Raw genomic sequence first — 71,483 nt, forward strand, 5'->3', positions numbered from 1 at the left:
GTGTTAGCTAGGTTCATGCATGGATCTGATCATGATAATATCGCGATGAAATAAAGAAGAGGATCATGGTTGTCAAGTTGTCATTTTCTACTGAGGTCACTCCTCAATACCAACTAAAGCATACTAGGCCAACCCTTATTTATATTTCTCTAAATATATAAACAACACGTACCCCTCATAAGCTCACGTATTTGTCACATTCCTATTCCAAATTCCCACTTCAATAATACTATTAATCTCAAACGAACAAGTTTAATTTGCAATAATAATCTTAATAGTAATGTTTATTATTATTTTTCTAGCTAGCAAATTATATAAGCTATGTATGTAATAATAAGAAAAGCAGCAACAACGAACAGAAAAATGATAACTCACTAGTAGTATAGTAGTATAGTCGTAAAGTGTAAAATTTCTAGATAATAAGTAAATGATCATAGAAAGGAGCTAGTACAGAAAAGAAAAAAATAGAGAGAAAAGGGAGACAATGACGTAATTAAAGTGCATTAATTAGTGGGTTGGATCGTGGTTAGAAAGTTGTTCAACGTGTACACACACTATTTCAATCCCCACTACCAGAGCTACTTCTCTTTTTGAGTAAATCAAATAAATCCATCCACACTTCACCCTTAATTTGCTTACAAGCAAATAAATGCACTTCCCCGAATAGCTATATAATTCAATCAGAAAGTAACTAACTTAATTAAATTTTTTTGATAATATAACTTAAATAATAAATAATTTTATTAAAAATAATTTATAAATAAATTATTTTATATTTAAATTTTTAATTTAAAAATGTTTATTTTATAAAAAATATGATAAAAAAATAAAAATATTATAAAAGACATCTTTTTTTAATTTCTCTATAAATTCTTAAATAATTTTTTAAAAAATTACAATTTAATTTTAAAAATTACACTAAACAATAATACTACTACTTTTTATAAGTTAAAAGTAAAAAAAAAAATACTTCTAAATTTCCAAACGGACCCTAATTTGTCAACACGATTAATTAATTCACTAACCTATCGTATCATCATGCTTCCCTAGCTAGTAGCAGCAGTGCAGAATTTGTTCAAGCGAAAATATTTAGTATTCATCAATTATTAGAGGTTATCGTCGTTCAAAAATTATTATTATTATATATACACACACTAGAAAACTAGAAACAAGTTGAAAAAAGAAAAAACAAACAAATCAAGAAAGAAATTATGTATGATATTAAAACTACTACTACTATATATTGGTATACACTGTATATTTTAGAATGACGAGTCACATGGAGTAACTCTCTTATTCTCTGTGGCTTCAATATTTTCACATTCATTCATTATTCGCCGTGAATTTGTAATGATAACCAGAAAAAGAAAGAAATAATTGGTTGAAGAGAGAGAGATGCATGGCATGAGGATGGCGAATAGCGCAGAAAATCTCACATGACGGAGCAAGCTGACGTGTTATCTTCACAGAAATATTCATCGCAACGGCTCACGTAACACGGCCTGCCCCCACCGTAACTGTCATACACGGGCCTCTCGTAATACCCATCGTACCACGATGGCGGGCCCCCGTACCCCTGAAAGCACGGCCCACCGGGCCGACCTTCATAACATGGCCCACAACACATCCCAATTGGAACCACCGCCGGTGGTGGTGCCGGTGGACACACCGGAACGGGCTCACACGGAGGGGGAGGTGCTGGAGCCGGAGCCGGAGGTGGAGGAGGATCAGGAGCCGGAGGTGGAGGAGGATCAGGAGCCGGAGCTGGTGGAGGAGCAGGTGCAGGATCCGGCACGGGTACCGGCACCGGAACCGGAACCGGAACTGGAGCAGGAGCTGGTTCCGGAGCAGGCTCCGGAGGTGGTGGTGTTTCCTTGGGCTTCTCGGGTTCCTTGGGCTTGGGTGGTTCCTTGGGCTTCTCGGGGTCCTTAGGCTTCTCCGGTTGCTTAGGCTTCTCTGGATCCTTGGGCTTCTCCGGGGGCTTGGGTTTAGGCTTTTCGGGCTGAGGCTTGGGCTTAGGAGGTTCGACAATCTCAATGCTCTTGATGGTGCCACAGGCTTTGCAGCAGAGCTTATCCCTGAGCTTCTCGGGGTTGCAGCAAACTACAGTGATGGTGACGATGTTGTTCTTCTCGTCGTACACCTGGTCTCGAATTTCTCTTGTTCAAACGCCAAAGAAACAAATCAACTCAATTTGATATCTCAATAATGAATTAAATTTTCAAATTAAATTGCTCTTGAACGAGTAGGGAGAGGAGACTCACGAGGGAATTTGCAGAGAACCTTCTTGACCTTCTTGTAGCACTTGTTACACTCAAGATCAACCTTGAGTCTCATTATCGTCACCTGCATCATCAAATTCGATCAATTGAATTATATATATATATATACATGTCACAACTTAATTTTGAAGCAGTTTTTAATTTGCAGAATTGAAGTGAAAGTACCTTCTCTTCCATGGTTGGATTTGGTTTGAGGCACCGCAGAAATTGAAGTGAAAATACAGGGGGAGGGAGACCAAGAAAAACAGAAGGGAAAATCCGAAAATTAGAAGGATCGGATTGATCCGAGAATATACGAAAAAACAGAGGAAGAGAAAGATAGAAGAAAAGGGAAGGAGGGAGTAGAGGTGGGGACTATTTATATTGTAGTATAGTAAGAAGAGAAAAGGTAAAGTACAATATATATACAATGAGAGGGATACACGTAATGTTAGGAAGCACATTGAATTGAATGCTAAGTTAATTTTGGTTACATGGATTGGATGATGGTGGAAGGTGAAGACGACTAAAGAGGCAGCTGGAAGTAAGTGAAGTGGTGATACCGATAGTATATTGCTGACTCTCCAATTTACCACATCTCATGTGCTGTCTTCCTTCACACGCCTCCTTTCTTTATTTTGGACTACATGTCATGCACACCCCATTCTGTTCATTCTTTTCATCTCTGCGATGCCGCATCCCAATAAATACCCATTCAATTAATGTCCATGTAAATTAAATCAAGACTCAATTATAGAAAAATGCAATTGCCATCCAAAACATTTTTTTGAGAGTTTCTTGTAGTTAAGTCTCTAAAGTTGTGTAATTATTAACTTCACATATTATTTTAAGGTTCGAGTGTAATTTTAATTTGAGTTCTATCTAAATTTTAGAAAAGTTTTTATTGTAGTGACTGATGAGTCATGATCGATATATTATGATGTTATATGAATTTTTAATGATAAAATTAGAGTTTTATTAGGTAGACAATGATTTTTTTAAATAATATGAACAATAAATTCTAAAATTTATTTAATAAAATAAAAAATACTTTACTCTTAAATTATCTCCTAAACTCTACTATTAAAATAATCATTCACATATTTAATAAATTAAATATTTAACATATTTATTATTTATATTATTTAATATTTTTATTATTTACCTGTACTTTTCTAAAATTAACAGTGTTGGTTATTGAAACTGAGCTAATGAATCAATATATTTAAAGACTAAATCTCCTAATTATAACTTAATTTAAAGAAGTCATTTTTTTTAGACAAATATATGTTGAACCGTTTTCATATGTATGTGGGTTTTGTTTATAAGTTTAGGACTCTAGGGATACATATGCAATTACGATAATGTACGAAGGCATGCGTGCCGTACACGTGTCTCGGGATTAGTTTATCTTGATCAGATCACCACATACGTATTGCATTACAGAGGTGATCCCTCTCCACTGAGTGATGGATGTTGTTGGACCAAACCTCACCTAGCTATTTTATGCTTCAAGCTAGTAAGAGGGTGGATTATTGATTAATTCAATGACCAAGAAGATGATTCTGTTATTAAATTGTTGGGTGGGACTCGTCAAAATCCGTGGGCTCCATAGTCTGTCCTATTTCTTCCATCTCTATGCACATTACACACACCCTAAAAAGATTGCCTAACAAAATAAAATATACACTAAAAGGAATAAATATTTTTCCCTTCTCTTTTGGGAGATTAATGCGCTTCAATTGTTTAGGATATGATTTTGACGGCTGGTAATGCTAACAAATGAAGGCTTGTCAACTATATTACTTTAATTTTATGTACCAAATAGATTATGTGGGTAAATGGAGAGAGGCTAGGAGAAACCTGATTAATTTTCTTTCGGAATTTTCTAGATAATGTGAACTAGTTTATTAAAAATTTAAAATAGACCTCAATAATGTTGATTGAAAACTATTTTTGAGTTTGATTGGAATAATGGGTGATTTTATTGTGTTTTTGGTTGTGGTGTAATGGGTGTTTTATGGCAATATATAGTCCAATCATGGTCTCAGCTATGGGCCCTTAATTTTGTTGGGCTCAAAAAGGTAGCCCAACATGGGATAAGTTGGCCGCCCGCACAAAATATGATCTCATCTAAGTGGTCTCTAGTCGGCTTATTTTAAGGAAAAGTGGTCTACGTAGTCTATGACCAAAAACCAGTGGTAACAAGAATGATAACCCGTGACGCAAACCCCACCTTTAAAAAAAAAAAAAAAAGCGAGAGTGCTTCAATGCAAGAAGACGTTTTTAGCTTTTTTTAATTTAGTGTGTGATCTCATGATTTTATATATTTTTTTTGGTCAATAGATTGCACAACCTCAATTCCACCCATATATTTTTTATACATTTTATCACATTTTTTTGACATTTTTAAAAATTATGTCAATGAACCTTAACTCACATGGCATATTTCCTCTTCCCCACCTTAAAGGTCTAAAATTTTTGAAATGGGATCTCCTAATGTCCAAAAAAAAAATAAAAATAAAATGGGATCTCCTGCATAATTCCATCTAGGGGTATTTATAGTCCGGTTCGGTTCGAAGATTTGGTCCGGTCCCAAATTTTTTAAGAGCTAATTTAGTGTGGTTTTATTGGGTTTAGAATCAAGTAAAGGTCTAAAAAATAAATCCGGTCATTATTTCGGGTCGGGTCCGAACCATAGTTTGGGTCGCCCGAACTCGGTCCGGTGGTCCGGTCATTATACACAATTAATATTTTTTATTATTTGTGATGAATGATTGCTATTCTTATGTAAAATTTAAGTATTGTAACCTTAATATTTTGTGTTATTAGTCATTATAAGACTATAAGTTAATGTTTTATGTTTAAAATGCATAATATTGTTGTTACGGTGGGTAACCGGAGATAAATGAGATGGATGGCGTTGAGTGGCCCAAGTGTATGAAGGAGGAGGACTCCGGATGGGTCTGCAACTTCGGGAGGCTCCGTCCGACTTGCGCGCGTGAATGAATGGGGGATGGTACCTGCAAAGACACTCCGATGCCTAAGTTAGCAAGAGTGTGAGCAGGTCTAGAGAGTATTGGGCTTAGAGATACCTGAGGGGTGTCAGAGTATTTGTAGTGGTGAACCAATAACCACCGTTGGAGTAGTGCCGTATCTTTAGGGTGTTAACCGTCCCCATTATCTTGGGGAGGTTAAGATATGGCTTTATGAAGCGGTTAGAGAGATTTTAGGGGCGGTCACTCATAAGTGTTTATCTGCCAGCTAATCTCATGTCCGACTTCTTTAGCGCAGGTCGGGATGAACACCGACTTCGTATGTGAAGGTCGGCGTTTAATAAGGCTTAATCTATTGGATTAGGCCTTTTAGTTGGACCTGGGCCTTTACATTGGGCCAGGGTATGAACAGTGCCCCTACTTGAGCCCAAGATCTCTTTTAAGGCTTGGGTTCAAGTATTTAACTCGGGTTCGTAGCCGACTTTCACGGGTTTTGAAACCGACGTGATTTTCGCGACCTTTTGTTTCTGACAGTTATGTCAATTCAAGCGTCGTGTCCGTTGAGGAAGCGTTTGGGGATTGAGGGCTTTGGTAACGGTGCAATCACATTAATGACTGCCTCGTTTTTACCGTTATGCCCCTTAGTGTGTTTATAAATGTTTTCCTTCTCTTCCATTTTTCCGTTTCTGCAATCTTTCAAACTTCTTCTTTCCTTGCTCGTGCTGTATTCTTGTGTTCGAAGATTTCCGCTCTCTCCAACCTTCATTTCTTGGATAAAGGTTAGTTTTATTTCTTCCATGTCATGCCTTTTGCATGTTTTGTTTTGTGAGTGGATAGGTTGGCCTGTAGATTCTAGCTTCGTATCTCTCCTCTTTAGGGGCCGTGTTTTTTGATTTTTCTTTTTCTTTTTCTTTTTTCCTTTTGTAGGTTTCTGCCACTTTTCTTTTAAAAAATGGCTTCCGTAGACGTTCTTTCTCAGTGGGTTGATGTTACGGTCCTTGGGGAGGAACCGTTGGTCGATGCTGAGTTTATCACTCATCTTCGTACTCATCACAGGCTCTGTACTTCAGAGGAGGACGAGCCAAAATATGAACTGATAATCCCGGGTCCTGAAGACCGGGTCTGTTTTGGGAGAGTTAATGAGGCGACCCCTCATTTTTTCTTCATGTATGAATGTATGATCACCCGTTTGGGTGTTTTTCTTCCTTTCTCGGATTTCGAGATATCTGTTTTGCACCACTGTAGAGTTGCCCCTACTCAACTTCACCCCAATTCTTGGGGTTTTTTGAAGATCTATCAGTTTATTAGCCACGCTCTGGACTTTCCGACCTCTTTGAGGATTTTCTTCTTTCTCTTTCATGTGACTAAGCCCTTTAGTGGGCTAAACAACAAACAGCAGTGGGTATCCTTCCGAGCCATACAAGGTCGGAGGATTTTCACCCTTTTTGACGAATCTTTTCATGACTTCAAAAACTATTTTTTCAAAGTACAAGCTGTAGAGGGTCACCACCCCTTTTTCCTGGATGAGCATTCCTCCCTCGCTTTCCCCTTTATTGGTTGCCGTCCTCCCCTTGTGAAAAGTATGGTCCAGATGACCTGGATGAGGTGGAGGCGGCCATTGTGGGGTTTTTCCGAGAAGCGTGGGGGAGGGCCCCATACTTGGATACCAGAAAAATCCTCCAGGGAACGCCGACTTTTGTTCAATCTCAATTAGGTAGTGCATGCATTCCTGATTTCCGAGTTGTTTCTACCGACTTGAATGTTACCGACTTATAACTGTTGGTTGTTTTTCTTGTAGATATGGCAAGGAAGAATGCTCAGGAGGCTTACCAAAGGGTCCAGGAGGCTAAAGCGAAGTCCCGGGCTAGGTCCGGGGGTGCCAAAGCAGTCATCTCTCCTCCTCCTCCTCCTCCTCCTCCTAGGAATGTGGGCACTCCCTCTCAACCCATTGTCATTTCTTCCTCAAGTTTGTCTCGACCATCCCCTTCTGCCCAAATTCTCTCCGAGCCAGAGAAGAAGAAGCGCAAGACTTCGGAGTCTGGCTCTTCTTTGGATGGTGGGGTTAAGGCGGATGCTCTTGCATTCGTTTGAAAGAACATCTATCCTTATATAAGCATGGATGATGTTTCTGTCCGGAACCACCTCACCGCTCTGGCCGAGGAGAGTTTTAGGGCGGCGGGTGTTTGTGGCAAACTTTTGGACATTTTTGAGAAGACTCCCCTCAGCTCTTTGGGGGCATCCTCGAGGGTTGAGGAGTTGGAGGGGAGGCTTCTTATTTATGAAAAACATGAGAAGGAGTTGAAGGAGGAGAGAGATAAGTTGAAGAAGGAGAGGGATCACCTTAAGGAGGAGGAGGGTAAGCTGCGGGCTCAATGTACTTTGGAGGCAAATTTGAGGAAAACAGCACAAGACAGCTACCACAGTTTATTTCAAGATATTGTGGCTGTGAGGAAGGACTTGCTGAATTCTCGGAACGCATACGCCGAGTTGGAGGACTCTATCGCTGAGGGCGCTGAGGAGTCTTGGAGAATTTTCCTGGAGCAAGTCAGAGTTATCGCTCCCAACTTGGATCTTTCTCCTCTACATCCTGACAAGGTGGTTATTGATGGCGCCATCGTTGATCCTCCTGTCCCCGAGGTTGTTTCCGAGTCAGATTTGAAGACTCGGGGCAGAGGATTATTGAGTCTCCTCCTCATTCCCGAGATGCTCCGAGTTCTTCAGCCGTTCATCCGACTTCCTCTTCAGCTCCCTCTCCTGGTCCTGGTGGCGCTCCTCCCGAGTCTGGCGGTGGTGATTCCTCTACTCCTTTGAAGAAATGACTCCTATTTTTTATGGCTATATGGGGGCCCGGCCTGTGGGTCCCCCCTTTTTTAAACTTATTTATATTTGTGTTGGTGGTTGTGAGAACAATTTCTTTTGGCCTTTTAAGGCCGTTAACAAAATACTTTGGCGAGTGCCCTTTTTGAATAAGGGTTTAACAAAGTACCCCCTTTTTTGGATAAGGGTTTTAAGTTACCTTGTGCGTGTATGCTTTTCTAATTTTCCTGAATTCCCCTTAGCTTTTTCTTGAAAACCTTTCTTTTTGGATTGCTTGTTTTTCGTTAAGGACTTTCGGGTCATCCTTTAAACTTCTTCTTAGGTTTTCCTATCTCTTTTTGTTATTCCTCATACTCAACTTTTGTTTTAGCGAGTTCTCATGACTTAGGTTATTTTTGCGATGCGTTTTTCTTCTACTCGGTTTTATACTCCGATCTACGGATCGAAGTGTTTCCAAGTTTTCCTACTCGGGGTCTCGTTCCGACTTATGAGTCGGGTTGGTTCCCGAGTTTTTACGATCGACTCATATAACCTCTTTACACCGACTTGTACCTCGTCGTTTTATCCTGACGACCATCTAGGTCGATTCATGGGATTTTCACGTTTTGTCGAGCTTAAGTCGGCGCGTTTCGTAGAAAGACTTAGAAAAATAAAGGAGGATATTATAAGAGATATCATGAATGAAAAAGATCTTTATTGATTGGGGAGGTACCTTCTTTGCTACTAAGGGTTTTGATAGCCTATTCCCTTAGTCTCTACTATGATGCCTCGTTAAAAACCCTTCTCCAGAAAAACCCTTTTGGGGAAAAAATCATGAAGTTGGGAAAAGAGTACATCAGGGAGTAGAGTTCGCTTTTAACTATAGTACCTTTTTAAGTTACAAGCATGCCACGACCTCGGGAGCTCGGTGCCGTTCAGGTCGATTATTTTATAATAACCTTTTCCTAAAACTTCATTGACTTTGTAAGGTCCCTTCCAATTTGCGGCAAGCTTTCCTTCTCCTGATTTGTTGACTCCAATGTCGTTTCTGATTAGAACCAAGTCATCCGGGGCAAATGTTCTTCGAATGACTTTCTTGTTGTACCTTGTAGTCATTCTTTGCTTCAGCGCAGCTTCTCTTATCTGGGCACCTTCTCGGACTTCGGGGAGCAAGTCGAGCTCCTCTTTGTGACCTCGTATATTTCCGACCTCGTCGTGGAGAATTACCCTTGGGCTTTGCTCATTGATTTCTATTGGAATCATGGCTTCCACGCCATAGACTAGTCGGAAGGGTGTTTCTCCTGTGGCGGATTGAGGAGTTGTCCTATAAGCCCATAACACTTGAGGGAGTTCTTCAGCCCAAGCTCCCTTTGCTTCCTGTAATCTTTTCTTTAATCCTGCCAGTATGACCTTGTTAGCTGCCTCGGCTTGCCCATTGGCTTGTGGGTGTTCCACCGAGGTGAACTGGTGCTTGATTTTCAGACTGGCTACTAGATTTCTGAAGGTGGCATCGGTGAATTGGGTTCCATTGTCTGTAGTGATGGAATAAGGTATTCCATACCTTGTGATGATGTTTTTGTAGAGGAACCTGCGACTTCTTTGAGCGGTGATAGTGGCTAATGGTTCTGCTTCTATCCACTTCGTGAAATAATCTATTCCCACGATCAAGTATTTGACTTGTCCTGGTGCTTGGGGAAAAGGACCTAACAAATCCATTCCCCATTTTGCAAAGGGCCAGGGAGAAGTGATACTGATGAGCTCTTCTGGTGGAGCTACGTGGAAATTTGCATGCATCTGACATGGTTGGCACTTTTCACAAAGTCTGTGGCATCTTTCTGCAAGGTCGGCCAGTAGAATCCTGCTCGGATTACTTTCCTGGCGAGTGACTGATGAGCGGATAATTTGTATGCTTTTTGGCATTGTTTTTAGTATATTTTTAGTATGATCTAGTTAGTTTTTAGTATATTTTTATTAGTTTTTAGTTAAAATTCACTTTTCTGGACTTTACTATGAGTTTGTGTGTTTTTCTGTGATTTCAGGTATTTTCTGGCTGAAATTGAGGGACCTGAGCAAAAATCTGATCCAGAGACTCAAAAGGACTGCAGATGCTGTTGGATTCTGACCTCCCTGCACTCGAAGTGGATTTTCTGGAGCTACAGAAGCCCAATTGGCGCGCTCTCAACGGCGTTGGAAAGTAGACATCCTGGGCTTTCCAGCAATATATAATAGTCCATACTTTGCCCAAGATTTGATGGCCCAAACCGGCGTTCAAAGTCACCTCAAGAAATTCCAGCGTTAAACGCCGGAACTGGCACCTAATTGGGAGTTAAACGCCCAAACTGGCACTAAAGCTGGCGTTTAACTCCAAGGGGAGTCTCTACACGAAATTGCTTCATTGCTCAGCCCAAGCACACACCAAGTGGGCCCGGAAGTGGATTTTTATGTCATTTACTCATCTATGTACTAGTTTTCTATAAGTAGGACCTTTTACTATTGTATTAAGAGCTTTTGAAAAAAGAGACTTTTGGTAGCTATCCTTGTTTTATGCTATCTTAGAGAGGCTGGCCATTCGGCCATGCCTAGACCTTATGCTTATGTATTTTCAACGGTGGAGTTTCTACACACCATAGATTAAGGTGTGGAGCTCTGCTGTACCTCGAGTATTAATGCAATTACTATTGTTCTTCCATTCAATTCCGCTTGTTCTTTGTCCAAGATATCACTTGTTCTTCAACTTGATGAAGGTGATGATTGACGCCCATCACCATTCTCACTCATGAACAAGGTGACTGACAACCATTCTTGTTCTACAAGCATCTGAGGCTTAGTGAATATCTCTTGGATTCCTGATTGCACGATGCATGGTTGATCGCCTGACAACCGAGTGCTCGCCTGACAAACGAGCCAACCATTCCGTGAGATCAGAGTCTTCGTGGTAAAGGCAGGACTTGATGGCAGCATTCAAGAGAATCCGGAAGGTCTAACCTTGTCTGTGGTATCCTGAGTAGGATTCAATGATTGAATGACTGTGACGTGCTTCAAACCTGTAACCTACTGGGCGTTAGTGACAGACGCAAAAGAGTGATTCTATTCCGGTAGGGGAGGGAACCAAACCGGTGATTGGCAGTACTGTGACAGAGTGCGTGCATTAGCTTTCACTGCGAGGATGGGAGGTAGCTGCTGACAACAGTGAAACCCTACACGAGCTTGCCATGGAAAGGAGTAAGAAGGATTGGATGAAGGCAGTAGGAAAGCAGAGAGACGGAAGGGAAGGCATCTTCATACGCTTGTCTGAAGCTCTTACACCAATGATATACATAAGTATCACTATCTTTATCTTTATATTATTTTCGTTCATCATCATATACATTTGAGTTTGCCTGACTAAGATTTACAAGATGACCATAGCTTGCTTCAATGCTAACAATCTCCGTGGGATCGACCCTTACTCACGTAAGGTATTACTTGGACGACCCAGTGCACTTGCTGGTTAGTTGTGCGAAGTTGTGTAATGCCATGGAATTGAACCACCAAGTTCTTGGAGTTCATGACCTGGGATTATGAGAGTTGTGAAAAAGTATTGTTCACAATTTCGCGCACCAAGTTTTTGGCGCCGTTGCCGGGGATTGTTCAAGTTTTGAGCAAGCTTTTGGTAACAATGCCTGGGATTGTTCTAGTTTGGACAACTGACGGTTCATCTTGTTGCTTAGATTAGGTATTTATTTTTTTCGAAATTCTTGAAGATGAATTCTAGAGTTTCATGATGATTTGTTGAAATCTGGCTGGCTGAGAAGCCATGTCTAATCTGATTGGACCGAGGTTTCAACTTATCACCACAAGAGCTTTTTGATTTTCATCAATTTTGCTTTTGGAGCAGTGATCTGCTAAGGCTTGGCTGACCTTTGGTCATGTCTAGTGTTTTGGACCGAAGCTTTCCTTGAAAGCTTGGCTGGCTGTGAAGCCATGTCTAATTCCTGGACCGGAGTCTTAGACTAGCATTGCACTGATTCCTGGAATTCTCATTAAGAATTTTGATACCTTTTCCCACTTAATTTTCGAAAAAAAACACAAAAAAATTGCAAATTCATAAAAACCAAAAAAAAATTATTTGATGTTTCTTGCTTGAGTCTAGTGTCTCATCTTAAGTTTGGTGTCAAATGCATGTTTTTGTTACATTTTTCGAATCCATGCATATATTTCTTTGTTTTGATCTTTAAATTCTATTGACTTGAGTGTTCATGTGTCTCATATAGTGTCAGTAACACACAAACTGCTAAGTTTGGTGTCTTGCATGCATTGTTAATTGATTCCTGTTGCATTTTGATTATTAAAAATCCAAAAATATTTTTAATTTGTGTCTTTTCAAGTCAATGATACAAAGAATTGAAGATTCAGAACATACTGCAGAGGAATTATACAGAAAAAGCTGAGCATTCAAAAATGCCCAATAAAGAAGACAGACTGGCGTTTAAACGCCAGCCAGGGTACCTGGTTGGGCGTTTAACGCCCAAAGAGGTAGCATTTTGGGCGTTAAACGCCAGAATGTATACCATTCTGGGCGTTTAACGCCAGGATGGTGCTAGGAGGAAGATTTTGTTTTCAAATCAAATTTTTTTCAAGTTTTCAAAATTTTTCAAAATCAAATCTTTTTCAAATCATATCTTTTCAATCAAATGTTTTCAAAATCAATTTCTTTCCTTTTTCAAAGATACTTACTAACAATTAATGATTTGATTGAACATTTTTTGCCTCTTCTATTAAGAAAGGTTTTATGTTTGAATCATATCTTTTCTTGTTAGGCAAGTCATCAATTTTTTTATCATATCTTTTCAAATTGTTTTCAAATCATATCTTTTAAAATTGTTTTCAAATCATATCTTCTCAATCACATCTTTTTAAAAACCATAACTTTTCAATCAAATCTTTTTAACCTCATCTTTTTCAAAATAGTTTTCAATCAAATCCTTTTAATTTCTAATTTCAAAATCTTTTTCAAAAATCACTTGATTTCTTTTCCACTTTCAATTTTCGAAAATTATCAACATCTTTTTAATTAAATTTTCGAAAATCCTCTTCCCTCCTTCCCACATCCTTCTATTTATGGAGTACTACTCCTTCTTAATGCACAATTCGAACTCTAACTAATCAAGTTCGAATTCTTCTACCTTCTTTTCTTCTATTTTTCTTTTCCTCTGACACTTCAAGGAATCTCTGTACTGTGACATAGAGGATTCCACATTTCTCTTGTTCTCTTCTCTTTCATATGAGCAGGAGCAGAGATAAAGGCATTCTTGTTGAAGCTGACCCTGAACCCGAGAGAACCTTGAAGAGAAAGCTAAGAGAAGCCAGAGCACAACTCTCTGTTGAGGACTTGACCGAATTCTTCAAGGAAGAAGAACCCATGGCAGCCGAAAACAACAACAATGCCAACAATGCAAGGAAGGTGCTGGGTGACTTCACTGCACCTACTCCTGATTTCTATGGGAGAAGCATCTCTATCCCTGCCATTGGAGCAAACAACTTTGAGCTTAAGCCTCAATTAGTTTCTCTAATGCAACAGAATTTCAAGTTCCATGGACTTCCAATGGAAGATCCTCATCAGTTCTTAGCTGAATTCTTGCAAATCTGTGACACAGTCAAGACTAATGGGGTTAACCCTGAGGTCTATAGACTGATGCTATTCCCTTTTGCTGTAAGAGACAGAGCTAGAATATGGTTGGATTCTCAACCTAAAGAAAGCCTGGACTCTTGGGAAAAGCTAGTCAATGCCTTCTTGGCAAAGTTCTTTCCACCACAAAGATGGAGTAAGCTTAGAGTGGAAGTCCAAACCTTCAGACAGAAGGATGGAGAATCCCTCTATGAAGCTTGGGAAAGATACAAACAACTAATCAGAAAATGTCCTTCTGACATGCTTTCTGAATGGAGCATCATAGGTATTTTCTATGATGGTCTCTCTGAACTATCCAAGATTTCTTTGGATAGCTCTGCTGGAGGATCTCTTCATCTGAAAAAGACGCCTGCAGAAGCTCAAGAATTGATTGAAATGGTTGCAAATAACCAATTCATGTACACTTCTGAAAGGAATCCTGTGAACAATGGGACTAGTCAGAAGAAAGGAGTTCTTGAGATTGACACTCTGAATGCCATATTGGCTCAGAACAAGATATTGACTCAACAAGTCAATTTGATTTCTCAAAGTCTGTCTGGAATGCAAAATGCACCAAACAGTACTAAGGAAGCTTCATCTGAGGAAGAAGCCTATGATCCTGAGAACCCTTCAATGGAAGAGGTGAATTACCTAGGAGAATCCTATGGAAACACCTATAATTCTTCATGGAGAAATCACCCAAATCTCTCATGGAAGAATCAAGAGAGACCTCAACAAGGTTTTAACAACAATAATGGTGGAAGAAATAGGTTTAGCAATGGCAAGCCTTTTCCATCATCTTCTCAGCAACAGACAGAGAGTTCTAAGCAGAATACTTCTGACTTAGCAACAATGGTCTCTGATCTAATAAAGACCACTCAAGGTTTCATGACTGAAGCAAGGTCCTCCATTAGAAATTTGGAAGGACAAGTGGGACAGCTGAGCAAGAAAATTACTGAACTCCCTCCTAGTACTCTCCCAAGTAATACAGAAGAAAATCCAAAAGGAGAGTGCAAAGCCATAAACATGGCCGAATATGGAGAGGAAAGAGAGGAGGAAGACGCCACTGAGGAAGACCTCAGTGGGCGTGTACCAATCTCCTCTGAGTTCCTCAATGAGGAACAATGGGAATCTGAGGCTCAAATTGAGACCATAGAGATTCCATTGGACTTACTTCTGCCATTCATGAGCTCTGATGAGTATTCTTCCTCTGTAGAGGATGAGTATGTTACTGAAGAGCAAGTTGCTAAATACCTTGGAGCAATCATGAAACTAAATGACAAGTTATTTGGAAATGAGACTTGGGAGGATGAACCTCCCTTGCTCACCAAAGAACTGGATGACTTGTCTAGGCAGAAACTGCCTCAAAAGAGGCAGGATCCTGGGAAGTTTTCTATACCTTGTACCATAGGCACCATGACCTTCAAGAAGGCCTTGTGTGACTTAGGGTCAAGTGTAAACCTCATGCCCCTCTCTGTAATGGAGAAATTAGGGATCTTTGAGGTGCAAGCTGCAAGAATCTCATTAGAGATGGCAGACAATTCAAGAAAACAAGCTCATGGACTTGTAGAGAATGTTTTGGTGAAGATTGAAGACCATTACATCCCTACTGACTTCATAGTCCTAGAGACTGGGAAGTGCATGGATGAATCCATCATCCTTGGCAGACCCTTCCTAGCCACAGCAAAGGCTGTGATTGATGTTGATAGAGGAGAGTTGATCATTCAAGTGAATGGAGAATCCTTGGTGTTTAAGGCCCAAGGACATCCCTCTATCATCATGGAGAGGAAGCATGAAGAGCTTCTCTCAAAACAGAGCCAAGCAGAGCCCCCACAGTCAAACTCTAAGTTTGGTGTTGGGAGGCCACAACCAAACTCTAAGTTTGGTGTTGAACCCCCACATTCAAACTCTAAGTTTGGTGTTGGGAGGTTCCAACACGGTTCTGAGAATCTCTGAGGCTCCATGAGAGTCCTCTGTCAAGCTAATGACATTAAAGAAGCGCTTGTTGGGAGGCAACCCAATGTTTTATAGTTAACTATTTTCTTTTGTTATTTTATCTTTTTTGTAGGTTGATGATCATAAGAAGTCACAAAAACAATGAAAAAAGCAAAAACAGAATGAAAAACAGGAAGAAAAACAGCACACCCTGGAGGAGAAGAAGCTGGCGTTCAAACGCCAGTAATGCTAGCTGTTGGGCGTTTAACGCCCAGTCTGGCACCATTCTGGGCGTTTAACGCCAGAAAGGGGCACCAGACTGGCGTTAAACGCCAGTAAAGGGCAACAACCTGGCGTTAAACGCCAGGAATGGGCACCAGCCCGGCGTTTAACGCCAGAAATGGCTCAAAACGTGAATTCTGATGCCATTTGGTGCAGGGATGACTTTTCCTTGACACCACAGGATCTGTGGACCCCACAGGACCCCACCACCACTCTCTCTCTTCTTCCCCCATTCACCAATCACCTCAATACCTCTTCCCCAAAAACCCTTCACCTATCAAATCCCATCTTTCTCTTCACCACTCACATCCATCCTTCATAAATCCCCACCAACCTCACCCTTCAAATTCAAACCACTTTCCCTCCCAAACCCACCCTCAATGGCCGAACCATTACCCCGCTCTCTCCTATATATACCCTTCTTCAACCCTTCATTTTCACACAACCTAAATACCCTTCTTTCCCTTCTTGGCCGAACACACCATCTTCTCCCTCTTCCTCATTTCTTCTTCTTCTACTCTCTTCTTTCTTCTTTTGCTCGAGGACGAGCAAACATTTTAAGTTTGGTGTGGTAAAAGCGTTGCTTTTTCGTTTTTCCATAACCATTTATGGCATCCAAGGCCGGAGAAACCTCTAAAAAGAGGAAAGGGAAGGCAAAAGCTTCCACCTCCGAGTCATGGGAGATGGATAGATTCCTCTCAAGGGTGCATCAAGTCCACTTCTATGAAGTTGTGGCCTTGAAGAAAGTGATCCCCGAGGTCCCCTTTTCACTCAAAAAGGGTGAATATCCGGAGATCCGCCATGAGATCCGAAGAAGAGGTTGGGAAGTACTCACCAACCCCATTCAACAAGTCGGAATCTTGATGGTTCAAGAGTTCTATGCCAATGCATGGATCACCAAGAACCATGACCAAAGTGTGAACCCGAACCATCTCACTATGGTTCGGGGGAAATACTTGGATTTCAGTCCGAAGAGTGTGAGGGTGGCGTTCAACTTGCCTATGATGCAAGGAGATGAGCATCCTTACACTAGAAGGGTCAACTTTGATCAAAGGTTGGACCAAGTCCTCACAACCATATGTGAAGAGGGCGCACAATGGAAGCAAGATTCAAGAGGAAAGCCGGTTCAATTGAGAAGGCATGACCTCAAGCCCGTGGCTAGAGGATGGTTAGAGTTCATACAACGCTCAATCATTCCCACTAGCAACCGGTCCGAAGTTACCATAGACCGGGCTATCATGATCCATAGCATCATGATTGGAGAAGAAATAGAAGTTCATGAGGTCATAGCCCAAGAACTCTACAAGGTGGTGGACAAGACCTCCACTTTGGCAAGGTTAGCCTTTCCTCATCTCATCTGTCACCTCTGTTATTCAGTTGGAGTTGACATAGAGGGAGATACCCCCATTGATGAGGACAAGCCCATCACCAAGAAAAGGATGGAGTACACAAGAGACCCCTCTCACCATGAGATCTCTGAGATTCCTCAAGGGATGCACTTTCCTCCACAAAATTATTGGGAGCAATTAAACACCTCCTAGGAGAATTGAGTTCCAACATGGGACAACTAAGGGTGGAGCATCAAGAACACTCCATTCTCCTCCATGAAATTAGAGAAGACCAAAGAATCATGAGGGAGGAGCAACAAAGACAAGGAAGAGACATTGAGGAGCTCAAGCACTCCATAGGATCTTCAAGAGCAAGAAAGAGCCGCCATCACTAAGGTGGACCCGTTCCTTGATTTCCTTGTTCTTTATTCTTCTGTTTTTCGATTTTTATGCTTTATGTTTGTCCATGTTTGTGTCTTGTGATCATTAGTGTCTTAGTGTCTATGCCTTAAAGTTATGAATGTCCTATGAATCCATCACCTTTCTTGAATAAAAACGTGCTTAATTGAAAAGGAAATAATTGCATGAATTCTGAATTTTATAATAGTTTAATTATTTTGATGTGGTGGCAACACTTTTGTTCTCTGAATGTATGCTTGAACAGTGCATATGTCTTTTGAATTTGTGGTTCATGAATGTTGGCTCTTGAAAGAATGATGAAAAAGGAGACATGTTACTGAGGATCTGAAAAATCATTAAAAATGATTCTTGAAGCAAGAAAAAGCAAAAAAAAAAAAAAAGAAAAAGCAAACGAAAAAAAAAAACCGAAAAAAAAGAAAGAAAAAGAAAGAAATAAAGTTGTGATCCAAGGCAAATAAGAGTGTGCTTAAGAACCCTGGACACCTCTAATTGGGGACTTTAGCAAAGCTGAGTCACAATCTGAAAAGGTTCACCCAATTATGTGTCTGTGGCATGTATGTATCCGGTGGTAATACTGGAAGACAGAGTGCTTTGGGTCACGGCCAAGACTCAAGAAATAGCTATGTTCAAGAATCATCATACTTTACTAGGAGAATCATTAACACTATCTGGATTCTGAGTTCCTAAAGAAGCCAATCATTCTGAATTACAAGGATAGAGTGAGATGCCAAAACTATTCAGAGGCAAAAAGATAAAAGCCCCGCTCATCTAATTAATACTGATCTTCATAGATGTTTTTGGAGTTCATTGCATATTCTCTTCTTTTTATCTTATTTGATCTTCAGTTGCTTGGGGACAAGCAACAATTTAAGTTTGGTGTTGTGATGAGCGGATAATTTGTATGCTTTTTGGCATTGTTTTTAGTATATTTTTAGTATGATCTAGTTAGTTTTTAGTATATTTTTATTAGTTTTTAGTTGAAATTCACTTTTCTGGACTTTACTATGAGTTTGTGTGTTTTTCTGTGATTTCAGGTATTTTCTGGCTGAAATTGAGGGACCTGAGCAAAAATCTGATCCAGAGACTCAAAAGGACTGCAGATGCTGTTGGATTCTGACCTCCCTGCACTCGAAGTGGATTTTCTGGAGCTACAGAAGCCCAATTGGCGCGCTCTCAACGGCGTTGGAAAGTAGACATCCTGGGCTTTCCAGCAATATATAATAGTCCATACTTTGCCCAAGATTTGATGGCCCAAACCGGCGTTCAAAGTCACCTCAAGAAATTCCAGCGTTAAACGCCGGAACTGGCACCTAATTGGGAGTTAAACGCCCAAACTGGCACTAAAGCTGGCGTTTAACTCCAAGGGGAGTCTCTACACGAAATTGCTTCATTGCTCAGCCCAAGCACACACCAAGTGGGCCCGGAAGTGGATTTTTATGTCATTTACTCATCTATGTACTAGTTTTCTATAAGTAGGACCTTTTACTATTGTATTAAGAGCTTTTGAAAAAAGAGACTTTTGGTAGCTATCCTTGTTTTATGCTATCTTAGAGAGGCTGGCCATTCGGCCATGCCTAGACCTTATGCTTATGTATTTTCAACGGTGGAGTTTCTACACACCATAGATTAAGGTGTGGAGCTCTGCTGTACCTCGAGTATTAATGCAATTACTATTGTTCTTCCATTCAATTCCGCTTGTTCTTTGTCCAAGATATCACTTGTTCTTCAACTTGATGAAGGTGATGATTGACGCCCATCACCATTCTCACTCATGAACAAGGTGACTGACAACCATTCTTGTTCTACAAGCATCTGAGGCTTAGTGAATATCTCTTGGATTCCTGATTGCACGATGCATGGTTGATCGCCTGACAACCGAGTGCTCGCCTGACAACGAGCCAACCATTCCGTGAGATCAGAGTCTTCGTGGTAAAGGCAGGACTTGATGGCAGCATTCAAGAGAATCCGGAAGGTCTAACCTTGTCTGTGGTATCCTGAGTAGGATTCAATGATTGAATGACTGTGACGTGCTTCAAACCTGTAACCTACTGGGCGTTAGTGACAGACGCAAAAGAGTGATTCTATTCCGGTAGGGGAGGGAACCAAACCGGTGATTGGCAGTACTGTGACAGAGTGCGTGCATTAGCTTTCACTGCGAGGATGGGAGGTAGCTGCTGACAACAGTGAAACCCTACACGAGCTTGCCATGGAAAGGAGTAAGAAGGATTGGATGAAGGCAGTAGGAAAGCAGAGAGACGGAAGGGAAGGCATCTTCATACGCTTGTCTGAAGCTCTTACACCAATGATATACATAAGTATCACTATCTTTATCTTTATATTATTTTCGTTCATCATCATATACATTTGAGTTTGCCTGACTAAGATTTACAAGATGACCATAGCTTGCTTCAATGCTAACAATCTCCGTGGGATCGACCCTTACTCACGTAAGGTATTACTTGGACGACCCAGTGCACTTGCTGGTTAGTTGTGCGAAGTTGTGTAATGCCATGGAATTGAACCACCAAGTTCTTGGAGTTCATGACCTGGGATTATGAGAGTTGTGAAAAAGTATTGTTCACAATTTCGCGCACCAGTGACCTTGCTCCTAGATGGTTTCCGCAGATCCCACTATGTACCTCCTCCAACACCTCGGTGGTTCTTGAGGTCGGTACGCACTTTAGTAATGGTGTTGATATCCCTCTTCTGTAAAGGACATTTCTCACCAAAGTATAATGTTGTGCTTCCCTTCGGATCTTTTTAGCTTCTTTTTCCTCTTTAGGGAGGATGTCGAATTTCAGGTATTCGACTAAGGGATTCATCCATCCGAGGTTTAAACCGACTACCTCAAGCGTCTCCTGCTTATCTTCTGTTTTTGCAACTGAGGGCTCTTGGAGGGTTTCTTGAATCAGGCTTCTATTGTTTCCTCCTGGTTTGGTACTTGCTAACTTGGATAGGGCATCCGCTCTGCTGTTGAGATCCCGAGTTATGTGTTTGACCTCGGTTTCTGCAAAGCGTCTAAGATGCTCCAGGGTTTTTTCCAAGTACCTCTTCATATTAGGGTCCTTTGCCTGATACTCTCCGCTTATTTGGGAGGTCACCACCTGTGAGTCGCTGTATATCATCACTTTTATAGCACCGACTTCTTCTGCTAATTTTAGCCCAGCAATCAAGGCTTCATATTCTGCCTAATTGTTTGAAGCCGGAAATTCAAATTTTAAGGAGACCTCTATCTGGGTTCCTTTTTCATCTACCAATATTATGCCTGCGCCGCTCCCTGTTTTGTTGGAGGATCCGTCTACATAGAGTTCCCATGTAGTCAGCTTTTCCTCTTGTTCTCCTGCATATTCTGCTACGAAGTCGGCGAGGCATTGGGCTTTAATTGCTGTCCGAGTTTCATATCTCAAATCAAACTCGGAGAGCTCTATTGCCCATTGAACCATTCTCCCTGCAACATCCGTCTTTTGGAGGATTTGCTTCATGGGTTGGTTTGTGCGGACTCTTATTGTATGAGCCTGAAAGTAAGGTCGTAACCTTCGTGAGGCTATCACTAAGGAGTAGGCAAACTTCTCTAGTTTGTGGTACCTTAGTTTAGGGCCTTGTAAGACCTTACTTATGAAGTAGACCGGGTGTTGTCCGACCTCGTCTTCTCTTATCAGGGCTGACGAGACAGCCCTGTTTGCTACGGATAGGTATAGGACGAGGTCTTTTCCCGGTATTGGTCGGGTTAAGATAGGAGGTTGGCTTAAGAACCTTTTGAACTCTTGGAACGCCTCCTCGCATTCCGGAGTCCATTCGAATTGGCATCCCTTCCTTAATAAAGAGAATAATGGAAGGGATTTTAGCGCCGATCCTGCCAAGAATCTGGAGAGGGCTGCAAGTCGGCCATTGAGCTGTTGAACCTCTCTCAAACAAGTCGGGCTTTTCATTTCTAGGATGGCTCTGCATTTATTGGGATTGGCCTCAATCCCCCTCTGTGTTAGCATGAACCCTAGAAATTTTCCTGCCTCGACCGCGAAGGCGCACTTTGCAGGATTTAGCCTCATCCCATGCAACCTTATAGTGTCGAAGACTTGTGAGAGGTCGGCTAAGAGGTCGACTTCTTCCTTGGTTTTTACTAGCATGTCATCGACGTATACTTCCATCAAGCTCCCTAGGTGGGGAGAAAACACTTTGTTCATCAATCTTTGGTATGTGGCTCCCGCATTCTTTAATCCGAATGGCATGACCACGTAGCAGTAGTTGGCTCTGGGTGTGATGAACGATGTTTTCTCCTGGTCGGGTTCGTGCATCGGGATTTGGTTATATCCCGAGTAGGCGTCCATGAATGATAAGTACTGGTACCCCGAGCTGGAATCTACCAGGGCATCAATACTTGGTAAGGGATAAGGGTCCTTAGGACATGCCTTATTCAAGTCGGTATAGTCGACGCACATTCTCCATTTACCATTCTGTTTTTTGACTAGCACTACATTGGCTAGCCATGTTGGGTATTTGACCTCTCTAATAAAGCCGGCTTCCAGGAGCGCCTGTACTTGCTCTTCCACTATTAGGGCTCGTTCCGGGCCGAGCTTGCGTCTTCTTTGTTGTACAGGTCGGGATCCTGGGTAAACCGAGAGCTTGTGGGACATGAGCTCGGGATCAATCCCGGGCATGTCGGAGGCCTTCCATGCGAAGAGGTCAGAATTAGCTCTCAGGAGTTCACCTAACCTTTGTTTTAGGGTTTCCCCTAGGTTGGCTCCTATGTAAGTGTTTTTTCCTTCCTCCTCTCCGACTTGTATCTCCTCGGTTTTTCCTCCCGGTTGGGGCCGCAGCTCTTCTCTGGCCCTTGTGCCGCCGAGCTCTATGGTGTGGACTTCTTTGCCCTTTCCTCTCAGGTTTAGGCTTTCATTGTAGCATTTTCTTGCCAATTTTTGGTCTCCCTTCACCGTTGCTATTCCTCCTGGGGTTGGGAATTTCATGCAAAGGTGGGGAGTAGATACCACTGCTCCAAGGCGATTAAGGGTAGTCCTGCCGATTAAGGCATTGTAGGCTGACCCTTCATCGATGACTATGAAGTCTATGCTCAGAGTCCTTGATTTTTCCCCTTTTCCAAAAGTGGTGTGAAGGGGTAAGAATCCCAGCGGTTTTATTGGCGTATCCCCTAATCCATATAGGGTGTCGGGGTAGGCTCTCAACTCTTTTTCATCTAACCCTAGCTTGTCGAAGGCGGGCTTGAAAAGGATGTCCGCCGAGCTTCCTTGGTCTACTAGGGTTCTGTGGAGATGAGCATTGGCTAGGATCATAGTTATCACCACGGGATCATCATGTCCGGGGATTATCCCTTGCCCATCTTCTTTTGTGAACGAGATAGTAGGGAGGTCGGGTGTCTCTTCCCCGACTTGATAGACTCTTTTGAGATGTCTTTTGCGAGAGGATTTAGTGAGCCCCCCTCCCGCAAATCCTCCTGAGATCATATGGATATGTCTCTCTGGAGTCTGCGGCGGTGGATCTCTTCTGTCCATGTCATCTCGCTTTCTTTTTCCATGGGTGTCCGACCTTTCCATGAGATATCTATCAAGCCGACCTTCTCTAGCCAGCTTTTCTATCACATTTTTGAGGTCGTAACAGTCGTTGGTGGAGTGACCATATTTTATGGTACTCGCAATAATCGCTGCGGCTTCCCCCTTTTTTATTTTTAATAGGTCTTGGGGGTGGCAGCCTTTCGGTGTGGCAAATCTCTCTGTATACATCCACTATAGAAGTTTTTAGAGGAGTATAGGAGTGATATTTCCTGGGCCTCTCGAGACCGAGTTCTTCCTTCTTCTTGACTTCCCTTTCCCTCTCCTTGGATGAGGGAGGGGGTCCAGGTCGCCAACTCAGGTCTCTTAATTTCGCATTCTCTTCCATGTTGATGTACTTTTCGGCCCTTTCTTGTACATCACTTAGAGAAACGGGGTGCCTTTTAGATATGGACTGTGAGAAGGGACCTTCTCTGAGCCCATTGACTAGCCCCATTATGACTGCCTCTGTGGGCAGGTCTTGGATCTCCAAACATGCCTTATTGAACCTTTCCATATAGGCTCTTAAAGACTCTCCGACCTCCTGTTTTATTCCCAGGAGGCTCGGTGCATGTTTTACTTTATCTTTTTGAATTGAGAATCTCATCAAAAACTTCCTTGAGAGGTCTTCAAAGCTAGTGATTGATCTCGGGGGGAGGCTATCGAACCACTTCATTGCTGCTTTCGATAAAGTGGTCGGGAAAGCTTTGCATCTCGTAGCGTCGGAGGCATCAGCTAGATACATCCGACTTTTGAAGTTGCTTAGATGATGCTTCGGGTCTGTGGTCCCATCGTAGAGGTCCATATCAGGGCTTTTAAAGTTTCTCGGAACTTTTGCCCTCATTATGTCCTCGCTGAAAGGATCTTCTCCACCCGAGAGTTGGTCTTCTTGTTCGTCGCGGGAGTTGTGACTCTTGAGGGAGGATTCCAGCTGTAAGAGTTTTCTTTCTAACTCTTTTCGCCGCTCCATCTCCTCTTTGAGATACCTTTCGGTTTCCTTCTGTTTCTCCCGCTCTTGCTCCAATTGTTCCAGGCGGCTATGGACTAATCCCATTAATTCAGCTACGTGAGATGGTCCGCCTTTTTCTGATTCACGCCCATCTGAGGAATTTACCTTCGGATTCTTCACTCCGGAGGTACCCTCTCTGTGTTGATTGTTATTGTTCATACCCATGTTCCGAGGGTTACCTGAAACGTGTAGCTCGGTCGTCTGGAGAGGCCCGAGGTGGGTGTTCAGGGACCCGAGCTTTGATATGCGGAGTGGTTGGTAGTTGTACCTGCAATGACACTCCGATGCTTAAGTTAGCATGGGTCCAAGCAGATATGTGTAGAATGTGGAATGAATGCCATACCTGGGTGCTCCAGTGTATTTATAGTAGTTGGCCGTGATCTTCCCTGGATAAGATATTCTTATCTTATCTTATCTTTCGGGAGTTTTATCCCTATCTTTGTGGAACCGCCTTTGCTAGGCCTTTTCGGGCTTTAGGTTTGGGCTGCGTTCCTTTTGATGGGCCTTCCCTTGCTTTATTCGTCCGAGGTCCGACCTTTAGGCGTGAGCCTTAGGATGAGGTCGGACCTTTTATGAACTGACCGAGTTTGGAGGAGCCCGGTCAGGGTATGAACAGTGCCCTTGCCCGAGTTCGTCCTTTTTTGGGAGGTCGAGCTCGGGCATAGTAGTTTTTCAAATTTCAAAAATGGCCGTTCCTGCATTTATTGCATTTTACCGTTTCTCCTCGATTTCCGTTCGTGCTCTGTGAAGGCATTATTTATTTGCTCCCTTCCTTTTCTTCGTTTATTCTGTTCCCTTCCTGTTTTTCTAAGTTTTGCCATCTCCTTTTTCGAGCACCGCTTCTTCTCTCTCTTTGTTCTTCTTCCCCGAATCTTTCCGTGTGTCTTTCCGGGGTTTTCTTCTGCGCCGCCGTTTCGTTCTCCTTGCTTCGGAGCTCTTCGCCTTCGTTTTCTTTCTTCCAGGTTTGTTCCCATGTTTCTCTTTTCTTGTGATCATATGCTTCTGTTTTTTGTGTGGCTCTTTGTTTGTTTCTTTTTTTCTTTATGCCTGGGTTGCCCCAAAAAGAGGCGCCGCCGTTGTTGTTTGCATATGGGGGGGGCTCTTTTTCGTTCTCTGGCATTTTTGTTTCGGGTTTTGCTGAATGGGGTTTTTTTGCTGTCTTCTTTATGTGATTTTTGCTTGCTGTTGTATTCTTCTTTGTAGGTAAGAATTTTATGTCTCGAAAGGTTCTTCAAGCGATGTCGACCAAGATTCCAAGTGGTCTTGGTTGGGTAGACCCTCTTCCTCTAAGAGTCCCTTCCGTGGTAGATTCTGAGTATTTAGCTAGGTTCCGTAGGCACTGTAGCATATGTGAAAATAGAGAGTCTGAGAGGGATTATGAACTAGTGGCCCCGGATTCCGAGGAGAGAGTGTGCTTTCCGCCCCTAGATAGTTCCGAGAAGCTCTTCTTTTATGCTTATGATTGTTTTTTCTCTAAGCTGAGTGTTCGACTTCCTTTTACCGACCTGGAGTCCGAGGTGTTATGGTCTTGTAACCTTGCCCCTACGCAGCTCCATCCGAATTCTTGGGCGTTTTTAAAGCTGTTTCAACTTTTGTGTCAGTTTTTGGGCGTCGCTCCCTCTATTTCTCTTTTTTCCTACTTGTTTGTGTTGACGAAGCCGGGGTCGGGTGGAGGGAAGGTATCTTGGGTCTCTTTTAGGGCTAACCAGGGAAGGAAGTTTTGTACCCTGTATGATGAGTCCTTTCATGACTTTAAGAACTTTTATTTCAAGGTCCGGGCTACTGGAGACGTCCGACCTTTCTTTCTAGATGAGAGTGGGGAGCCTTCTTTTCCTCTTTGTTGGCAGGAGAATGTAGTGTCTACTAAGTATACTTTTGAGAGTCTAGATGAGGTGGAGCAGGCTTTTGTGGGTGTGGTAAGCAGTTTATGGGGTCGGGCACCTCACTTGGACACGAAGAAAATGTTGGGAGATCCAAGCCTTCTCCGTTCCGAGTTAGGTAGTTCCCGACCTCTCTGAGATTCATCTTTTTTAGTATTTTTGGCTTTGCTTGTTTTGGTGGAATTTCTGTTGTGGTAATCCTTTTCTTTTATTTCTGCAGAGATGTCTTCTCAGGCGGATTCCATGAAGTACCTTCGTCGGACGAAGAAGTCTGTGGCCGCTCGGAATATCGAGGCTGGGGGGGCTTCTGCCCGATCTTCTCCGGAGAAGACTACTGTGGGTGTCACTACTCGGTCAAAGACTATTCCGACTCCCCAGTTCCGAGCTATAAATCAAGATCCTCCGACATCTGGACCTGCTACCTCTTCTCCTCCTTCGTCCTCGGGTCCTCCTCCCAAGAAACAGAAGACCTCTCAAGAGCCTGCGGGTTTTAATGACAAGGATTTCGATGCTCTTGGTTGGGTTGAGCAGCATATTCTCCCTCAGACTTTTATTTCTACTGATGATGTGTCTATGGAGCACCATTTTCAGTATATGGCGCGGAGCTGTGTCCGGATGGCTAGTCTTCATGCCGCTATTGCCCGGGAGTTCAAGAAATCCCCTATTGGTGCGACCAGTTCCCGACTTGAGAAAGCTCAGTCTGAGTTCGAGAGAATTAGTAAACTGAAGGCTGCTAGGATTGCTGAGCTGGAGGAGTCTTTGGAGAAGGAGAAAGCTAAAGCTACCGCGGCTGTGGCGGCGGCGAGTTCGTCCGAGGAGATGGCGAAGGCGGCGAAGGAGAATTATACTCGGGCACTTGCCGAGCTTGTGGAGACAAAGGAGAAGTTGCAATCTGCTCAGGATGATTTTTACGAGCTAGAAGGGCATGTGGCTAAGGGTATGGATGCTATGTATGAAAATTTGAAGGCTCAGGTCCGGGTTCTTGCTCCTGACCTGGATCTGAGTTTATTCAGTACGGATAACGTTGTTGTGGAGGGAAAGATTGTTCCTGCTCCCAACGAGGATGAGGTTCCGGTGTCCGACCCCAAAGTTCCGGTGTCCGACCCCAAAGTTCCGGTTGTGAACCCGACTTCACCTTTGGCCGGGGATGGATCTGGTGTGGAGGTTTTAAATCGAGATGACGGTGCCGTCGATGCTGTCCCGATTTCTATGTTTCTTCCGCAGCCTTCTGTTGATGTGGCGTCCGGAAAGGATCTTTGATTCTCTGCAATCCTTTTTATCTTTTGGTTTTTTGCCCGGCCTGTGGGCTCTTTTGTTTTTGGATGGTTTCTGTGAATGCTTTGGACACCTTTTTTGCTTTTAGCTACTTGCAGTAACTTTTTAGCTTATTATGCGGTGTTTTTGTTCGCGTTTTGACTTTTTGCTCCGCTTTTATGCTTTTTAGTTGTTTTTTGGATAACAACCTTTTAGCTAGCGCTTTTTTCTTTAAAACTTTTGTTTTTTCCTTTTGATTTCGTTTTTTCGCTTGTACTTTTTAGTTGTTTTTTGTATAGCAACTTTTTAGTAAGCGTTTTCGAAATCTTTGTTTTCGCCGTTTTAAGGCTTTCTTCTCGGGTCCGGGCTTTTTCTCGGACCTCGGGTTGGGCGGTCGAGTACACCCTTTGTTGGGTCTGACCTTGTCATTGGTCGGCCTTTTAAGTTATTTTTGTAATCTCTTTTTATTTGGCTTTTTGAGCCTTTTTCAGAGTTACTTTATAACTTCTCACATTAATTTGAACCTCGTCGCTTTTATCTTTGCCGACCTTGTATGGTCTCTCGGCAATGATTTTTTGCGTTTTGTCGAGCATAAATTAATGCGCCTTGGCGGGGTACTTTTTCAGGATTTGTTTCATCACGAGGAAGAACAAAAGAAAATAGAAAAATTTGATTAGTATTAAAAAAGAAAGAATATTTACAGAGTGTTTACCCTTGACTAGGTCGGGTGCCTTACTTGACCGGGTGTCTCGTTAAAAAACCCTTGTAGGGAAAAAGAGTACACCTCGGGTCAAATTTTTCTAGCTGTAGTACCGTCTTAGATTACAGGCGTGCCAGGTCCTGGGCAGCTCATTGCCTTCTAGGTCGGATATCTTGTAATAGCCTGTTCCTAAGACTTCTGTTACTTTGTAGGGTCCTTTCCAGTTTGCAGCTAGCTTTCCTTCTCCCGACTTTTGTGTTCCGATGTCATTTCGGATTAGAATTAGGTCGTGAGTGGAGAAGCTTCGTTTTATTACTTTCTGATTGTATCTGAGGGCCGTTCGCCGTTTTAAGGCTTCTTCTCGGATCCGGGCTCTTTCTCGGACCTCGGGGAGGAGGTCGAGTTCTTCCTTTTGTGCCTGCGGGTTACCTCCTTCGTTGTAGAAGATGACTCTGGGTGACCCTTCATCTATTTCGATAGGAATCATTGCTTCCATCCCGTAAGCTAATCGGAATGGCGATTCTCCCGTTGTAGAGTGTGGAGTTGTCCGATATCCCCATAATACTTGGGGGAGCTCCTCGGCCCATGCCCCTTTGGCCTCTTGGAGTCTTCGTTTTAACCCGGCCAAGATGACTTTATTTGCGGCCTCTGCTTGTCCGTTGGCTTGTGGGTGCTCGACTGAGGTGAATTGCTGTTTGATTTTTAGTTCGGCCACCAAGTTCTGAAAACTTGTGTTCGTGAACTGTGTTCCATTGTCTGTTGTGATGGAGTAGGGGACTCCGAACCTTGTGACGATGTTTTTGTATAGGAATTTGCGGCTTTTCTGAGCCGTGATGGTGGCTAAAGGTTCAGCTTCGATCCACTTTGTGAAGTAGTCGACCCCTACTATGAGGTATTTGACTTGCCCCGGTCCTTGGGGGAACGGGCCGAGTAGGTCAAGTCCCCATTTTGCGAAGGGCCATGGTGCGGTGATGCTGATGAGGTCTTCGGGTGGTGCCTTGTGAAAATTGGCGTGTTTTTGGCAGGGGGGCATATTTTCACAAACTCCGTTGCGTCTCTTTGCAAAGTTGGCCAGTAGAACCCGGCCCGGACTACTTTCTTGGATAATGCCCGAGCTCCGAGATGGTTCCCACACATGCCTCCGTGGACTTCTTCGAGGACGTTCTTTGTTTCTGAGGTCGGGACGCACCTAAGGAGGGGGTTTGAGAATCCTCTTCTGTATAATACGTCGTGAATTAGTGTATAATTCTGGGCGTTTTTCGTGAGTCTTTTAGCTTCCTTTCTTTCGGCGGGGAGAGTTCCCGACTTCAGGTAGTTGAGTATGGGGGTCATCCATCCTTGTTGTTGGTTGGATATATTTAGCGTTTCTTCCTCTCTTAACACGGAGGGGGATTGTAAGGTTTCCTGGAGGAGACTTCTGTTGTTGCCTCCGGGCTTGGTGCTGGCGAGCTTTGAGAGGGCGTCTGCCCGGGCGTTTTGTTCCCGGGGTATGTGCTGAATCTGTATCTCTGAAAAGTGGCGCAGTTGTGTCTGTGTTTGGTCCAGGTATTTTTTCATGGTGGGGTCTTTGGCCTGGTAGCTTCCATTTACTTGTGACGTGACGACCTGGGAGTCGCTGAAGATCATAATTCTCTGGGCTCCGACCTCTTCGGCTAGTTTTAGACCTGCTAGTAGGGCCTCGTATTCGGCTTGGTTGTTTGAAGCCTGGAACTCGAATTTTAGGGATAGTTCTATCCGCGTTCCTTGGTCGCTTTCGAGTATAACCCCGGCTCCGCTTCCTGTTTTGTTTGAGGACCCGTCGACATACAGGTTCCATGAGAGTGGGGTTCCAGGGGTCTCAGTGTATTCTGCGATGAAGTCGGCTAGATACTGAGATTTTATGGCAGTCCGGGCTTCATAGTGGAGGTCGAACTCGGACAGTTCCACCGCCCATTGCAGTATTCGTCCTGCCAGGTCTGTTTTTTGGAGGATGTGCCTCATGGGTTGGTTTGTCCGGACTTTGATGGTGTGGGCTTGAAAGTAGGGACGGAGCCTCCGAGCTGTGAACACTAGGGCGTAGGCGAATTTTTCTATCTTCTGGTAGTTCAATTCGGACCCTTGTAGTGCCTTGCTTACAAAGTATATGGGGTGTTGTCCTTGGTCATTTTCTCGTATTAATGCTGAAGCGACTGCTCGATGTCCAACCGAGAGGTATAGTACGAGCTCTTCTCCTTTTAAAGGTCGGGTTAGGATTGGTGGCTGCCCGAGGAATTCCTTGAATTCTTGAAAGGCTTTTTCGCACTCCGGGGTCCATGAGAAGGGTTTCTCTTTCTTTAGGAGTGAGTAGAGAGGTAGTGATTTTATCGCTGATCCTGCCAAGAATCTTGATAGGGCGGCTAGCCTTCCGTTCAGTTGTTGTACTTCTTTGACACACGTTGGGCTCTTCATTTTGAGTATCGCTTGGCATTTGTCCGAGTTGGGGTCTTCTTTCTTCTTCTGTTCCCGATCCCGATCTCGGAGTGGGTAGGTTGATTCCTTCCTAGAAGAGTCTCTTAGCTGGGAGGTTTCCTCCATGTTGATATATTTTTCTGCCCGCTCCTGCACCTCGTATAGGGAGGTCGGGTATCGTTTGAATAGGGATTGGCTAAACGGTCCTTCTTTTAGGCCGTTTGCTAGTCCCATGTTGTATGGCTAAACGGTCTTTCAACAAAGCCTGCCTGGACATACAACACTTGCCCACTGAAGCAGCCATCATGGGACTAGCAAACGGCCTAAAAGAAGGACCGTTTAGCCAATCCCTATCCAAACGATACCCGACCTCCCTATACGAGGTGCAGGAGCGGGCAGAAAAATATATCAACATGGAGGAAACCTCCCAGCTAAGAGACTCTTCTAGGAAGGAATCAACCTACCCACTCCGAGATCGGGATCGGGAACAGAAGAAAAAAGAAGACCCCAACTCGGACAAATGCCAAGCGATACTCAAAATGAAGAGCCCAACGTGTGTCAAAGAAGTACAACAACTGAACGGAAGGCTAGCCGCCCTATCAAGATTCTTGGCAGGATCAGCGATAAAATCACTACCTCTCTACTCACTCCTAAAGAAAGGGAAACCCTTCTCATGGACCCCGGAGTGCGAAAAAGCCTTTCAAGAATTCAAGGAATTCCTCGGGCAGCCACCAATCCTAACCCGACCTTTAAAAGGAGAAGAGCTCGTACTATACCTCTCGGTTGGACATCGAGCAGTCGCTTCAGCATTAATACGAGAAAATGACCAAGGACAACACCCCATATACTTTGTAAGCAAGGCGCTACAAGGGGCCGAATTAAACTACCAGAAGATAGAAAAATTTGCCTACGCCCTAGTGTTCACAGCTCGGAGGCTCCGTCCCTACTTTCAAGCCCACACCATCAAAGTCCGGACAAACCAACCCATGAGGCACATCCTCCAAAAAACAGACCTGGCAGGACGAATACTGCAATGGGCGGTGGAACTGTCCGAGTTCGACCTCCACTATGAAGCCCGGACTGCCATAAAATCTCAGTATCTAGCCGACTTCATCGCAGAATACACTGAGACCCCTGGAACCCCACTCTCATGGAACCTGTATGTCGACGGGTCCTCAAACAAAACAGGAAGCGGAGCCGGGGTTATACTCGAAAGCGACCAAGGAACGCGGATAGAACTATCCCTAAAATTCGAGTTCCAGGCTTCAAACAACCAAGCCGAATACGAGGCCCTACTAGCAGGTCTAAAACTAGCCGAAGAGGTCGGAGCCCAGAGAATTATGATCTTCAGCGACTCCCAGGTCGTCACGTCACAAGTAAATGGAAGCTACCAGGCCAAAGACCCCACCATGAAAAAATACCTGGACCAAACACAGACACAACTGCGCCACTTTTCAGAGATACAGATTCAGCACATACCCCGGGAACAAAACGCCCGGGCAGACGCCCTCTCAAAGCTCGCCAGCACCAAGCCCGGAGGCAACAACAGAAGTCTCCTCCAGGAAACCTTACAATCCCCCTCCGTGTTAAGAGAGGAAGAAACGCTAAATATATCCAACCAACAACAAGGATGGATGACCCCCATACTCAACTACCTGAAGTCGGGAACTCTCCCCGCCGAAAGAAAGGAAGCTAAAAGACTCACGAAAAACGCCCAGAATTATACACTAATTCACGACGTATTATACAGAAGAGGATTCTCAAACCCCCTCCTTAGGTGCGTCCCGACCTCAGAAACAAAGAACGTCCTCGAAGAAGTCCACGGAGGCATGTGTGGGAACCATCTCGGAGCTCGGGCATTATCCAAGAAAGTAGTCCGGGCCGGGTTCTACTGGCCAACTTTGCAAAGAGACGCAACGGAGTTTGTGAAAATATGCCCCCCTGCCAAAAACACGCCAATTTTCACAAGGCACCACCCGAAGACCTCATTAGCATCACCGCACCATGGCCCTTCGCAAAATGGGGACTTGACCTACTCGGCCCGTTCCCCCAAGGACCGGGGCAAGTCAAATACCTCATAGTAGGGGTCGACTACTTCACAAAGTGGATCGAAGCTGAACCTTTAGCCACCATCACGGCTCAGAAAAGCCGCAAATTCCTATACAAAAACATCGTCACAAGGTTCGGAGTCCCCTACTCCATCACAACAGACAATGGAACACAGTTCACGAACACAAGTTTTCAGAACTTGGTGGCCGAACTAAAAATCAAACAGCAATTCACCTCAGTCGAGCACCCACAAGCCAACGGACAAGCAGAGGCCGCAAATAAAGTCATCTTGGCCGGGTTAAAACGAAGACTCCAAGAGGCCAAAGGGGCATGGGCCGAGGAGCTCCCCCAAGTATTATGGGGATATCGGACAACTCCACACTCTACAACGGGAGAATCGCCATTCCGATTAGCTTACGGGATGGAAGCAATGATTCCTATCGAAATAGATGAAGGGTCACCCAGAGTCATCTTCTACAACGAAGGAGGTAACCCGCAGGCACAAAAGGAAGAACTCGACCTCCTCCCCGAGGTCCGAGAAAGAGCCCGGATCCGAGAAGAAGCCTTAAAACGGCGAACGGCCCTCAGATACAATCAGAAAGTAATAAAACGAAGCTTCTCCACTCACGACCTAATTCTAATCCGAAATGACATCGGAACACAAAAGTCGGGAGAAGGAAAGCTAGCTGCAAACTGGAAAGGACCCTACAAAGTAACAGAAGTCTTAGGAACAGGCTATTACAAGATATCCGACCTAGAAGGCAATGAGCTGCCCAGGACCTGGCACGCCTGTAATCTAAGACGGTACTACAGCTAGAAAAATTTGACCCGAGGTGTACTCTTTTTCCCTACAAGGGTTTTTTAACGAGACACCCGGTCAAGTAAGGCACCCGACCTAGTCAAGGGTAAACACTCTGTAAATATTCTTTCTTTTTAATACTAATCAAATTTTTCTATTTTCTTTTGTTCTTCCTCGTGATGAAACAAATCCTGAAAAAGTACCCCGCCAAGGCGCATTAATTTATGCTCGACAAAACGCAAAAAATCATTGCCGAGAGACCATACAAGGTCGGCAAAGATAAAAGCGACGAGGTTCAAATTAATGTGAGAAGTTATAAAGTAACTCTGAAAAAGGCTCAAAAAGCCAAATAAAAAGAGATTACAAAAATAACTTAAAAGGCCGACCAATGACAAGGTCAGACCCAACAAAGGGTGTACTCGACCGCCCAACCCGAGGTCCGAGAAAAAGCCCGGACCCGAGAAGGAAGCCTTAAAACGGCGAAAACAAAGATTTCGAAAACGCTTACTAAAAAGTTGCTATACAAAAAACAACTAAAAAGTACAAGCGAAAAAACGAAATCAAAAGGAAAAAACAAAAGTTTTAAAGAAAAAAGCGCTAGCTAAAAGGTTGTTATCCAAAAAACAACTAAAAAGCATAAAAGCGGAGCAAAAAGTCAAAACGCGAACAAAAACACCGCATAATAAGCTAAAAAGTTACTGCAAGTAGCTAAAAGCAAAAAATGTGTCCAAAGCATTCACAGAAACCATCCAAAAACAAAAGAGCCCACAGGCCGGGCAAAAAACCAAAAGATAAAAAGGATTGCAGAGAATCAAAGATCCTTTCCGGACGCCACATCAACAGAAGGCTGCGGAAGAAACATAGAAATCGGGACAGCATCGACGGCACCGTCATCTCGATTTAAAACCTCCACACCAGATCCATCCCCGGCCAAAGGTGAAGTCGGGTTCACAACCGGAACTTTGGGGTCGGACACCGGAACTTTGGGGTCGGACACCGGAACCTCATCCTCGTTGGGAGCAGGAACAATCTTTCCCTCCACAACAACGTTATCCGTACTGAATAAACTCAGATCCAGGTCAGGAGCAAGAACCCGGACCTGAGCCTTCAAATTTTCATACATAGCATCCATACCCTTAGCCACATGCCCTTCTAGCTCGTAAAAATCATCCTGAGCAGATTGCAACTTCTCCTTTGTCTCCACAAGCTCGGCAAGTGCCCGAGTATAATTCTCCTTCGCCGCCTTCGCCATCTCCTCGGACGAACTCGCCGCCGCCACAGCCGCGGTAGCTTTAGCTTTCTCCTTCTCCAAAGACTCCTCCAGCTCAGCAATCCTAGCAGCCTTCAGTTTACTAATTCTCTCGAACTCAGACTGAGCTTTCTCAAGTCGGGAACTGATCGCACCAATAGGGGATTTCTTGAACTCCCGGGCAATAGCGGCATGAAGACTAGCCATCCGGACACAGCTCCGCGCCATATACTGAAAATGGTGCTCCATAGACACATCATCAGTAGAAATAAAAGTCTGAGGGAGAATATGCTGCTCAACCCAACCAAGAGCATCGAAATCCTTGTCATTAAAACCCGCAGGCTCTTGAGAGGTCTTCTGTTTCTTGGGAGGAGGACCCGAGGACGAAGGAGGAGAAGAGGTAGCAGGTCCAGATGTCGGAGGATCTTGATTTATAGCTCGGAACTGGGGAGTCGGAATAGTCTTTGACCGAGTAGTGACACCCACAGTAGTCTTCTCCGGAGAAGATCGGGCAGAAGCCCCCCCAACCTCGATATTCCGAGCGGCCACAGACTTCTTCGTCCGACGAAGGTACTTCATGGAATCCGCCTGAGAAGACATCTCTGCAGAAATAAAAGAAAAGGATTACCACAACAGAAATTCCACCAAAACAAGCAAAGCCAAAAATACTAAAAAAGATGAATCTCGGAGAGGTCGGGAACTACCTAACTCGGAACGGAGAAGGCTTGGATCTCCCAACATTTTCTTCGTGTCCAAGTGAGGTGCCCGACCCCATAAACTGCTTACCACACCCACAAAAGCCTGCTCCACCTCATCTAGACTCTCAAAAGTATACTTAGTAGACACTACATTCTCCTGCCAACAAAGAGGAAAAGAAGGCTCCCCACTCTCATCTAGAAAGAAAGGTCGGACGTCTCCAGTAGCCCGGACCTTGAAATAAAAGTTCTTAAAGTCATGAAAGGACTCATCATACAGGGTACAAAACTTCCTTCCCTGGTTAGCCCTAAAAGAGACCCAAGATACCTTCCCTCCACCCGACCCTGGCTTCGTCAACACAAACAAGTAGGAAAAAAGAGAAATAGAGGGAGCGACGCCCAAAAACTGACACAAAAGTTGAAACAGCTTTAAAAACGCCCAAGAATTCGGATGGAGCTGCGTAGGGGCAAGGTTACAAGACCATAACACCTCGGACTCCAGGTCGGTAAAAGGAAGTCGGACACTCAGCTTAGAGAAAAAACAATCATAAACATAAAAGAAGAGCTTCTCGGAACTATCTAGGGGCGGAAAGCACACTCTCTCCTCGGAATCCGGGGCCACTAGTTCATAATCCCTCTCAGACTCTCTATTTTCACATATGCTACAGTGCCTACGGAACCTAGCTAAATACTCAGAATCTACCACGGAAGGGACTCTTAGAGGAAGAGGGTCTACCCAACCAAGACCACTTGGAATCTTGGTCGACATCGCTTGAAGAACCTTTCGAGACATAAAATTCTTACCTACAAAGAAGAATACAACAGCAAGCAAAAATCACATAAAGAAGACAGCAAAAAAACCCCATTCAGCAAAACCCGAAACAAAAATGCCAGAGAACGAAAAAGAGCCCCCCCCCCCCATATGCAAACAACAACGGCGGCGCCTCTTTTTGGGGCAACCCAGGCATAAAGAAAAAAAGAAACAAACAAAGAGCCACACAAAAAACAGAAGCATATGATCACAAGAAAAGAGAAACATGGGAACAAACCTGGAAGAAAGAAAACGAAGGCGAAGAGCTCCGAAGCAAGGAGAACGAAACGGCGGCGCAGAAGAAAACCCCGGAAAGACACACGGAAAGATTCGGGGAAGAAGAACAAAGAGAGAGAAGAAGCGGTGCTCGAAAAAGGAGATGGCAAAACTTAGAAAAACAGGAAGGGAACAGAATAAACGAAGAAAAAGGAAGGGAGCAAATAAATAATGCCTTCACAGAGCACGAACGGAAATCGAGGAGAAACGGTAAAATGCAATAAATGCAGGAACGGCCATTTTTGAAATTTGAAAAACTACTATGCCCGAGCTCGACCTCCCAAAAAAGGACGAACTCGGGCAGGGGCACTGTTCATACCCTGACCGGGCTCCTCCAAACTCGGTCAGTTCATAAAAGGTCCGACCTCATCCTAAGGCTCACGCCTAAAGGTCGGACCTCGGACGAATAAAGCAAGGGAAGGCCCATCAAAAGGAACGCAGCCCAAACCTAAAGGCCGAAAAGGCCTAGCAAAGGCGGTTCCACAAAGATAGGGATAAAACTCCCGAAAGATAAGATAAGATAAGAATATCTTATCCAGGGAAGATCACGGCCAACTACTATAAATACACTGGAGCACCCAGGTATGGCATTCATTCCACATTCTACACATATCTGCTTGGACCCATGCTAACTTAAGCATCGGAGTGTCATTGCAGGTACAACCACCAACCACTCCGCATATCAAAGCTCGGGTCCCTGAACACCCACCTCGGGCCTCTCCAGACGACCGAGCTACACGTTTCAGGTAACCCTCGGAACATTGGCGCCGTTGCCGGGGACCTGGATGTCATCCCTCTATCATGGCGGACGACCCTCTCAACAATGACCACGCTGCATCTGAACAAGAGGACGAAATTGACACCGGAGAACGACCGGACAGCCCTCTATCACCACGCACTCCAGGAGGAAACAAACAGAATCGCCCAAAGACATCACTCCCAAACAAAGATCCACAAAGTTCCGAAAAAGAGAAGAACTCGGAGATTCTAGAAACAGTCCGGGCACAACAAGACCGACTGAAACAACTCGAAGAGGACATAAAGAAGCAGAAAGAAACTGAACAAGATCTGAGAAGGGAGACCCGAAAGCGCAGAGAATTAGAAGAAAAACTGCGGAAAATAGAGGCCAACCTGAAAGACCGAACAGAACGCGGCTCCACCCCCGAAAGCAACCATGATCCCTTCACGCGAGAGATCATGAAGGAGAAGGTACCGCGAAACTTCAAACCACCCGATATGGATCTCTACGACGGCACCACCGATCCAAGTCACCACCTCAGCAACTTCAGAAGCAGAATGTACCTAGTCGACGCCTCCGACGCAATTCGGTGCAAAGCCTACCCCACCACTCTCACCAAGTCAGCCATGAAGTGGTTCGACAATCTGCCACCAAGATCAATCACCAGCTTCGAAGACCTGACCAAAAAATTCCTAACAAGGTTCTCTATTCAAAAGGACAAGACAAAACGTGCCCCCAGTCTACTCGGGATCAAGCAAGGTAACCAAGAAACTCTCCGAGAATACATGGAGCGATTCAACAAAGCCTGCCTGGACATACAACACTTGCCCACTGAAGCAGCCATCATGGGACTAGCAAACGGCCTAAAAGAAGGACCGTTTAGCCAATCCCTATCCAAACGATACCCGACCTCCCTATACGAGGTGCAGGAGCGGGCAGAAAAATATATCAACATGGAGGAAACCTCCCAGCTAAGAGACTCTTCTAGGAAGGAATCAACCTACCCACTCCGAGATCGGGATCGGGAACAGAAGAAGAAAGAAGACCTCAACTCGGACAAGCCACGGAAGTACCACAACTACACCCCCTCCGAGTCTCCCTGGTAGACGTCTACAGAGAAGTATGCCACACAGAAAAGATCCCACCGCCCCGACCGCTAAAACACAAGAGAGCGGGAAGAGATCGGTCCGAATACTGTGAATATCACAAGCTCTACGGTCATTCTACTAACGACTGCTATGACCTAAAAAATGTTATAGAAAAGCTGGCCAGAGAAGGAAAACTCGACAGATACATAGCAGAGAAAGGAGAAGAGACCAGGAAGAGAAGGCGGGGAGATAATGAAGGTCGGGCCGAACAAACCCCGCGAACCCCTGAAAGACACGTTCACATGATAAATGGAGGTTTTGCAGGCGGAGGAACATCCAGATCCTCGCGAAAAAGACACCTCAAAGAAGTCTATCATGTCCGAGAAGACAGTCCCCTGCCCGAGTTACCTACTATCTCATTTACCCGAGAAGATGCTCAAGGGATAATTCCCGGGCACGACGATCCAATGGTAATCACCATAATCCTAGCAAACGCCAACTTACATCGAACCCTGATTGACCAGGGAAGCTCAGCAGATATCCTGTTCAAAGCGGCCTTCGACAAGCTCGGACTTGAAGAAAAAGAGCTAAAGGCCTATCACACCGACCTATTTGGGCTAGGGGACACCCCGATCCATCCCTTAGGATACATCTCGCTACACACTACCTTTGGAAGAGGCGAGCAATCTAAAACATTAAGCATCGACTACATTATAGTCGACGTCACTTCAGCATACAATGCCCTCATTGGGCGACCAACCCTAAACAGACTGGCAGCTATAGTCTCGACCCCACACCTCTGTATGAAATTCCCTACCGCAAAAGGAATCGCTACCCTAAAAGGCGACCAAAAACTAGCGCGGCGATGCTACAACGAAAGCCTGAGCCTAAAAGGGAAAGAGATCAACACAATAGAACTCGGACGAGTTCAAACCCGAGAAGATCTTCGGCCACAACCAGAGGGAGAAACCGAAAAAGTCCAGATTGGGAACACACCTGAAAAAATAACAAACATAGGAGCAAACCTCGAAGCAGGCCTAAAAGAGGAACTCATAACCCTCTTAAGGGAGAATTCCGACCTCTTCGCCTGGAAAGCCTCCGACATGCCAGGCATAAGCCCCGACCTGATGTGCCATAAGCTATCAGTATACCCGGGATCCCGACCTGTCCAACAAAGACGTCGGAAGCTCGGACCCGAGCGCATGCAAGCAATAGAAGAACAAGTACAAGCACTGCTAGATGCAGGGTTCATTAGGGAAGTAAAATACCCCCTATGGCTCGCGAACGTGGTCCTGGTAAAAAAGCCCAACGGAAAATGGAGGATGTGCGTCGATTACACAGACCTCAACAAAGCCTGCCCCAAAGACCTATATCCACTACCAAACATCGACGCCTTAGTAGACGCAGCCTCAGGCCACAGATATCTCTCCTTCATGGACGCATACTCGGGATACAATCAAATCCCAATGTACGGACCCGACCAAGAAAAGACCTCGTTCATAACCCCAAGGGCAAACTACTGCTACGTAGTAATGCCCCTCGGGCTGAAGAACGCAGGGGCAACCTACCAGAGGCTAATGAACAAAGTGTTCTCAGAGCACATCGGACTACAGCTAGAGGTGTACGTCGACGACATGCTGGTAAAGACACAAGAAGACAGAAACTTGCTGACCGACCTCACCAGTGTCTTCGGCACCCTCAGAAAACACAACATGAGACTTAACCCGACAAAGTGCACCTTCGCCGCAGAAGCCGGAAAGTTCTTAGGCTTCATGCTGACTCAAAGGGGCATCGAAGCGAACCCGGACAAATGCCAAGCGATACTCAAAATGAAGAGCCCAACGTGTGTCAAAGAAGTACAACAACTGAACGGAAGGCTAGCCGCCCTATCAAGATTCTTGGCAGGATCAGCGATAAAATCACTACCTCTCTACTCACTCCTAAAGAAAGAGAAACCCTTCTCATGGACCCCGGAGTGCGAAAAAGCCTTTCAAGAATTCAAGGAATTCCTCGGGCAGCCACCAATCCTAACCCGACCTTTAAAAGGAGAAGAGCTCGTACTATACCTCTCGGTTGGACATCGAGCAGTCGCTTCAGCATTAATACGAGAAAATGACCAAGGACAACACCCCATATACTTTGTAAGCAAGGCGCTACAAGGGGCCGAATTAAACTACCAGAAGATAGAAAAATTCGCCTACGCCCTAGTGTTCACAGCTCGGAGGCTCCGTCCCTACTTTCAAGCCCACACCATCAAAGTCCGGACAAACCAACCCATGAGGCACATCCTCCAAAAAACAGACCTGGCAGGACGAATACTGCAATGGGCGGTGGAACTGTCCGAGTTCGACCTCCACTATGAAGCCCGGACTGCCATAAAATCTCAGTATCTAGCCGACTTCATCGCAGAATACACTGAGACCCCTGGAACCCCACTCTCATGGAACCTGTATGTCGACGGGTCCTCAAACAAAACAGGAAGCGGAGCCGGGGTTATACTCGAAAGCGACCAAGGAACGCGGATAGAACTATCCCTAAAATTCGAGTTCCAGGCTTCAAACAACCAAGCCGAATACGAGGCCCTACTAGCAGGTCTAAAACTAGCCGAAGAGGTCGGAGCCCAGAGAATTATGATCTTCAGCGACTCCCAGGTCGTCACGTCACAAGTAAATGGAAGCTACCAGGCCAAAGACCCCACCATGAAAAAATACCTGGACCAAACACAGACACAACTGCGCCACTTTTCAGAGATACAGATTCAGCACATACCCCGGGAACAAAACGCCCGGGCAGACGCCCTCTCAAAGCTCGCCAGCACCAAGCCCGGAGGCAACAACAGAAGTCTCCTCCAGGAAACCTTACAATCCCCCTCCGTGTTAAGAGAGGAAGAAACGCTAAATATATCCAACCAACAACAAGGATGGATGACCCCCATACTCAACTACCTGAAGTCGGGAACTCTCCCCGCCGAAAGAAAGGAAGCTAAAAGACTCACGAAAAACGCCCAGAATTATACACTAATTCACGACGTATTATACAGAAGAGGATTCTCAAACCCCCTCCTTAGGTGCGTCCCGACCTCAGAAACAAAGAACGTCCTCGAAGAAGTCCACGGAGGCATGTGTGGGAACCATCTCGGAGCTCGGGCATTATCCAAGAAAGTAGTCCGGGCCGGGTTCTACTGGCCAACTTTGCAAAGAGACGCAACGGAGTTTGTGAAAATATGCCCCCCCTGCCAAAAACACGCCAATTTTCACAAGGCACCACCCGAAGACCTCATCAGCATCACCGCACCATGGCCCTTCGCAAAATGGGGACTTGACCTACTCGGCCCGTTCCCCCAAGGACCGGGGCAAGTCAAATACCTCATAGTAGGGGTCGACTACTTCACAAAGTGGATCGAAGCTGAACCTTTAGCCACCATCACGGCTCAGAAAAGCCGCAAATTCCTATACAAAAACATCGTCACAAGGTTCGGAGTCCCCTACTCCATCACAACAGACAATGGAACACAGTTCACGAACACAAGTTTTCAGAACTTGGTGGCCGAACTAAAAATCAAACAGCAATTCACCTCAGTCGAGCACCCACAAGCCAACGGACAAGCAGAGGCCGCAAATAAAGTCATCTTGGCCGGGTTAAAACGAAGACTCCAAGAGGCCAAAGGGGCATGGGCCGAGGAGCTCCCCCAAGTATTATGGGGATATCGGACAACTCCACACTCTACAACGGGAGAATCGCCATTCCGATTAGCTTACGGGATGGAAGCAATGATTCCTATCGAAATAGATGAAGGGTCACCCAGAGTCATCTTCTACAACGAAGGAGGTAACCCGCAGGCACAAAAGGAAGAACTCGACCTCCTCCCCGAGGTCCGAGAAAGAGCCCGGATCCGAGAAGAAGCCTTAAAACGGCGAACGGCCCTCAGATACAATCAGAAAGTAATAAAACGAAGCTTCTCCACTCACGACCTAATTCTAATCCGAAATGACATCGGAACACAAAAGTCGGGAGAAGGAAAGCTAGCTGCAAACTGGAAAGGACCCTACAAAGTAACAGAAGTCTTAGGAACAGGCTATTACAAGATATCCGACCTAGAAGGCAATGAGCTGCCCAGGACCTGGCACGCCTGTAATCTAAGACGGTACTACAGCTAGAAAAATTTGACCCGAGGTGTACTCTTTTTCCCTACAAGGGTTTTTTAACGAGACACCCGGTCAAGTAAGGCACCCGACCTAGTCAAGGGTAAACACTCTGTAAATATTCTTTCTTTTTTAATACTAATCAAATTTTTCTATTTTCTTTTGTTCTTCCTCGTGATGAAACAAATCCTGAAAAAGTACCCTGCCAAGGCGCATTAATTTATGCTCGACAAAACGCAAAAAATCATTGCCGAGAGACCATACAAGGTCGGCAAAGATAAAAGCGACGAGGTTCAAATTAATGTGAGAAGTTATAAAGTAACTCTGAAAAAGGCTCAAAAAGCCAAATAAAAAGAGATTACAAAAATAACTTAAAAGGCCGACCAATGACAAGGTCAGACCCAACAAAGGGTGTACTCGACCGCCCAACCCGAGGTCCGAGAAAAAGCCCGGACCCGAGAAGGAAGCCTTAAAACGGCGAAAACAAAGATTTCGAAAACGCTTACTAAAAAGTTGCTATACAAAAAACAACTAAAAAGTACAAGCGAAAAAACGAAATCAAAAGGAAAAAACAAAAGTTTTAAAGAAAAAAGCGCTAGCTAAAAGGTTGTTATCCAAAAAACAACTAAAAAGCATAAAAGCGGAGCAAAAAGTCAAAACGCGAACAAAAACACCGCATAATAAGCTAAAAAGTTACTGCAAGTAGCTAAAAGCAAAAAATGTGTCCAAAGCATTCACAGAAACCATCCAAAAACAAAAGAGCCCACAGGCCGGGCAAAAAAAGATAAAAAGGATTGCAGAGAATCAAAGATCCTTTCCGGACGCCACATCAACAGAAGGCTGCGGAAGAAACATAGAAATCGGGACAGCATCGACGGCACCGTCATCTCGATTTAAAACCTCCACACCAGATCCATCCCCGGCCAAAGGTGAAGTCGGGTTCACAACCGGAACTTTGGGGTCGGACACCGGAACTTTGGGGTCGGACACCGGAACCTCATCCTCGTTGGGAGCAGGAACAATCTTTCCCTCCACAACAACGTTATCCGTACTGAATAAACTCAGATCCAGGTCAGGAGCAAGAACCCGGACCTGAGCCTTCAAATTTTCATACATAGCATCCATACCCTTAGCCACATGCCCTTCTAGCTCGTAAAAATCATCCTGAGCAGATTGCAACTTCTCCTTTGTCTCCACAAGCTCGGCAAGTGCCCGAGTATAATTCTCCTTCGCCGCCTTCGCCATCTCCTCGGACGAACTCGCCGCCGCCACAGCCGCGGTAGCTTTAGCTTTCTCCTTCTCCAAAGACTCCTCCAGCTCAGCAATCCTAGCAGCCTTCAGTTTACTAATTCTCTCGAACTCAGACTGAGCTTTCTCAAGTCGGGAACTGGTCGCACCAATAGGGGATTTCTTGAACTCCCGGGCAATAGCGGCATGAAGACTAGCCATCCGGACACAGCTCCGCGCCATATACTGAAAATGGTGCTCCATAGACACATCATCAGTAGAAATAAAAGTCTGAGGGAGAATATGCTGCTCAACCCAACCAAGAGCATCGAAATCCTTGTCATTAAAACCCGCAGGCTCTTGAGAGGTCTTCTGTTTCTTGGGAGGAGGACCCGAGGACGAAGGAGGAGAAGAGGTAGCAGGTCCAGATGTCGGAGGATCTTGATTTATAGCTCGGAACTGGGGAGTCGGAATAGTCTTTGACCGAGTAGTGACACCCACAGTAGTCTTCTCCGGAGAAGATCGGGCAGAAGCCCCCCCAGCCTCGATATTCCGAGCGGCCACAGACTTCTTCGTCCGACGAAGGTACTTCATGGAATCCGCCTGAGAAGACATCTCTGCAGAAATAAAAGAAAAGGATTACCACAACAGAAATTCCACCAAAACAAGCAAAGCCAAAAATACTAAAAAAGATGAATCTCGGAGAGGTCGGGAACTACCTAACTCGGAACGGAGAAGGCTTGGATCTCCCAACATTTTCTTCGTGTCCAAGTGAGGTGCCCGACCCCATAAACTGCTTACCACACCCACAAAAGCCTGCTCCACCTCATCTAGACTCTCAAAAGTATACTTAGTAGACACTACATTCTCCTGCCAACAAAGAGGAAAAGAAGGCTCCCCACTCTCATCTAGAAAGAAAGGTCGGACGTCTCCAGTAGCCCGGACCTTGAAATAAAAGTTCTTAAAGTCATGAAAGGACTCATCATACAGGGTACAAAACTTCCTTCCCTGGTTAGCCCTAAAAGAGACCCAAGATACCTTCCCTCCACCCGACCCTGGCTTCGTCAACACAAACAAGTAGGAAAAAAGAGAAATAGAGGGAGCGACGCCCAAAAACTGACACAAAAGTTGAAACAGCTTTAAAAACGCCCAAGAATTCGGATGGAGCTGCGTAGGGGCAAGGTTACAAGACCATAACACCTCAGACTCCAGGTCGGTAAAAGGAAGTCGGACACTCAGCTTAGAGAAAAAACAATCATAAGCATAAAAGAAGAGCTTCTCGGAACTATCTAGGGGCGGAAAGCACACTCTCTCCTCGGAATCCGGGGCCACTAGTTCATAATCCCTCTCAGACTCTCTATTTTCACATATGCTACAGTGCCTACGGAACCTAGCTAAATACTCAGAATCTACCACGGAAAGGGACTCTTAGAGGAAGAGGGTCTACCCAACCAAGACCACTTGGAATCTTGGTCGACATCGCTTGAAGAACCTTTCGAGACATAAAATTCTTACCTACAAAGAAGAATACAACAGCAAGCAAAAATCACATAAAGAAGACAGCAAAAAAACCCCATTCAGCAAAACCCGAAACAAAAATGCCAGAGAACGAAAAAGAGCCCCCCCCATATGCAAACAACAACGGCGGCGCCTCTTTTTGGGGCAACCCAGGCATAAAGAAAAAAAGAAACAAACAAGAGCCACACAAAAAACAGAAGCATATGATCACAAGAAAAGAGAAACATGGGAACAAACCTGGAAGAAAGAAAACGAAGGCGAAGAGCTCCGAAGCAAGGAGAACGAAACGGCGGCGCAGAAGAAACCCCGGAAAGACACACGGAAAGATTCGGGGAAGAAGAACAAAGAGAGAGAAGAAGCGGTGCTCGAAAAAGGAGATGGCAAAACTTAGAAAAACAGGAAGGGAACAGAATAAACGAAGAAAAAGGAAGGGAGCAAATAAATAATGCCTTCACAGAGCACGAACGGAAATCGAGGAGAAACGGTAAAATGCAATAAATGCAGGAACGGCCATTTTTGAAATTTGAAAAACTACTATGCCCGAGCTCGACCTCCCAAAAAAGGACGAACTCGGGCAGGGGCACTGTTCATACCCTGACCGGGCTCCTCCAAACTCGGTCAGTTCATAAAAGGTCCGACCTCATCCTAAGGCTCACGCCTAAAGGTCGGACCTCGGACGAATAAAGCAAGGGAAGGCCCATCAAAAGGAACGCAGCCCAAACCTAAAGGCCGAAAAGGCCTAGCAAAGGCGGTTCCACAAAGATAGGGATAAAACTCCCGAAAGATAAGATAAGATAAGAATATCTTATCCAGGGAAGATCACGGCCAACTACTATAAATACACTGGAGCACCCAGGTATGGCATTCATTCCACATTCTACACATATCTGCTTGGACCCATGCTAACTTAAGCATCGGAGTGTCATTGCAGGTACAACCACCAACCACTCCGCATATCAAAACTCGGGTCCCTGAACACCCACCTCGGGCCTCTCCAGACGACCGAGCTACACGTTTCAGGTAACCCTCGGAACAGTTATCTTCCTGGTGTAGGGCCAGGTCTTCATCGTTATTACCTATGCCTAGATTCTCTTGCTCAGAATCTGTTTCCGCATGGCCTTCTTCGTGGGATCTGTCCGCCATCAATGGATGATCTCTCGGGTCCCCGGCAACGGCGCCAATATTACGGTGGGTAACCGGAGATAAATGAGATGGATGGCGTTGAGTGGCCCAAGTGTATGAAGGAGGAGGACTCCGGATGGGTCTGCAACTTCGGGAGGCTCCGTCCGACTTGCGCGCGTGAATGAATGGGGGGTGGTACCTGCAAAGACACTCCGATGCCTAAGTTAGCAAGAGTGTGAGCAGGTCTAGAGAGTATTGGGCTTAGAGATACCTGAGGGGTGTCAGAGTATTTGTAGTGGTGAACCAATAACCACCGTTGGAGTAGTGCCGTATCTTTAGGGTGTTAACCGTCCCCATTATCTTGGGGAGGTTAAGATATGGCTTTATGAAGCGGTTAGAGAGATTTTAGGGGCGGTCACTCATAAGTGTTTATCTGCCAGCTAATCTCATGTCCGACTTCTTTAGCGCAGGTCGGGATGAACACCGACTTCGTATGTGAAGGTCGGCGTTTAGTAAGGCTTAATCTATTGGATTAGGCCTTTTAGTTGGACCTGGGCCTTTACATTGGGCCAGGGTATGAACAGTGCCCCTACTTGAGCCCAAGATCTCTTTTAAGGCTTGGGTTCAAGTATTTAACTCGGGTTCGTAGCCGACTTTCACGGGTTTTGAAACCGACGTGATTTTCGCGACCTTTTGTTTCTGACAGTTATGTCAATTCAAGCGTCGTGTCCGTTGAGGAAGCGTTTGGGGATTGAGGGCTTTGGTAACGGTGCAATCACATTAATGACTGCCTCGTTTTTACCGTTATGCCCCTTAGTGTGTTTATAAATGTTTTCCCTCTCTTCCATTTTTCCGTTTCTGCAATCTTTCAAACTTCTTCTTTCCTTGCTCGTGCTGTATTCTTGTGTTCGAAGATTTCCGCTCTCTCCAACCTTCATTTCTTGGATAAAGGTTAGTTTTATTTCTTCCATGTCATGCCTTTTGCATGTTTTGTTTTGTGAGTGGATAGGTTGGCCTGTAGATTCTAGCTTCGTATCTCTCCTCTTTAGGGGCCGTGTTTTTGATTTTTCTTTTTCTTTTTCTTTTTCCTTTTGTAGGTTTCTGCCACTTTTCTTTTAAAAAATGGCTTCCGTAGACGTTCTTTCTCAGTGGGTTGATGTTACGGTCCTTGGGAGGAACCGTTGGTCGATGCTGAGTTTATCACTCATCTTCGTACTCATCACAGGCTCTGTACTTCGGAGGAGGACGAGCCAAAATATGAACTGATAATCCCGGGTCCTGAAGACCGGGTCTGTTTTGGGAGAGTTAATGAGGCGACCCCTCATTTTTTCTTCATGTATGAATGTATGATCACCCGTTTGGGTGTTTTTCTTCCTTTCTCGGATTTCGAGATATCTGTTTTGCACCACTGTAGAGTTGCCCCTACTCAACTTCACCCCAATTCTTGGGGTTTTTTGAAGATCTATCAGTTTATTAGCCACGCTCTGGACTTTCCGACCTCTTTGAGGATTTTCTTCTTTCTCTTTCATGTGACTAAGCCCTTTAGTGGGCTAAACAACAAACAGCAGTGGGTATCCTTCCGAGCCATACAAGGTCGGAGGATTTTCACCCTTTTTGACGAATCTTTTCATGACTTCAAAAACTATTTTTTCAAAGTACAAGCTGTAGAGGGTCACCACCCCTTTTTCCTGGATGAGCATTCCTCCCCTCGCTTTCCCCTTTATTGGTTGCCGTCCTCCCCTTGTGAAAAGTATGGTCCAGATGACCTGGATGAGGTGGAGGCGGCCATTGTGGGGTTTTTCCGAGAAGCGTGGGGGAGGGCCCCATACTTGGATACCAGAAAAATCCTCCAGAGAACGCCGACTTTTGTTCAATCTCAATTAGGTAGTGCATGCATTCCTGATTTCCGAGTTGTTTCTACCGACTTGAATGTTACCGACTTATAACTGTTGGTTGTTTTTCTTGTAGATATGGCAAGGAAGAATGCTCAGGAGGCTTACCAAAGGGTCCAGGAGGCTAAAGCGAAGTCCCGGGCTAGGTCCGGGGGTGCCAAAGCAGTCATCTCTCCTCCTCCTCCTCCTCCTCCTCCTAGGAATGTGGGCACTCCCTCTCAACCCATTGTCATTTCTTCCTCAAGTTTGTCTCGACCACCCCCTTCTGCCCAAATTCTCTCCGAGCCAGAGAAGAAGAAGCGCAAGACTTCGGAGTCTGGCTCTTCTTTGGATGGTGGGGTTAAGGCGGATGCTCTTGCATTCGTTCGAAAGAACATCTATCCTTATATAAGCATGGATGATGTTTCTGTCCGGAACCACCTCACCGCTCTGGCCGAGGAGAGTTTTAGGGCGGCGGGTGTTTGTGGCAAACTTTTGGACATTTTTGAGAAGACTCCCCTCAGCTCTTTGGGGGCATCCTCGAGGGTTGAGGAGTTGGAGGGGAGGCTTCTTATTTATGAAAAACATGAGAAGGAGTTGAAGGAGGAGAGAGATAAGTTGAAGAAGGAGAGGGATCACCTTAAGGAGGAGGAGGGTAAGCTGCGGGCTCAATGTACTTTGGAGGCAAATTTGAGGAAAACAGCACAAGACAGCTACCACAGTTTATTTCAAGATATTGTGGCTGTGAGGAAGGACTTGCTGAATTCTCGGAACGCATACGCCGAGTTGGAGGACTCTATCGCTGAGGGCGCTGAGGAGTCTTGGAGAATTTTCCTGGAGCAAGTCAGAGTTATCGCTCCCGACTTGGATCTTTCTCCTCTACATCCTGACAAGGTGGTTATTGATGGCGCCATCGTTGATCCTCCTGTCCCCGAGGTTGTTTCCGAGTCAGATTTGAAGACTCGGGGCAGAGGATTATTGAGTCTCCTCCTCATTCCCGAGATGCTCCGAGTTCTTCAGCCGTTCATCCGACTTCCTCTTCAGCTCCCTCTCCTGGTCCTGGTGGCGCTCCTCCCGAGTCTGGCGGTGGTGATTCCTCTACTCCTTTGAAGAAATGACTCCTATTTTTTATGGCTATATGGGGGCCCGGCCTGTGGGTCCCCCCTTTTTTAAACTTATTTATATGTTTGTGTTGGTGGTTGTGAGAACAATTTCTTTTGGCCTTTTAAGGCCGTTAACAAAATACTTTGGCGAGTGCCCTTTTGAATAAGGGTTTAACAAAGTACCCCCTTTTTTGGATAAGGGTTTTAAGTTACCTTGTGCGTGTATGCTTTTCTAATTTTCCTGAATTCCCCTTAGCTTTTTCTTGAAAACCTTTCTTTTTGGATTGCTTGTTTTTCGTTAAGGACTTTCGGGTCGTCCTTTAAACTTCTTCTTAGGTTTTCCTATCTCTTTTTGTTATTCCTCATACTCAACTTTTGTTTTAGCGAGTTCTCATGACTTAGGTTATTTTTGCGATGCGTTTTTCTTCTACTCGGTTTTATACTCCGATCTACGGATCGAAGTGTTTCCAAGTTTTCCTACTCGGGGTCTCGTTCCGACTTATGAGTCGGGTTGGTTCCCGAGTTTTTACGATCGACTCATATAACCTCTTTACACCGACTTATACCTCGTCGTTTTATCCTGACGACCATCTAGGTCGATTCATGGGATTTTCACGTTTTGTCGAGCTTAAGTCGGCGCGTTTCGTAGAAAGACTTAGAAAAATAAAGGAGGATATTATAAGAGATATCATGAATGAAAAAGATCTTTATTGATTGGGGAGGTACCTTCTTTTGCTACCAAGGGTTTTGATAGCCTATTCCCTTAGTCTCTACTATGATGCCTCGTTAAAAACCCTTCTCCAGAAAAAACCCTTTTGGGGAAAAAATCATGAAGTTGGGAAAAGAGTACATCAGGGAGTAGAGTTCGCTTTTAACTATAGTACCTTTTTAAGTTACAAGCATGCCACGACCTCGGGAGCTCGGTGCCGTTCAGGTCGATTATTTTATAATAACCTTTTCCTAAAACTTCATTGACTTTGTAAGGTCCCTTCCAATTTGCGGCAAGCTTTCCTTCTCCTGATTTGTTGACTCCAATGTCGTTTCTGATTAGAACCAAGTCATCCGGGGCAAATGTTCTTCGAATGACTTTCTTGTTGTACCTTGTAGTCATTCTTTGCTTCAGCGCAGCTTCTCTTATCTGGGCACCTTCTCGGACTTCGGGGAGCAAGTCGAGCTCCTCTTTGTGACCTCGTATATTTCCGACCTCGTCGTGGAGAATTACCCTTGGGCTTTGCTCATTGATTTCTATTGGAATCATGGCTTCCACGCCATAGACTAGTCGGAAGGGTGTTTCTCCTGTGGCGGATTGAGGAGTTGTCCTATAAGCCCATAACACTTGAGGGAGCTCTTCAGCCCAAGCTCCCTTTGCTTCCTGTAGTCTTTTCTTTAATCCTGCCAGTATGACCTTGTTAGCTGCCTCGGCTTGCCCATTGGCTTGTGGGTGTTCCACCGAGGTGAACTGGTGCTTGATTTTCAGACTGGCTACTAGATTTCTGAAGGTGGCATCGGTGAATTGGGTTCCATTGTCTGTAGTGATGGAATAAGGTATACCATACCTTGTGATGATGTTTTTGTAGAGGAACCTGCGACTTCTTTGAGCGGTGATAGTGGCTAATGGTTCTGCTTCTATCCACTTCGTGAAATAATCTATTCCCACGATCAAGTATTTGACTTGTCCTGGTGCTTGGGGAAAAGGACCTAACAAATCCATTCCCCATTTTGCAAAGGGCCAGGGAGAAGTGATACTGATGAGCTCTTCTGGTGGAGCTACGTGGAAATTTGCATGCATCTGACATGGTTGGCACTTTTTCACAAAGTCTGTGGCATCTTTCTGCAAGGTCGGCCAGTAGAATCCTGCTCGGATTACTTTCCTGGCGAGTGACCTTGCTCCTAGATAGTTTCCGCAGATCCCACTATGTACCTCCTCCAACACCTCGGTGGTTCTTGAGGTCGGTACGCACTTTAGTAATGGTGTTGATATCCCTCTTCTGTAAAGGACATTTCTCACCAAAGTATAATGTTGTGCTTCCCTTCGGATCTTTTTAGCTTCTTTTTCCTCTTTAGGGAGGATGTCGAATTTCAGGTATTCGACTAAGGGATTCATCCATCCGAGGTTTAAACCGACTACCTCAAGCGTCTCCTGCTTATCTTCTGTTTTTGCAACTGAGGGCTCTTGGAGGGTTTCTTGAATCAGGCTTCTGTTGTTTCCTCCTGGTTTGGTACTTGCTAACTTGGATAGGGCATCCGCTCTGCTGTTGAGATCCCGAGTTATGTGTTTGACCTCGGTTTCTGCAAAGCGTCTAAGATGCTCCAGGGTTTTTTCCAAGTACCTCTTCATATTAGGGTCCTTTGCCTGATACTCTCCGCTTATTTGGGAGGTTACCACCTGTGAGTCGCTGTATATCATCACTTTTATAGCACCGACTTCTTCTGCTAATTTTAGCCCAGCAATCAAGGCTTCATATTCTGCCTGATTGTTTGAAGCCAGAAATTCAAATTTTAAGGAGACCTCTATCTGGGTTCCTTTTTCATCTACCAATATTATGCCTGCGCCGCTCCCTGTTTTGTTGGAGGATCCGTCTACATAGAGTTCCCATGTAGTCGGCTTTTCCTCTTGTTCTCCTGCATATTCTGCTACGAAGTCGGCGAGGCATTGGGCTTTAATTGCTGTCCGAGTTTCATATCTCAAATCAAACTCGGAGAGCTCTATTGCCCATTGAACCATTCTCCCTGCAACATCCGTCTTTTGGAGGATTTGCTTCATGGGTTGGTTTGTGCGGACTCTTATTGTATGAGCCTGAAAGTAAGGTCGTAACCTTCGTGAGGCTATCACTAAGGAGTAGGCAAACTTCTCTAGTTTGTGGTACCTTAGTTTAGGGCCTTGTAAGACCTTACTTATGAAGTAGACCGGGTGTTGTCCGACCTCGTCTTCTCTTATCAGGGCTGACGAGACAGCCCTGTTTGCTACGGATAGGTATAGGACGAGGTCTTTTCCCGGTATTGGTCGGGTTAAGATAGGAGGTTGGCTTAAGAACCTTTTGAACTCTTGGAACGCCTCCTCGCATTCTGGAGTCCATTCGAATTGGCATCCCTTCCTTAATAAAGAGAATAATGGAAGGGATTTTAGCGCCGATCCTGCCAAGAATCTGGAGAGGGCTGCAAGCCGGCCATTGAGCTGTTGAACCTCTCTCAAACAAGTCGGGCTTTTCATTTCTAGGATGGCTCTGCATTTATCGGGATTGGCCTCAATCCCCCTCTGTGTTAGCATGAACCCTAGAAATTTTCCTGCCTCGACCGCGAAGGCGCACTTTGCAGGATTTAGCCTCATCCCATGCAACCTTATAGTGTCGAAGACTTGTGAGAGGTCGGCTAAGAGGTCGACTTCTTCCTTGGTTTTTACTAGCATGTCATCGACGTATACTTCCATCAAGCTCCCTAGGTGGGGAGAAAACACTTTGTTCATCAATCTTTGGTATGTGGCTCCCGCATTCTTTAATCCGAATGGCATGACCACGTAGCAGTAGTTGGCTCTGGGTGTGATGAACGATGTTTTCTCCTGGTCGGGTTCGTGCATCGGGATTTGGTTATATCCCGAGTAGGCGTCCATGAATGATAAGTACTGGTACCCCGAGCTGGAATCTACCAGGGCATCAATACTTGGTAAGGGATAAGGGTCCTTAGGACATGCCTTATTCAAGTCGGTATAGTCGACGCACATTCTCCATTTACCATTCTGTTTTTTGACTAGCACTACATTGGCTAGCCATGTTGGGTATTTGACCTCTCTAATAAAGCCGGCTTCCAGGAGCGCCTGTACTTGCTCTTCCACTATTAGGGCTCGTTCCGGGCCGAGCTTGCGTCTTCTTTGTTGTACAGGTCGGGATCCTGGGTAAACCGAGAGCTTGTGGGACATGAGCTCGGGATCAATCCCGGGCATGTCGGAGGCCTTCCATGCGAAGAGGTCAGAATTAGCTCTCAGGAGTTCACCTAACCTTTGTTTTAGGGTTTCCCCTAGGTTGGCTCCTATGTAAGTGTTTTTTCCTTCCTCCTCTCCGACTTGTATCTCCTCGGTTTTTCCTCCCGGTTGGGGCCGCAGCTCTTCTCTGGCCCTTGTGCCACCGAGCTCTATGGTGTGGACTTCTTTGCCCTTTCCTCTCAGGTTTAGGCTTTCATTGTAGCATTTTCTTGCCAATTTTTGGTCTCCCTTCACCGTTGCTATTCCTCCTGGGGTTGGGAATTTCATGCAAAGGTGGGGAGTAGATACCACTGCTCCAAGGCGATTAAGGGTAGTCCTGCCGATTAAGGCATTGTAGGCTGACCTTTCATCGATGACTATGAAGTCTATGCTCAGAGTCCTTGATTTTTCCCCTTTTCCAAAAGTGGTGTGAAGGGGTAAGAATCCCAGCGGTTTTATTGGCGTATCCCCTAATCCATATAGGGTGTCGGGGTAGGCTCTCAACTCTTTTTCATCTAACCCTAGCTTGTCGAAGGCGGGCTTGAAAAGGATGTCCGCCGAGCTTCCTTGGCCTACTAGGGTTCTGTGGAGATGAGCATTGGCTAGGATCATAGTTATCACCACGGGATCATCATGCCCGGGGATTATCCCTTGCCCATCTTCTTTTGTGAACGAGATAGTAGGGAGGTCGGGTGTCTCTTCCCCGATTTGATAGACTCTTTTGAGATGTCTTTTGCGAGAGGATTTAGTGAGCCCCCCTCCCGCAAATCCTCCTAAGATCATATGGATATGTCTCTCTGGAGTCTGCGGCGGTGGATCTCTTCTGTCCATGTCATCTCGCTTTCTTTTTCCATGGGTGTCCGACCTTTCCATGAGATATCTATCAAGCCGACCTTCTCTAGCCAGCTTTTCTATCACATTTTTGAGGTCGTAACAGTCGTTGGTGGAGTGACCATATATTTTATGGTACTCGCAATAATTGCTGCGGCTTCCCCCTTTTTTATTTTTAATAGGTCTTGGGGGTGGCAGCCTTTCGGTGTGGCAAATCTCTCTGTATACATCCACTATAGAAGTTTTTAGAGGAGTATAGGAGTGATATTTCCTGGGCCTCTCGAGACCGAGTTCTTCCTTCTTCTTGACTTCCCTTTCCCTCTCCTTGGATGAGGGAGGGGGTCCAGGTCGCCAACTCAGGTCTCTTAATTTCGCATTCTCTTCCATGTTGATGTACTTTTCGGCCCTTTCTTGTACATCACTTAGAGAAACGGGGTGCCTTTTAGATATGGACTGTGAGAAGGGACCTTCTCTGAGCCCATTGACTAGCCCCATTATGACTGCCTCTGTGGGCAGGTCTTGGATCTCCAAACATGCCTTATTGAACCTTTCCATATAGGCTCTTAAAGACTCTCCGACCTCCTGTTTTATTCCCAGGAGGCTCGGTGCATGTTTTACTTTATCTTTTTGAATTGAGAACCTCATCAAAAACTTCCTTGAGAGGTCTTCAAAGCTAGTGATTGATCTCGGGGGGAGGCTATCGAACCACTTCATTGCTGCTTTCGATAAAGTGGTCGGGAAGGCTTTGCATCTCGTAGCGTCGGAGGCATCAGCTAGATACATCCGACTTTTGAAGTTGCTTAGATGATGCTTCGGGTCTGTGGTCCCATCGTAGAGGTCCATATCAGGGCTTTTAAAGTTTTTCGGAACTTTTACCCTCATTATGTCCTCGCTGAAAGGATCTTCTCCACCCGAGAGTTGGTCTTCTTGTTCGTCACGGGAGTTGTGACTCTTGAGGGAGGATTCCAGCTGTAAGAGTTTTCTTTCTAACTCTTTTCGCCGCTCCATCTCCTCTTTGAGATACCTTTCGGTTTCCTTCTGTTTCTCCCGCTCTTGCTCCAATTGTTCCAGGCGGCTATGGACTAATCCCATTAATTCAGCTACGTGAGATGGTCCGCCTTTTTCTGATTCACGCCCATCTGAGGAATTTACCTTCGGATTCTTCACTCCGGAGGTACCCTCTCTGTGTTGATTGTTATCTTCCTGGTGTAGGGCCAGGTCTTCATCGTTATTACCTATGCCTAGATTCTCTTGCTCAGAATCTGTTTTCGCATGGCCTTCTTCGTGGGATCTGTCCGCCATCAATGGATGATCTCTCGGGTCCCCGGCAACGGCGCCAATGTTACGGTGGGTAACCGGAGATAAATGAGATGGATGGCGTTGAGTGGCCCAAGTGTATGAAGGAGGAGGACTCCGGATGGGTCTGCAACTTCAGGAGGCTCCGTCCGACTTGCGCGCATGAATGAATGGGGGGTGGTACCTGCAAAGACACTCCGATGCCTAAGTTAGCAAGAGTGTGAGCAGGTCTAGAGAGTATTGGGCTTAGAGATACCTGAGGGGTGTCAGAGTATTTGTAGTGGTGAACCAATAACCACCGTTGGAGTAGTGCCGTATCTTTAGGGTGTTAACCGTCCCCATTATCTTGGGGAGGTTAAGATATGGCTTTATGAAGCGGTTAGAGAGATTTTAGGGGCGGTCACTCATAAGTGTTTATCTGCCAGCTAATCTCATGTCCGACTTCTTTAGCGCAGGTCGGGATGAACACCGACTTCGTATGTGAAGGTCGGCGTTTAGTAAGGCTTAATCTATTGGATTAGGCCTTTTAGTTGGACCTGGGCCTTTACATTGGGCCAGGGTATGAACAGTGCCCCTACTTGAGCCCAAGATCTCTTTTAAGGCTTGGGTTCAAGTATTTAACTCGGGTTCGTAGCCGACTTTCACGGGTTTTGAAACCGACGTGATTTTCGCGACCTTTTGTTTCTGACAGTTATGTCAATTCAAGCGTCGTGTCCGTTAAGGAAGCGTTTGGGGATTGAGGGCTTTGGTAACGGTGCAATCACATTAATGACTGCCTCATTTTTACCGTTATGCCCCTTAGTGTGTTTATAAATGTTTTCCCTCTCTTCCATTTTTCTTTCCGCAATCTTTAGTGTTTATTTCTTCCATGTCATGCCTTTTGCATGTTTTGTTTTATGCGTGGATAGGTTGGCCTGTAGATTCTAGCTTCGTATCTCTCCTCTTTAGGGGCCGTGTTTTTTTATTTTTCTTTTTCTTTTTCTTTTTTCCTTTTGTAGGTTTCTGCCACTTTTCTTTTAAAAAATGGCTTCCGTAGACGTTCTTTCTCAGTGGGTTGATGTTACGGTCCTTGGGGAGGAACCGTTGGTCGATGCTGAGTTTATCACTCATCTTCGTACTCATCACAGGCTCTGTACTTCGGAGGAGGACGAGCCAAAATATAAACTGATAATCCCGGGTCCTGAAGACCGGGTCTGTTTTGGGAGAGTTAATGAGGCGACCCCTCATTTTTCTTCATGTATGAATGTATGATCACCCGTTTGGGTGTTTTTCTTCCTTTCTCGGATTTCGAGATATCTGTTTTGCACCACTGTAGAGTTGCCCCTACTCAACTTCACCCCAATTCTTGGGGTTTTTTGAAGATCTATCAGTTTATTAGCCACGCTCTGGACTTTCCGACCTCTTTGAGGATTTTCTTCTTTCTCTTTCATGTGACTAAGCCCTTTAGTGGGCTAAACAACAAACAGCAGTGGGTATCCTTCCGAGCCATACAAGGTCGGAGGATTTTCACCCTTTTTGACGAATCTTTTCATGACTTCAAAAACTATTTTTTCAAAGTACAAGCTGTAGAGGGTCACCACCCCTTTTTCCTGGATGAGCATTCCTCCCCTCGCTTTCCCCTTTATTGGTTGCCGTCCTCCCCTTGTGAAAAGTATGGTTCAGATGACCTGGATGAGGTGGAGGCGGCCATTGTGGGGTTTTTCCGAGAAGCGTGGGGGAGGGCCCCATACTTGGATACCAGAAAAATCCTCCAGGGAACGCCGACTTTTGTTCAATCTCAATTAGGTAGTGCATGCATTCCTGATTTCCGAGTTGTTTCTACCGACTTGAATGTTACCGACTTATAACTGTTGGTTGTTTTTCTTGTAGATATGGCAAGGAAGAATGCTCAGGAGGCTTACCAAAGGGTCCAGGAGGCTAAAGCGAAGTCCCGGGCTAGGTCCGGGGGTGCCAAAGCAGTCATCTCTCCTCCTCCTCCTCCTCCTCCTCCTAGGAATGTGGGCACTCCCTCTCAACCCATTGTCATTTCTTCCTCAAGTTTGTCTCGACCACCCCCTTCTGCCCAAATTCTCTCCGAGCCAGAGAAGAAGAAGCGCAAGACTTCGGAGTCTGGCTCTTCTTTGGATGGTAGGGTTAAGGCGGATGCTCTTGCATTCGTTCGAAAGAACATCTATCCTTATATAAGCATGGATGATGTTTCTGTCCGGAACCACCTCACCGCTCTGGCCGAGGAGAGTTTTAGGGCGGCGGGTGTTTGTGGCAAACTTTTGGACATTTTTGAGAAGACTCCCCTCAGCTCTTTGGGGGCATCCTCGAGGGTTGAGGAGTTGGAGGGGAGGCTTCTTATTTATGAAAAACATGAGAAGGAGTTGAAGGAGGAGAGAGATAAGTTGAAGAAGGAGAGGGATCACCTTAAGGAGGAGGAGGGTAAGCTGCGGGCTCAATGTACTTTGGAGGCAAATTTGAGGAAAACAGCACAAGACAGCTACCACAGTTTATTTCAAGATATTGTGGCTGTGAGGAAGGACTTGCTGAATTCTCGGAACGCATACGCCGAGTTGGAGGACTCTATCGCTGAGGGCGCTGAGGAGTCTTGGAGAATTTTCCTGGAGCAAGTCAGAGTTATCGCTCCCGACTTGGATCTTTCTCCTCTACATCCTGACAAGGTGGTTATTGATGGCGCCATCGTTGATCCTCCTGTCCCCGAGGTTGTTTCCGAGTCAGATTTGAAGACTCGGGGGCAGAGGATTATTGAGTCTCCTCCTCATTCCCGAGATGCTCCGAGTTCTTCAGCCGTTCATCCGACTTCCTCTTCAGCTCCCTCTCCTGGTCCTGGTGGCGCTCCTCCCGAGTCTGGCGGTGGTGATTCCTCTACTCCTTTGAAGAAATGACTCCTATTTTTTATGGCTATATGGGGGCCCGGCCTGTGGGTCCCCCCTTTTTTAAACTTATTTATATGTTTGTGTTGGTGGTTGTGAGAACAATTTCTTTTGGCCTTTTAAGGCCGTTAACAAAATACTTTGGCGAGTGCCCTTTTTGAATAAGGGTTTAACAAAGTACCCCCTTTTTTGGATAAGGGTTTTAAGTTACCTTGTGCGTGTATGCTTTTCTAATTTTCCTGAATTCCCCTTAGCTTTTTCTTGAAAACCTTTCTTTTTGGATTGCTTGTTTTTCGTTAAGGACTTTCGGGTCGTCCTTTAAACTTCTTCTTAGGTTTTCCTATCTCTTTTTGTTATTCCTCATACTCAACTTTTGTTTTAGCGAGTTCTCATGACTTAGGTTATTTTTGCGATGCGTTTTTCTTCTACTCGGTTTTATACTCCGATCTACGGATCGAAGTGTTTCCAAGTTTTCCTACTCGGGGTCTCGTTCCGACTTATGAGTCGGGTTGGTTCCCGAGTTTTTACGATCGACTCATATAACCTCTTTACACCGACTTGTACCTCGTCGTTTTATCCTGACGACCATCTAGGTCGATTCATGGGATTTTCACGTTTTGTCGAGCTTAAGTTGGCGCGTTTCGTAGAAAGACTTAGAAAAATAAAGGAGGATATTATAAGAGATATCATGAATGAAAAAGATCTTTATTGATTGGGGAGGTACCTTCTTTTGCTACTAAGGGTTTTGATAGCCTATTCCCTTAGTCTCTACTATGATGCCTCGTTAAAAACCCTTCTCCAGAAAAAACCCTTTTGGGGAAAAAATCATGAAGTTGGGAAAAGAGTACATCAGGGAGTAGAGTTCGCTTTTAACTATAGTACCTTTTTAAGTTACAAGCATGCCACGACCTCGGGAGCTCGGTGCCGTTCAGGTCGATTATTTTATAATAACCTTTTCCTAAAACTTCATTGACTTTGTAAGGTCCCTTCCAATTTGCGGCAAGCTTTCCTTCTCCTGATTTGTTGACTCCAATGTCGTTTCTGATTAGAACCAAGTCATCCGGGGCAAATGTTCTTCGAATGACTTTCTTGTTGTACCTTGTAGTCATTCTTTGCTTCAGCGCAGCTTCTCTTATCTGGGCACCTTCTCGGACTTCGGAGAGCAAGTCGAGCTCCTCTTTGTGACCTCGTATATTTCCGACCTCGTCGTGGAGAATTACCCTTGGGCTTTGCTCATTGATTTCTATTGGAATCATGGCTTCCACGCCATAGACTAGTCGGAAGGGTGTTTCTCCTGTGGCGGATTGAGGAGTTGTCCTATAAGCCCATAACACTTGAGGGAGCTCTTCAGCCCAAGCTCCCTTTGCTTCCTGTAGTCTTTTCTTTAATCCTGCCAGTATGACCTTGTTAGCTGCCTCGGCTTGCCCATTGGCTTGTGGGTGTTCCACCGAGGTGAACTGGTGCTTGATTTTCAGACTGGCTACTAGATTTCTGAAGGTGGCATCGGTGAATTGGGTTCCATTGTCTGTAGTGATGGAATAAGGTATTCCATACCTTGTGATGATGTTTTTGTAGAGGAACCTGTGACTTCTTTGAGCGGTGATAATGGCTAATGGTTCTGCTTCTATCCACTTCGTGAAATAATCTATTCCCACGATCAAGTATTTGACTTGTCCTGGTGCTTGGGGAAAAGGACCTAACAAATCCATTCCCCATTTTGCAAAGGGCCAGGGAGAAGTGATACTGATGAGCTCTTCTGGTGGAGCTACGTGAAAATTTGCATGCATCTGACATGGTTGGCACTTTTTCACAAAGTCTGTGGCATCTTTCTGCAAGGTCGGCCAGTAGAATCCTGCTCGGATTACTTTCCTGGCGAGTGACCTTGCTCCTAGATGGTTTCCGCAGATCCCACTATGTACCTCCTCCAACACCTCGGTGGTTCTTGAGGTCGGTACGCACTTTAGTAATGGTGTTGATATCCCTCTTCTGTAAAGGACATTTCTCACCAAAGTATAATGTTGTGCTTCCCTTCGGATCTTTTTAGCTTCTTTTTCCTCTTTAGGGAGGATGTCAAATTTCAGGTATTTGACTAAGGGATTCATCCATCCGAGGTTTAAACCGACTACCTCAAGCGTCTCCTGCTTATCTTCTGTTTTTGCAACTGAGGGCTCTTGGAGGGTTTCTTGAATCAGGCTTCTATTGTTTCCTCCTGGTTTGGTACTTGCTAACTTGGATAGGGCATCCGCTCTGCTGTTTAGATCCCGAGTTATGTGTTTGACCTCGGTTTCTGCAAAGTGTCTAAGATGCTCTGATGAGCGGATAATTTGTACACTTTTTGGCATTGTTTTTAGTATGTTTTTGGTATGATCTAGTTAGTTTTTAGTATATTTTTATTAGTTTTTAGCTAAAATTCACTTTTCTGGACTTCACTATGAGTTTGTGTATTTTTCTATGATTTCAGGTATTTTCTGGCTGAAATTGAGGGACCTGAGCAAAAATCTGATTCAGAGACCAAAAAGGACTGCAGATGCTGTTGGATTCTGACCTCCCTGCACTCGAAGTGGATTTTCTGGAGCTACAGAAGCCCAATTGGCGCGCTCTCAACGGCGTTGGAAAGTAGACATCCTGGGCTTTCCAGCAATATATGATAGTCCATACTTTGCCCAAGATTTGATGGCCCAAACCGGTGTTCAAAGTCACCTCAAGAAATCCCAGCGTTAAACGCCGGAACTGGCACCCAAATGGGAGTTAAACGCCCAAACTGGCACCAAAGCTGGCGTTTAACTCCAAGAAGAGTCTCTGCACAAAAAATGCTTCATTGCTCAGCCCAAGCACTCACCAAGTGGGCCCGGAAGTGGATTTTTATGTCATTTACTCATTTCTGTACACCTTAGGCTACTAGTTTTCTATAAATAGGACCTTTGACTATTGTATAAAAAATCTTTTGATCACTTTAGATCTCTAGATCATCTTTGGACATTTTAGTTCTTAGATCATTGGGAGGCTGGCCTCACGGCCATGCCAGACCTTATGCTTATGTATTTTCAACGGTGGAGTTTCTACACACCATAGATTAAGGTGTGGAGCTCTGCTGTACCTCGAGTATTAATGCAATTACTATTGTTCTTCCATTCAATTCCGCTTGTTCTTTGTCCAAGATATCACTTGTTCTTCAACTTGATGAAGGTGATGATTGACACTCATCATCATTCTCACCCATGAACAAGGTGACTGACAACCACCCTTGTTCTACAAGCAACTAAGGCCATAGTGAATATCTCTTGGATTCCTGATTGCACGATGCATGGTTGATCACCTGACAACCGAGTGCTCGCCTAACAAACGAGCCAACCATTCCGTGAGATCAGAGTCTTCGTGGTATAGGCGAGAACTGATGGCAGCATTCAAGAGAATCCGGAAGGTCTAACCTTGTCTGTGGTATTCTGAGTAGGATTCAATGACTGAATGACTGTGACGTGCTTCAAACTCCTGAAGGCGGGGCGTTAGTGACAGACGCAAAAGAATCACTGGATTCTATTCCGGCCTGATTGAGAACCGACAGATGAATTCCGCTATGCTGTGACAGAGCATATGCAATCGCTTTCACTGAGAGGATGGGAGGTAGCCACTGACAACGGTGAAACCCTTGCTTAAGCTTGCCATGGAAAGGAGTAAGAAGGATTGGATGAAGGCAGTAGGAAAGCAGAGAGACGGAAGGGAAGGCATCTTCATGCGCTTATCTGAAGTTCCTACCAATGAATTACATAAGTATCACTATCTTTACCTTTGTGTTATTTTCGTTCATCATCATATACATTTGAGTTTGCCTGACTAAGATTTACAAGATGACCATAGCTTGCTTCAATACTAACAATCTCCGTGGGATCGACCCTTACTCGCGTAAGGTTTATTACTTGGACGACCCAATGCACTTGCTGGTTAGTTGTGCGAAGTTGTGTAATGCCATGGTATTGAGCTACCACGTTTTTGGAGCCATTATCGGGGATTATGAGAGTTGTGAAAAAGTATTGTTCACAATTTCGCGCAATGGAGAAATTAGGGATCTTTGAGGTGCAAGCTGCAAAAATCTCACTAGAGATGGCAGACAACTCAAGAAAACAAGCTTATGGACTTGTAGAGAATGTTTTGGTTAAGATTGAGGACCATTACATCCCTACTGATTTCATAGTCCTAGAGACTGGGAAGTGCATGGATGAATCCATCATCCTTGGCAGACCCTTCCTAGCCACAGCAAAGGCTGTGATTGATGTTGATAGAGGAGAGTTGATCATTCAAGTGAATGAAGAATCCTTGGTGTTTAAGGCCCAAGGACATCCCTCTATCATCATGGAGAGGAAGCATGAAGAGCTTCTCTCAAAACAGAACCAAACAGAGCCCCCACAGTCAAACTCTAAGTTTGGTGTTGAGAGGCCACAACCAAACTCTAAGTTTGGTGTTGAACCCCCACATTCAAATTCTAGGTTTGGTGTTGGGAGGTTCCAACACGGTTCTGAGTATTTCTGAGGCTCCATGAGAGTCCTCTGTCAAGCTAATGACATTAAAGAAGCGCTTGTTGGGAGGCAACCCAATGTTTTATAGTTAACTATTTTCTTTTGTATTTTATCTTTTTTGTAGGTTGATGATCATAAGAAGTCACAAAAACAATGAAAAAAGCAAAAACAGAATGAAAAACAGGAAGAAAAACAGCACACCCTGGAGGAAGATGCTGCTGGCGTTTAAACGCCAGTAAGCCTAGCAGTTGGGCGTTTAACGCCCAGTCTGGCACCATTCTGGGCGTTTAACGCCAGAAAGGGGCACCAGACTGGCGTTAAACGCCAGAAAAGGGCAAGAACCTGGCGTTAAATGCCAGGAATGGGCATCAGCCCGGCGTTTAACGCCAGAAATGGCTCAAAACGTGAATTTTGATGCCATTTGGTGCAGGGATGACTTTTTCTTGACACCACAGGATCTGTGGACCCCACAGGATCCCCACCTACCCCACCATCACTCTCTCTCTTCTTCCCCCATTCACCAATCACCTCAACACCTCTTCCCCAAAAACCCTTCACCTATCAAATCCCATCTTTCTCTTCACCACTCACATCCATCCTTCATAAATCCCCACCAACCTCACCCTTCAAATTCAAACCACTTTTCCTCCCAAACCGACCCATAATGGCCGAACCATTACCCCCCTCTCTCCTATATATACCCTTCTTCAACCCTTCATTTTCACACAACCTAAACACCACTTCTCCCCCTCTTTGGCCGAACACACCACCATCTCCCTCTTCATCATTTCTTCTTCTTCTACTCTCTTCTTTCTTCTTTTGCTCGAGGACGAGCAAACATTTTAAGTTTGGTGTGGTAAAAGCGTTGCTTTTTCATTTTTCCATAACCATTATGGCATCCAAGGCCGGAGAAACCTCTAGAAAGAGGAAAGGGAAGGCAAAAGCTTCCACCTCCGAGTCATGGGAGATGGATAGATTCCTCTCAAGGGTGCATCAAGACCACTTCTATGAAGTTGTGGCCTTGAAGAAGGTGATCCCCGAGGTCCCCTTTTCACTCAAAAAGGGTGAATATCCGGAGATCCGACATGAGATCCGAAGAAGAGGTTGGGAAGTTCTTACCAACCCCATTCAACAAGTCGGAATCTTGATGGTTCAAGAGTTCTATGCCAATGCATGGATCACCAAGAACCATGACCAAAGTGTGAACCCGAATCCAAAGAATTATCTCACTATGGTTCGGGGGAAATACTTGGATTTTAGTCCGGAGAGTGTGAGGGTGGCGTTCAACTTGCCTATGATGCAAGGAGATGAGCATCCTTATACTAGAAGGGTCAACTTTGATCAAAGGTTGGACCAAGTCCTCACAGTCATATGTGAAGAGGGCGCCCAATAGAAGCAAGATTCAAGAGGAAAGCCGGCTCAATTGAGAAGGCATGACCTCAAGCCCGTGGCTAGAGGATGGTTAGAGTTCATACAACGCTCAATCATTCCCACTAGCAACCGGTCCGAAGTTACCATAGACCGGGCTATCATGATCCATAGCATCATGATTGGAGAAGAAATAGAGGTTCATGAGGTTATAGCCCAAGAACTCTATAAGGTGGCGGACAAGACCTCCACCTTGGCAAGGTTAGCCTTTCCTCATCTCATCTGTCACCTCTGTTATTCAGTTGGAGTTGACATAGAGGGAGACATCTCCATTGATGAGGACAAGCCCATCACCAAGAAAAGGATGGAGTACACAAGAGATTCCACTCATCATGAGATCCCTGAGATTCCTCAAGGGATGCACTTTCCTCCACAAAACTATTGGGAGCAACTAAACACCTCCCTAGGAGAGTTGAGTTCCAACATGGGACAACTAAGGATGGAGCATCAAGAACACTCCATCATCCTTCATGAAATCAGAGAAGACCAAAGAATCATGAGGGAGGAGCAACAAAGACAAGGAAGAGACATTGAGGAGCTTAAGCACTCCATAGGATCTTCAAGAGCAAGAAAGAGCCGCCATCACTAAGGTGGACCCGTTCTTTGATTTCCTTGTTATTTGTTCTTCTGTTTTTCGAATTTTTAGTGCTTATGTTTATCCATATTTGTGTCTTGTGATCATTAGTGTCTTAGTGTCTATGCCTTAAAGTTATGAATGTCCTATGAATCCATCACCTTTCTTGAAAAAAAAAATGTGCTTAATTGAAAAAGGAAGAATTGCATGAATTTTGAATTTTATAACAGTTTAATTGTTTTGATGTGGTGGTAATATTTTTGTTCTCTGAATGTATGCTTAAACAGTGCATATGTATCTTGAATTTGTGGTTCATGAATGTTGGCTCTTGAAAGAATGATGAAAAAGGAGACATGTTACTGAGGATCCGAAAAATCAATAAAATGATTCTTGAAGCAAAAAAAAAAATCGAAAAAAAAAAGAGAAAAACGAAAAAAAAAGAGAGAAATAAGAGTTGTGATCCAAGGCAAATAAGAGTGTGCTTAAGAACCCTGGACACCTCTAATTGGGGACTTTAGCAAAGCTGAGTCACAATCTGAAAAGGTTCACCCAATTATGTGTCTGTGGCATGTATGTATCCGGTGGTAATACTGGAAGACAGAGTGCTTTGGGCCACAGCCAAGACTCAATAAATAGCTATGTTCAAGAATCATCATACTTTACTAGGAGAATCATTAACACTATATGGATTCTAAGTTCCTAAAGAAGCCAATCATTCTGAATTTCAAAGGATAGAGTGAGATGCCAAAACTATTCAGAGGCAAAAAGTTAAAATCCCCGCTCATCTGATTAATACTGATCTTCACAGATGTTTTTGGAATTCATTGCATATTCTCTTCTTTTTATCTTGTTTGATTTTCAGTTGCTTGAGGACAAGCAACAATTTAAGTTTGGTGTTGTGATGAGCGGATAATTTGTACACTTTTTGGCATTGTTTTTAGTATGTTTTTGGTATGATCTAGTTAGTTTTTAGTATATTTTTATTAGTTTTTAGCTAAAATTCACTTTTCTGGACTTCACTATGAGTTTGTGTATTTTTCTGTGATTTCAGGTATTTTCTGGCTGAAATTGAGGGACCTGAGCAAAAATCTGATTCAGAGACCAAAAAGGACTGCAGATGCTGTTGGATTCTGACCTCCCTGCACTCGAAGTGGATTTTCTGGAGCTACAGAAGCCCAATTGGCGCGCTCTCAACGGCGTTGGAAAGTAGACATCCTGGGCTTTCCAGCAATATATGATAGGCCATACTTTGCCCAAGATTTGATGGCCCAAACCGGCGTTCAAAGTCACCTCAAGAAATCCCAGCGTTAAACGCCGGAACTGGCACCCAAATGGGAGTTAAACGCCCAAACTGGCACCAAAGCTGGCGTTTAACTCCAAGAAGAGTCTCTGCACGAAAAATGCTTCATTGCTCAGCCCAAGCACTCACCAAGTGGGCCCGGAAGTGGATTTTTATGTCATTTACTCATTTCTGTACACCTTAGGCTACTAGTTTTCTATAAATAGGACCTTTGACTATTGTATAAAAAATCTTTTGATCACTTTAGATCTCTAGATCATCTTTGGACATTTTAGTTCTTAGATCATTGGGAGGCTGGCCTCACGGCCATGCCAGACCTTATGCTTATGTATTTTCAACGGTGGAGTTTCTACACACCATAGATTAAGGTGTGGAGCTCTGCTGTACCTCGAGTATTAATGCAATTACTATTGTTCTTCCATTCAATTCCGCTTGTTCTTTGTCCAAGATATCACTTGTTCTTCAACTTGATGAAGGTGATGATTGACACTCATCATCATTCTCACCCATGAACAAGGTGACTGACAACCACCCTTGTTCTACAAGCAACTAAGGCCATAGTGAATATCTCTTGGATTCCTGATTGCACGATGCATGGTTGATCGCCTGACAACCGAGTGCTCGCCTGACAAACGAGCCAACCATTCCGTGAGATCAGAGTCTTCGTGGTATAGGCGAGAACTGATGGCAGCATTCAAGAGAATCCGGAAGGTCTAACCTTGTCTGTGGTATTCTGAGTAGGATTCAATGACTGAATGACTGTGACGTGCTTCAAACTCCTGAAGGCGGGGCGTTAGTGACAGATGCAAAAGAATCACTGGATTCTATTCCGGCCTGATTGAGAACCGACAGATGAATTCCGCTATGCTGTGACAGAGCATATGCAATCGCTTTCACTGAGAGGATGGGAGGTAGCCACTGACAACGGTGAAACCCTTGCTTAAGCTTGCCATGGAAAGGAGTAAGAAGGATTGGATGAAGGCAGTAGGAAAGCAGAGAGACAGAAGGGAAGGCATCTTCATGCGCTTATCTGAAGTTCCTACCAATGAATTACATAAGTATCACTATCTTTACCTTTGTGTTATTTTCGTTCATCATCATATACATTTGAGTTTGCCTGACTAAGATTTACAAGATGACCATAGCTTGCTTCAATACTAACAATCTCCGTGGGATCGACCCTTACTCGCGTAAGGTTTATTACTTGGACGACCCAGTGCACTTGCTGGTTAGTTGTGCGAAGTTGTGTAATGCCATGGTATTGAGCTACCACGTTTTTGGAGCCATTATCGGGGATTATGAGAGTTGTGAAAAAGTATTGTTCACAATTTCGCGCACCATGCTCCAGGGTTTTTTCCAAGTACCTCTTCATATTAGGGTCCTTTGCCTGATACTCTCCGCTTATTTGGGAGGTCACCACCTGTGAGTCGCTGTATATCATCACTTTTATAGCACCGACTTCTTCTGCTAATTTTAGCCCAGCAATCAAGGCTTCATATTCTGCCTGATTGTTTGAGGCCGGGAATTCAAATTTTAAGGAGACCTCTATTTGGGTTCCTTTTTCATCTACCAATATTATGCCTGCGCCGCTTCCCGTTTTGTTGGAGGATCCGTCTACATAGAGTTCCCATGTAGTCGGCTTTTCCTCTTGATCTCCTGCGTATTCTGCCACGAAGTCGGCGAGGCATTGGGCTTTAATTGCTGTCCGAGTTTCATATCTCAGATCAAACTCGGAGAGTTCTATTGCCCATTGAACCATTCTCCCTGCAACATCCGTCTTTTGGAGGATTTGCTTCATGGGTTGGTTTGTGCGGACTCTTATTGTATGAGCCTGAAAGTAAGGTCGTAACCTTCGTGAGGCTATCACTAAGGAGTAGGCAAACTTCTCTAGTTTGTGGTACCTTAGTTCAGGGCCTTGTAAGCCCTTACTGATGAAGTAGACCGGGTGTTGTCCGACCTCGTCTTCTCTTATCAGGGCTGACGAGACAGCCCTGTTTGCTACGGATAGGTATAGGACGAGGTCTTTTCCCGGTATTGGTCGGGTTAAGATAGGAGGTTGGCTTAAGAACCTTTTGAACTCTTGGAACGCCTCCTCGCATTCCGGAGTCCATTCGAATTGGCATCCCTTCCTTAATAAAGAGAATAATGGAAGGGATTTTAGCGCCGATCCTGCCAAGAATCTGGAGAGGGCTGCAAGCCGGCCATTGAGCTGTTGAACCTCTCTCAAACAAGTCGGGCTTTTCATTTCTAGGATGGCTCTGCATTTATCGGGATTGGCCTCAATCCCCCTCTGTGTTAGCATGAACCCTAGAAATTTTCCTGCCTCGACCGCGAAGGCGCACTTTGCAGGATTTAGCCTCATCCCATGCAACCTTATAGTGTCGAAGACTTGTGAGAGGTCGGCTAAGAGGTCGACTTCTTCCTTGGTTTTTACTAGCATGTCATCGACGTATACTTCCATCAAGCTCCCTAGGTGGGGAGAAAACACTTTGTTCATCAATCTTTGGTATGTGGCTCCCGCATTCTTTAATCTGAATGGCATGACCACGTAGCAGTAGTTGGCTCTGGGTGTGATGAACGATGTTTTCTCCTGGTCGGGTTCGTGCATCGGGATTTGGTTATATCCCGAGTAGGCGTCCATGAATGATAAGTACTGGTACCCCGAGCTGGAATCTACCAGGGCATCAATACTTGGTAAGGGATAAGGGTCCTTAGGACATGCCTTATTCAAGTCGGTATAGTCGACGCACATTCTCCATTTACCATTCTGTTTTTTGACTAGCACTACATTGGCTAGCCATGTTGGGTATTTGACCTCTCTAATAAAGCCGGCTTCCAGGAGCGCCTGTACTTGCTCTTCCACTATTAGGGCTCGTTCCGGGCCGAGTTTGCGTCTTCTTTGTTGTACAGGTCGGGATCCTGGGTAAACCGAGAGCTTGTGGGACATGAGCTCGGGATCAATCCCGGGCATGTCGGAGGCCTTCCATGCGAAGAGGTCAGAATTAGCTCTCAGGAGTTCACCTAACCTTTGTTTTAGGGTTTCCCCTAGGTTGGCTCCTATGTAAGTGTTTTTTCCTTCCTCCTCTCCGACTTGTATCTCCTCGGTTTTTCCTCCCGGTTGGGGCCGCAGCTCTTCTCTGGCCCTTGTGCCGCCAAGCTCTATGGTGTGGACTTCTTTGCCCTTTCCTCTCAGGTTTAGGCTTTCATTGTAGCATTTTCTTGCCAATTTTTGGTCTCCCTTCACCGTTGCTATTCCTCCTGGGGTTGGGAATTTCATGCAAAGGTGGGGAGTAGATACCACTGCTCCAAGACGATTAAGGGTAGTCCTGCCGATTAAGGCATTGTAGGCTGACCCTTTATCGATGACTATGAAGTCTATGCTCAGAGTCCTTGATTTTTCCCCTTTTCCAAAAGTGGTGTGAAGGGGTAAGAATCCCAGCGGTTTTATTGGCGTATCCCCTAATCCATATAGGGTGTCGGGGTAGGCTCTCAACTCTTTTTCATCTAGCCCTAGCTTGTCGAAGGCGGGCTTGAAAAGGATGTCCGCCGAGCTTCCTTGGTCTACTAGGGTTCTGTGGAGATGAGCATTGGCTAGGATCATAGTTATCACCACGGGATCATCATGCCCGGGGATTATCCCTTGCCCATCTTCTTTTGTGAACGAGATAGTAGGGAGGTCGGGTGTCTCTTCCCCGACTTGATAGACTCTTTTGAGATGTCTTTTGCGAGAGGATTTAGTGAGCCCCCCTCCCGCAAATCCTCCTGAGATCATATGGATATGTCTCTCTGGAGTCTGCGGCGGTGGATCTCTTCTATCCATGTCATCTCGCTTTCTTTTTCCATGGGTGTCCGACCTTTCCATGAGATATCTATCAAGCCGACCTTCTCTAGCCAGCTTTTCTATCACATTTTTGAGGTCGTAACAGTCGTTGGTGGAGTGACCATATATTTTATGGTACTCGCAATAATCGCTGCGGCTTCCCCCTTTTTTATTTTTAATAGGTCTTGGGGGTGGCAGCCTTTCGGTGTGGCAAATCTCTCTGTATACATCCACTATAGAAGTTTTTAGAGGAGTATAGGAGTGATATTTCCTGGGCCTCTCGAGACCGAGTTCTTCCTTCTTCTTGACTTCCCTTTCCCTCTCCTTAGATGAGGGAGGGGGTCCAGGTCGCCAACTCAGGTCTCTTAATTTTGCATTCTCTTCCATGTTGATGTACTTTTCAGCCCTTTCTTGTACATCACTTAGAGAAACGGGATGCCTTTTAGATATGGACTGTGAGAAGGGGCCTTCTCTGAGCCCATTGACTAGCCCCATTATGACTGCCTCTGTGGGCAGGTCTTGGATCTCCAAACATGCCTTATTGAACCTTTCCATATAGGCTCGTAAAGACTCTCCGACCTCCTGTTTTATTCCCAGGAGGCTCGGTGCATGTTTTACTTTATCTTTCTGAATTGAGAACCTCATCAAAAACTTCCTTGAGAGGTCTTCAAAGCTAGTGATTGATCTCGGGGGGAGGCTATCGAACCACTTCATCGCTGCTTTCGATAAAGTGGTCGGGAAAGCCTTGCATCTCGTAGCGTCGGAGGCATCAGCTAGATACATCCGACTTTTAAAGTTACTTAGATGATGCTTTGGATCCGTGGTTCCATCATAGAGGTCCATATCAGGGCTTTTGAAGTTCCTCGGAACTTTTTCCCTCATTATGTCCTCGCTGAAAGGATCTTCTCCACCCGAGAGTTGGTCTTCTTGTTCGTCGCGGGAGTTGTGACTCTTGAGGGAGGATTCCAGCTGTAAGAGTTTTCTTTCTAACTCTTTTCGCCGCTCCATCTCCTCTTTGAGATACCTTTCGGTTTCCTTCTGTTTCTCCCGCTCTTGCTCCAATCGTTCCAGGCGGCTATGGACTAATCCCATTAATTCAGCTACGTGAGATGGTCCGCCTTTTTCTGATTCACGCCCATCTGAGGAATTTACCTTCGGATTCTTCACTCCGGAGGTACCCTCTCTGTGTTGATTGTTATCTTCCTGATGTAGGGCCAGGTCTTCATCGTTATTACCTATGCCTAGATTCTCTTGCTCAGAATCCGTTTCCGCATGGCCTTCTTCGTGGGATCTGTCCGCCATCAATGGATGATCTCTCGAATCCCCGGCAACGGCGCCAATGTTACGGTGGGTAACCGGAGATAAATGAGATGGATGGCGTTGAGTGGCCCAAGTGTATGAAGGAGGAGGACTCCGGATGGGTCTGCAACTTCGGGAGGCTCCGTCCGACTTGCGCGCGTGAATGAATGGGGGGTGGTACCTGCAAAGACACTCCGATGCCTAAGTTAGCAAGAGTGTGAGCAGGTCTAGAGAGTATTGGGCTTAGAGATACCTGAGGGGTGTCAGAGTATTTGTAGTGGTGAACCAATAACCACCGTTGGAGTAGTGCCGTATCTTTAGGGTGTTAACCGTCCCCATTATCTTGGGGAGGTTAAGATATGGCTTTATGAAGCGGTTAGAGAGATTTTAGGGGCGGTCACTCATAAGTGTTTATCTGCCAGCTAA

The 71,483-nt window shown here is 45.0% G+C and overlaps 2 protein-coding genes and 1 non-coding gene across 3 annotated transcripts; 1 reads left to right on the forward strand and 2 right to left on the reverse strand.

The window, feature by feature from the left end:
- Nucleotides 1-1,197: 1,197 nt before the first annotated feature.
- Nucleotides 1,198-2,847, reverse strand: LOC130945529 (leucine-rich repeat extensin-like protein 3). Its single transcript, XM_057874238.1, has 3 exons — nucleotides 2,448-2,847; nucleotides 2,265-2,346; nucleotides 1,198-2,157 (listed from the first exon to the last, which is right to left on the reverse strand). Exons 1-3 carry the CDS (start codon nucleotides 2,457-2,459, stop codon nucleotides 1,433-1,435), a joined length of 819 nt encoding a protein of 272 aa, XP_057730221.1. The 5' UTR covers nucleotides 2,460-2,847; the 3' UTR covers nucleotides 1,198-1,432.
- A 3,044-nt stretch (nucleotides 2,848-5,891) lies between these two features.
- Nucleotides 5,892-58,137, forward strand: LOC130934234 (uncharacterized). Its single transcript, XM_057863823.1, has 5 exons — nucleotides 5,892-6,036; nucleotides 7,056-7,223; nucleotides 48,159-48,326; nucleotides 57,116-57,378; nucleotides 57,913-58,137. Exons 1-5 carry the CDS (start codon nucleotides 5,892-5,894, stop codon nucleotides 58,135-58,137), a joined length of 969 nt encoding a protein of 322 aa, XP_057719806.1.
- LOC130950172 (small nucleolar RNA R71) lies at nucleotides 13,860-13,967 on the reverse strand. Its single transcript, XR_009073534.1, has one exon. It is a non-coding gene; the product is annotated as a small nucleolar RNA R71 (small nucleolar RNA).
- Nucleotides 58,138-71,483: the final 13,346 nt, after the last annotated feature.

Source organism: Arachis stenosperma, chromosome 1 (genome assembly GCF_014773155.1).
Source record: "Arachis stenosperma cultivar V10309 chromosome 1, arast.V10309.gnm1.PFL2, whole genome shotgun sequence".
Lineage (NCBI taxonomy): Eukaryota > Viridiplantae > Streptophyta > Magnoliopsida > Fabales > Fabaceae > Arachis > Arachis stenosperma.

Coding starts and splice junctions, on each gene's coding strand:
- LOC130945529 (XM_057874238.1), bottom strand. Junction 2,158..2,264: donor GGTTCTCTGCAAATTCCCTC/GTGAGTCTCCTC, acceptor TTTGAACAAGAG/AAATTCGAGACCAGGTGTAC.
- LOC130934234 (XM_057863823.1), top strand. CDS start 5,892: ATGCCCCTTAGTGTGTTTATAAATGTTTTCCTTCTCTTCCATTTTTCC. Junction 6,037..7,055: donor CCTTCATTTCTTGGATAAAG/GTTAGTTTTATT, acceptor TTTTTCTTGTAG/ATATGGCAAGGAAGAATGCT. Junction 57,379..57,912: donor GCTCTTCTTTGGATGGTAGG/GTTAAGGCGGAT, acceptor CATCCTGACAAG/GTGGTTATTGATGGCGCCAT.